The sequence below is a fragment of the Balaenoptera ricei genome, chromosome 11, assembly GCF_028023285.1.
Source record: "Balaenoptera ricei isolate mBalRic1 chromosome 11, mBalRic1.hap2, whole genome shotgun sequence".
Classification (NCBI taxonomy): Eukaryota; Metazoa; Chordata; class Mammalia; order Artiodactyla; family Balaenopteridae; genus Balaenoptera; species Balaenoptera ricei.
In genome coordinates, this window is record NC_082649.1 from 86,985,409 (window position 1) to 87,057,497 (window position 72,089).

Genomic DNA, 72,089 nt, shown 5'->3' on the forward strand with positions numbered 1-72,089 from the left:
GGGACAGAAAAACAAGCTGGGGAATTGACAGTAGAATTGGCTCCATGCCATCTCTCTTTTAGCTTTGCTTTAGTAAGTTTTTTGCCAATATGGAGTACAATAGACCTCGTTGCATACCTGATGCTGTGCTGGATAACAGCCCAAGGCTTAAGAAATCTAAGCGGAACACGTAAAAAAACTAGAAATATTTGCATTTATTAAAAAACATCCTTCTGAATAGAGGAGGTTTTTTTACACAACCAAGATCCTTATTTATAAGTTCACTCATTTATAGGAAAATGTACTCTTTTCTTGCCCATCCATTTGCCTTAAAAGAGCATAAGTAAAGCAAAATGAAAGAATCCAATGAACCTCATGTACCCATTACAGTACTTTAAAAAGTAGAAGAAACATTCCATCAACAAAGCTGAGATTACTTGGCCTTTATCATCCAATTTACTTTTACAGAGTTTTTGAGGTTTGGCTGGAATAGTTGTCATCATTCCTGAGGTGCCTTGATGCCATTGTTGCCTAGTCAGTTGTAAGCACTTTCAGGCCTAAAATGAATCCTGCAATTCTAGGTGCACTTTGGTCAAGCTCAGTGCTCGGTAGCTCCTAATGTTCCTTCAAATCAAGTATATCCTTCTTTTTTTCTTGTGCTTCTTTCCTGAGACTCATTTCAAACTTGTAGTCATCATTTATTTTAATAAAGGGCCTCAGATCTGGTAGGTTTGATGCTAAAGAAGAAATCTGGAAGCTATTTCCATGATTGGCTTGGGAGCAGTATTCAAAGTCACCCTTCATAAGAACTTGCTCTAGCTCTGTTCAGATTCGAGTCACAGTACTAAATGGGGAAAAGTGTCATCAAGCACAAAAAGAAAGTCAAATAGGTTGATATCCAAAAATGAACTCCACTAGAAAGTACAGCAAGTATGGGATGCCAGTCGCCAATTTTTATTCATATCTGAAAATAAGTAATTTTTATGTTACGCACTGTTGGAAAGGCATGGGAGAAAGATGTGGACGTGTCAATGTAAAATCATGGTTGAAAGACACCAACGAATGGGAGCATAAACTTCAGTTAGCTCCTGTCGGCAGAAGAGCCCGACAGAGCCTCCAAGGACCTTAAAGGTTAACAATAAAATCTCAAATTGAATCCTCATTTTCAGTGTGAGCCAATCTGTTATAAAACAATGAATTGGCATGAACGTACCAAGGCCAATGAGTACAGTTAAGGAAGAGCCTGTCAGCCTACCCATACTTTATCACCCATGCAGAGAGTAACTCTCCATGACATTAAGGATGCTCTATTTGATAGAATGTCACAGTTAGTTGACACTGGCCTTATCTCGGATCGTAGATTGTCTGTCACATCCTGCCAGTTTAGAGCAGGACCTAATGATTACAGTGTTTTACCTTATAAGCCCTGATGGGAAACCAAAGCTGAGTTTAGCTGTGTAAATTACTGCATAGTGTCAGAGTTGCCAATGGGAAGTGATTGATAGAGAAGATGACCAGCCATAAGGAGGAAAAGAAAGTGAAGAGGACTGTGCCCTGATCTTGAATAGAAAAGCTTAGAATCCAATCAAACCAAAGGAAAATGCTTAATATGAGTTTCAAAGAATTTTGAGGCCACAGACCATTCCGTTCTTTGGTGACTTGAATGAAACAGAAAATTCATCTCTTTTTTGGACACATAGCAGATAATGCCTGCAAATATACAGAAGTTTGGACAGATTCGTTTTAAAGCATATAATTACATGAATATGTATTGTCTGTTATGTGCCAGGCATGGGGAACGTAGTGGTGAATACGGTCAAACAAGCACAACTTAACGGGATTTATTCATAAACGAAATTTATTTTTGTGTCCTACTGTCTCCTTCAATTTAATCAGTGGGCAGAAGCTTTCCTAGATGAAAGCTCAGATACTCTCAGGCCTTTTCTGATGATTATTAGGCCATGCAAACAATCTAATAATTTAAATGTCCATTCTCATGTGTTAGTCACAGAACAGTTGCTTTACATCTGAAGCTGCTTCTTCTCCAGTTTGTTCTTGCTGCAGAAAGGAAGCCTGCAGGTGGGGAAGGCATTGTGGCCTGCTTTCCTTCCCTGTCTTGAACTTTATTCCTCCTAACTGTGTTTGCTAACCTCAGATTCAGCACAGCAGACCTGGAGCAGGGCATAGAAGGGGAGGAAAAGGATGCAGGAATGTTCTCAACTGTCATGGTGATCCAGCATGAGTGCTCTCTGGGCAGGGGTTTCAAGTTGACCCTTTCTCTTTCAGGTGTTTCTGTGAGTTCTTAAAAGATACCCAATCCATAGGCATCTCTCTCCTGAAGCTCATTGGACATGGTGAATCCACTTCAATTCCAGTTGATTGCTTTTGACACCTTCTGTAGCTCCTAGGCATTTAGAGGCCCCCCTTCTACTGAGTCGCCTTTGCCCTTTTGGGGGCCCAAGGAAGCTCCTTTATGCACACGGCCTCTGTCTGTCGGGTCCTCAGGAAACAATCACTCCTCCTTTGCTCTAATGACATTTAGGAGAATAGTTACTTCTCAAGCCATGGGCTCTATGGCTGTATTCTAATACCATGGGATCTTTCTCCCAGACTCCTGATTTTTGGATTTCTCAAGTTGTTTCATACATCAGTCTTCCGTGCCATCCAGGGAATCAGAAGATCTGCAGGGTGGAGGTTTCGCTTCATTGTTCTAATATCGTGGTTCACGACCAGAGTTAATTTTGCCCTGCGGGAGGCATTTTTGGTTGTCACAGCTGGAGAGGAGGTGCTCCGGGCATCTCGTGAGTAGAGGCCAGGTAGGCTGCTCAGCCTCTCATAATGCACACAATAGCCCCTCACAGCCCACAACCAAGCGTTGTCCAGCCCGAAGGGTCAGTACTGCTGAGGTTGAAAAATCCGTTTTCTAGAAAATTCTTACTTTAAGTTTCTTCTTTATTTTTGAGTAGACTTGAACTATAAAGATGAAAACAATATTTCTGACACTTCTTCAACTCCTTATATGAATTAACTCATTCACTGTATATATTAAGTGCTCACTAAGTGCCAGGCACCGTTATCAGGGCTGAGATACAGCACTTCTTCCGGAGCTTACACAGTAGAGGGGGAGGGATATAGATAATAAACAAGTAAACAAATCATCAGCAAGTATCTTCTGAAATAATAGTGCTCAAAAGGCAGTTAAAGCAAAGGAATGTGATGAAAAGAAAGGGTGTCGTTGCTTTGTGTTAGGATGGTCAAGGAAGGCCTCTCTGAAGAAGTGGTGAGTGTGCTGACACCCAGAGGATAATACGGAGCCATTCTGGGGAAAGGGCATTCTAGGAAGTAAGAACAGCTAATGCAGAGGCTGTGGGCAGGAACAAACATGTAACACTGCAGGAAAATTAAGAGGTATTGTGAGCGGTGGGGAGCATGGCACAAAATGAGGACAGAGAAGAATGCAACAGGAATGCAATAGGTCTTGTGGGTATTCCAGTAAACAGTTCTTTTTAACCAAGAAACATTTGGAGGGACTTTGATCCTGGAAATATCTGTGAATCCTTTTAAAAAATTCACAAACTTTTACGCATATGTCTATGTGTGTACTTTTCATCCGATCCTCAAAATTGACCCTGGTTTAGAAAAAGCACACTCCTCCCATGTATCCTTTTTACTTCCACACTCACAATACTTCTTTATTTATTTTATTTTTTAACATCTTTATTGGAGTATAATTGTATCCTTTTTACTTACACACTCACGATGCTTCTTTTTTTTACTTTATTTTATTTTATTTTTTAACATCTTTATTGGAGTATAATTGTTTTCAAATGGTGTGTTAGTTTCTGCTTTATGACAAAGTGAGTCAGCTATACATGTACATATATCCCCGTACCTCCTCCCTCTTGCATCTCCCTCCCACCCTCCCTATCCCACCCCTCTAGGTGGTCACAAAGCACCGAGCTGATCTCCCTGTGCTATGCTGCTGCTTCCCACTAGCTATTTTACATTTGTTAGTATATTTAAATCCATGTCACTCTCTCACTTCGTCCAGCTTACCCTTCCCTCTCCCCATGTCCTCAAGTCCATTCTCTACGTCTGCGTCTTTATTCCTGTCTTGCCCCTAGGTTCTTCAGAACCTTTTTTTTTTTTTTTTTTTTTTTAGATTCCATATATATGTGTTAGCATATGGTATTTACTTTTCTCTTTCTGACTTACTTCACTCTGTATGACAGACTCTAGGTCCATCCACCTCACTACAAATAACTCAATTTCGTTTCTTTTTATGGCTGAGTAATATTCCATTGTATATATGTGCCACATCTTCTTTATCCATTCCTCTGTTGATGGACACTTAGGTTGCTTCCATGTCCTGGCTATTGTAAATAGAGCTGCAGTGAACATTGTGGTACATGACTCTTTGAATTACGGTTTTCTCAGGGTATATGCCCAGTAGTGGGACTGCTGGATTGTTTGGTAGTTCTATTTTTAGGTTTTTAAGGAACCTCCATACTGTTCTCCATAGTGGCTGTATCAATTTACATTCCCACCAACAGTGCAAGAGGGTTCCATTTTCTCCACACCCTCTCCAGCATTTATTGTTTGTAGATTTTTTTGATGATGGCCATTCTGACTGGTGTGAGGTGATACCTCACTGCAATTTTGATTTGCATTTCTCTAATGATTAGTGATGTTGAGCATCTTTTCATGTGTTTGTTGGCAATCTGTATATCTTCTTTGGAGAAATGTCTATTTAGGTCTTCTGCCTGTTTTTGGATTGGGTTGTTTGTTTTTTTGATATTGAACTGCATGAGCTGCTTGTATATTTTGGAGATTAATCCTTTGTCAGTTGCTTCATTTGCAAATATTTTCTCCCATTCTGAGGGTTGTCTTTTCATCTTGTTTATGGTTTCCTTTGCTGTGCATATGCTTTGAAGTTTCATTAGGTCCCATTTGTTTATTTTTGTTTTTATTTCCATTTCTCTAGGAGGTGGGTCAAAAAGGATCTTGCTGTGATTTATGTCATGGAGTGTTCTGCCTATGTTTTCCTCTAAGTGTTTTATAGTGTCTGGCCTTACATTTAGGTCTTTAATCCATTTTGAGTTTATTTTTGTGTATGGTGTTAGGGAGTGTTCTAATTTCATTCTTTTACATGTAGCTATCCAGTTTTCCCAGCACCACTTATTGAAGAGGCTGTCTTTTCTCCATTGTATATTCTTGCCTCACTCACAATACTTCTGACATGAGATGTGTGGGTTTTCCATACATCAAGCAATTCTCTGTGACACCGTCTGGGTATCCTATAATTCAACTCAATTCTGACACTAACTGGAATTAAAGCAGACCCCACTGGTTAAGGGTTCAGTCCCACAAGACTGCCCCCCACATCAGACGCCCATCACAAACACTAGGTCCCCAGGTTACCTACAACTGCTGTCTGACTTGGCTACAAGTCGGAGTTTGCCATGACCACCTCCTTGGATTCAGTCATTTGCTAGAATAGCTCACAGAACTCAGGGAAGCAGTTACATTTACAATTTTTCATATAATAAAGGATTTGGTAAAGGATACAGATGAACAGCCAGATGAAGAGATACATAGGGCAAGGTCTAGAAGGGTTCTGAGCATAGGAGCGTCTGTGCCTGTGGGGTTGGGATGCACCACCCTCCTGGCAGGTGGATGTGCTCACCAATGCAGAAGCCATCTGAAGCCTGTAATTTTGAGATATTCATGGAAGCTTCATCACCTCGGCATGTACAGTCATTAACTTGATCTACAGTCCCTCCCCAAAGGATGGGAGATGGGGCTGAAAGTTCCAAGCTTTTAATCATGGCTTGGTTTTTCTAGTGACCATCCCTCTTCCTGAACCTGTCAAAGAGCCCAAGAGTCGCCTTATTTGAACAAAAGACATTCCTATCACCCAGAAAATTCCAAGGGATTTGGGAGCTCAGTGTCAGACACTCCTATCCCTGAGGAAGTTACAAAAGTCTTAGGAGCTCTGTGTCGGGAATGGGGTCGAAGTCTAACTGCGAGAACAAAAGATTCCTCTACACCCCTCTTTACAAGGGGCTTTAGGAGCTCTGTGTGAGGAACTGAGGGCAGAGACCAGTATATATTTCTTATTATTTCACAATAAAAAAGTAAAGAATGATAACTAATCATCAGAAGTCTATATTTGCAGAGTAGAAATCTGTGTACAGTTTAGGGCCAGTTCTTCTCAGAGTACACCCCATGTCCATGCGGAAGCAAAGCCTAGTTTAAGATTTTTCTGAGATTTGGGTAAATTCCAAGTTCTGGAAGCCGTAACTTATTGGGTATCAACCCCCCTGTCTTCTTGTGATTCTGAAAGAAATGTCAGAAAGCAATTTACTAGTAAATTAGGGACCACCATTCTGCCCCCAGGAGATGCCCCAGGAGGTTAATCAGATGCCCCTTTTTTTGTCTCTGAGAAGTAGGGACAGGTGTCAAATTGGAGGGCCTTAAAGGAACCCTCCAGAGCGAAGAGGAAACTGCTCCCTTCTCTGTAAACAGCAGAAGTCCCGCCACACCACCCCTCTCCTGCTGAACAATGAGACATTGTGGATCGCTTAAAGAACAGTACCTAACTGCAAAGGGAATAAATTAAATTAAAGAAAATAAATACCAGTAGGCCAAAGCCTGGGGAGCTCAGAGGCATTCCATAGAAAAGCTAGGGAGGAGAGTGGCCGGGTGATGGGGAAGGGACAATGCCTAAAGAAATGACAATATTCAGGGAGCAGGGCCAGTTTCATTATGGCAGCTAAGTAATTTCAAACTACAAAAGGAATTTCAGGCTTCAAAACTCCAGCTCCCAAATAGTGTTATAATTCGTATTATTTTCAGATTAAAGAAAATACCACTTTTGTGTAATAAATTGCCTCCATTTTAAAAGCAAAAATAATATATTTCACTTCATAAAAAAAAAATGCCCAAACGGAAACATTCTTACATTAATTATTTCACTCTATTCAGAAAGCATATCCCTGCTTGCTTTTTATTATGCCTTCCAGCTCCTACTTTGAAAAACATGTTAAGAAGCTGGAAGGTATTTTTTTTTTTTAAATGAAAGGAAAAAAGAAAAATAAATAATCTTTGAAGCAATTAGAGCCAAAATACAGAATGCATAAATACACATGTACATACTTCATTATTTGCCCCCTAGATTTAACTCCCATTTTCTCCCACTTCCCTTCTTGGCACCAAAACACGAAGCATCTTTCTTTTCTTGAGCTTCAACAGCAGGCAAATGTTTGCCCCAGAATTGAGTCAGATTCTGTTCTGTGGATTGATTGGCAAGAGTTTTCATAAAGGGGGTGGGGTCCCCAGAGGGCAAATACATAATTTTCATAATGCATTTCTTCTTTTTCCCCCGGCCTAGGAACCTCAGTCTATTTCTGAACCATTTTGTCTGAGAGTAATAATTAGCAGCACATTGCAAAAGACAAAACAGCGTCGTCATGGCTTCATGGGGTCTGTAGTCGCTCTTGTAAAATTACCAAGAATATAATTTTACTGTGGGAACAAAGAACATATGTAAAGTAAATATTGTTACAGCTTTTAGAGTTTTGGGAAGAAATTTTTTTTAATTTGAATATTATATAAAACCACGGGAAATAGAGTTCAAAATGGATTCTCTTGGTGATTCCCTTTACTCCGTTGACTGTGGGTGAGGTAAATGTCACTTTGTGGGAAGAAAGCTTGAGTGCAGGCCTTTCTAATGGTAGAAAATTGAAACACTGGAATTTAAAACACCTGAAAAATTAAGATACCCTCCCCTGCCCCGCCTCATCAGTGTAGCCGCAATATCTGGAAATCAGCCCCCAAATGAAAAACAAATATGCTTCCATCATTAGCAGCCTTTCATATGGAAATATTTCAAATTATATTAATATTAAAAATGATCTTTAAATTTCATGTGTCTTTAATGGAAATCATAATAAGAAGGTAAACATAAATGTGTGATAATATTACGTATTCGTACTGGGATTGAAATGTTGACAGTGCCCTGTATGTATATCTCAAGAAAGGCTCGGTTCTTTTTACCAGATTTGGAAGAGTGTGCTGATCTGATGGTGGTGCCTAGCCTGGCCCAAAGGCAAAATCAGTGTGTGTTTTGGAGACCAGTCTTCTGATAACATCACCTTTCCGAAAACCTAGCTCTGAACCAGAAAGCCTCGGCCCTGTGCTTTCACTAGGTGGTTCCAGAGACTCTCATCAGGCATGAGGCAAAGCTTCCTGATTCAGATTTTCCCCCCAATGCTGACAGCGCCGGCGATCTGATTAATCATCCCATAGCACATTAGTCAGAGCAAATTAGAAGTGGGGGGTTGGGGCGGGGGCCCCGAGGCAAGGACAAAGCTGCAGATGTGAGAGACAGCAACAAGACAAAGCAATAAAACGACTGTACAGTACTTGATGGTCATTAAGATGAGCCTGAGTCATTCAGGGAAAGCTAAATTACGCTCTTATGCTCTGCCTAAGAGAGAAGGATAGTGTACCAGGAGTCCGCAGACCTGGCTGAATATCACATTGGCCTACAATATTCTGGTTCAGTCGGTCTGGGGTGGGTGTGCCCAAGAACATGCTTTTTAACATGAGTGTCGGGGAATTCAGGTTCTGATCTCCAGAATGATATTTTGGTGCTTCTAATGTCATAGACAAGGAAACTTGGGCACATAAAGAACTTCCCAAAGTCCCCTAACTAGTAGTAAGTAAAAGAACCAGCATTCCAACCCAGGCCAACTCTAGCCAGATTGTTCCAGGCTTCTGCATCTTTTAGCTCATTGGAGCCTTAGGTTGGCTTGACTCTGGGCTTCTGAATCTACTAACCCAGTGGTTCTCCAAGTATATCACCTGGAACCTTGTTAGAAATGCACATTCTCAGGCACCACCCTAACCTTGTGAATCCAAAACTCTGAGGGGGGTGGGCGCAGCAAGCTTTTTAAACAGACTCTCAGAGAGATTCTGATACACCCTAAGAGATTCTGCAAACCACTGTACTGACTCATTTCAGATGTAATTTAAATAAACTTCAAATACCAGGAGGCATAAAGTATTTCATTTGGCAACTCTCAAGAATACCCAATCTTCTTGGTTTCTAGAAAGGGCATCTGTGTCCCCAGAACTGTCTTTTTGTGCATTTCAACCTTCAGGTAGGGGTCCTTTTCTCCAAGTCTGAGGTATACCCTTGTTCTTAGGTCCTCTTCTTCAATCGGCCTCTTAAAAACTCTTTCACAGGAAACAGTCTCTTGAGGACACCTTATCAGTCAGAGTTCTTGATTACAAAAAAAAAAAAAAAAACAGAAACCAACTCTGGAGTGACTTGATCAGAAAAAAAAGTCATTGGAAGGATAGCAAATAGCTCATAGAGTCAATCAGAGGGAGAAAAGAGGCCAATAAATTGTCAAGGGACTAAGAAGGTCTACTCAGGATACATCTGAAGTCACACCCCATGATGCTCCCACTGGTACTGGATATTTATCACTGCCCCTGGAGGACTCACAGCTCTGCCAGATCCCATGAATAATTTCTAAGCATCCATACCTTTTTGCATCACTCACTCAAGATTCAATGTTCCAAGAGAAAGCATCCGGTTGGCCAGATCTAGATGGAATCCCCAAGTTCCAGCAGCTGAAGAGCAGGGAGCCAGACTCTCTCTGTATACAGTAGAGTTGTCTACTATGGACTGCTAGTACCTGACCCAGCAGCCCAGAATACACAGTCCCAAAAGACCATGTACAACCGGAATTTTTACAATCACACATAGCTTGGGTTCATAGTATTTCATTCATATTTTTCCTAGTGGAAGTGAATTCATATATAAAGTTTTCCAAAATCTTTGGGATGCGGAACTGATATGCTGTGAGGTTTTTTCTGTTATTTACTAAGCTGCTAACTCCATAATCTTTCTAACCATGGAAAGGCAAACTACTTCTCAGCTCTGAGAATCTATGCATGCTTTTGAATAAATTAAAGCCTATCTCAGTCATCAGTGTTTCTGAAAACCAAGATCATTCCCGCCACAATGGATAATTCTGCTTAATCTTAAATCTTCTGTACGTGAATAATTTGAGTATACCATCTCTGCACCTTTCCTATTTATTTATTTATTTATTGAGCAAATGTTTTGGAGAGCCTGTTGGGGGTTAGAAATAGTACCAGGTAGTAAGAATATAACAATGCTGAAGTATACATACTCTACCCTGAAGATGTTTCTAGTCTATTTTAAGTGTTTATTTAGTAGTATATATTTTTCCCTATCTTTCTTTCAATCAGTATACATTGTAGCCTTAGGTTGGCTTGACTCTTGGTATGGGAGGAGTGGGTAGAGATCTCACACGTTTCTATTAGTTACTCGAATTGATCTTGGTTCCCCTCTCCTTTCCACCCCTTAAGATCTTACCTCTCCGACCTTGCACAGGGCAGGCAGGAAGTGAGAATTCATGCCCTTCCCCCAAGCAGCCATTAATCAATAACGGATGGGCGCAACTGTATAATCTACGTCGCTTTCCACCTGGTGAGACAGGCTCTGAGGCTTCATTTCTGTAGTGAGTCCGAGAGTTCCCTAGTGAGATTAAGCTCCAGTAACCCATAGTGGTTACTGCTAGATAAGGACCACTTTGCTGCCTGTCTCCTCTTCCCCATCTTTCTTCCCCTCTCCTTCCCATCATATTTCCTGGGACCCCCTCCCAAATAAACCACACCCACTGGAATCCTTGTCTCTGGGTCTGTTTCTGGGGGAACCCAAACTAAGACAGAACTCATGAGCCCAGGAGATTAGAAAATCACTAGTCTAGGGGCAGACAATCAAATGAGAAATTTCAGTTCTCTCCCAATATGGTCAGTGTTCTTAAAGAGATGGTCCTAGGAAGGCACCTGGGGAAGGGTTTTGTAAGGAAAGTGGAAATGACATCCAATCAGTACCATTAGAAAAAACTAAAAGACCTCACCAGGTTAAGAAAGAAAAAAGAAAAAGGAAAAACACTGAACCCAAATCTTTTAAACGTTTTCAATCTCTTCTCTTCCCCTAATGTCTTTCCTAAAGTCAAACCCTCAGCAGAGGACAGAGGAAATCTACAAGCATTATTTATGTTTGATGAGGGAGAAAGTGACATCGGTCCTACACAATATTGAAAGGCAGTGCCTCATCCAAGGCTGAGCTTCGTGAGACACTGGGAAGCCATCCCGTCATGTGGGTGACAAACCAGCCAGCAGAGCAGGGATCTAACATTTCGTGTTTGCTTGCCTGCCTGCTCGATGCTGAGTGGAGTCTAACGTGGCAGGAACTGTTTGTTATATTATTTACTATGTGTCTCTAATGTAACCTTTTTATGTGGATTGGCTTCCTACAGAGTGAGGAGACAAATCTACTCCCAGAAGAGACGTTACAAGCATGTTAGCTGAAATGTTGAATAATGGTAAATTCCTTTGAGTTCCTTGCGACGTTCTAATCCACCACGATGAAACTTTCATGTTTTGTCAGCTATTGTAATTTTGCTTTCACAAATGCAATACAAATTCTTCCCGTATAAGTGACTTTCAGGTGTAGCGGTAACTTTCAGGAAAATTCTACTATTGTGATTTTAGGTGGCATGTGTTTTAGGAGCTCTATAAAACACACACACCTAAAAGGTTTATATTTTAATTCCTTTCATTTTAGTCAGCCGTAGACAAGTTTTAGTCTAGATTTTTAAATAATTGACTCCATTATATTTGATAAAATATAGGTTAGTTCTGAAAGCAATAGGTAGCACTTACAGAAAGAGCTTTTTTTAAAAAAAAAAAAATCTTTTAAAAAGCTTGTAGACCTGAAATAATTTTCTTGTCCCTGTGAGGCAAGTAAGAAGCTCCAGAACCCGCAGCTTTCATGAAAGGAAACTGAGGCAGGGAACTGGGAACGAATTGTAAACACTGAACAGAGAGGAATTTAAGGGGCAAGGGATCTCTGTGCAGCTGAGCAAAAGCTGCTCTGTGGTACACACTTCTCATCAGCATCTGTTGACATTAGGGGAAACGTCCAGGCTTGTAATAATTGCAGAGGTTAGAAGTTGTAATTAAAACGACATAAAATTAATGGATGGACTTAGAAAAATTTATGTGCCCTGAAATAAAAGTATTTTCAACTAGTTGAGATTTATATCTGGGACTTGTCAATTTTGTGTGTGGGTGTGTCATTTTTAAAATGAGGTAAGTATGCAATTATTTAAGTGGGCAAATATTCCCAATTTCTCTGAGCTACTGGTTTGCATCAAAGCAGGACAAAAGAGGACCATCTGGGCCACTCTCTTGTAGGTCTCTACTCTGAGGCATGATTATCTTTTGAAAAACAGCTCTATCTTACCCATGACAAACCACTGGAATTTGGTTAAACCAGTACCTTGGAGGATTGCAGATTGCTCTGCCATTTCCCAATACTGGAATGAGTGTGCCTACTTTTCTTCAACTTAATTCTCTTCATTTTCGAGGCTTGCCCAGAAAAAGAAGACACATAAGTGACCAGCTGGGTAGTATGAGGAAAATAAAAGAAGGTTTTCTCCTCAAGATAAACATTTCATGAAGAGGGGAGGATGTGGTTACAGGATAGGAAGGTGGGAAGTGTGTGTGTTGGACGCAGAGAGCGAAGCGGAGGGGAATAATTCACATTGCTAGCAATAATAACTACTGCCCAGTGGTTTTCTAACCAGATTTCATTTCTCCAGTTATTCTCGAACTCTGATCTCATTATGTTTTGATGAACCACACAGCCATTTTCCCAGCCCAGGTAAATTCCTCTTTGGCATTTTAAACATTTTCTATATGGTGGTTCCTTAAAAGGGTTTTTAAAAGACTATCTTTAAGGATGAACCTGTCATATGATCCCAGCTTTCAAGTGTCTGAAATGATGAATAAGTGTTAAGATTGTTAAACTTTTTAAACATATTCATTATCTTCTATAGTTTTTAGTGCAAAATCAAAACACACGTATGTAAATGTCTTTCCTTGGACCACTTAATGGCAGACACTTTATGATGTTAAATGTATATGAATAGTAATGCTGTAGGAAAAAAAAAAAAATCCTTCCCCCCTCCCCCAGTTAAGAAAACAACATTTTCCAGATGGAAACAGGTTGTTCAGGTGGTTCAGAATCCGACTGGTATTTCCGGCGAGGCTGCATTGGAATTCCGAGTGCAGGGGTAATCACGCCTTGCTAAAAGAGGGAGCTATCTTCACATCTCAATTTGCATAATTGATCCAGTATGAAATAAGTCCTGTAGCAGATGAGTACTCTGGGGATTCCTTGTCTATCTCAGCATGCTCCAGGTCTGGGGGGCGTTAGCCATCAAATAGATGAGTGCGTGCGTCGCCCTTCCTCCTGGCTTTCCTGGGAGCTCAAGGAAACTGCTTAAACTAATGATAAAATAATCAGAGGCATAAAAATGTTTCTTTGGGACAGATTTGACATGTTACAATGATGGAGTGTTTACGACTCAGAGTCACCCCCACCACGGCCACTGTTTTATTTAGAGGAAGCAGGCAGCGTAGGGAGGCAGGCAGCTGCAAAAGTTTCCTACCAAGATGAAAGTCGTGAAATTCCTACTAAACGTGGCTTGGCTATCAATGATGAACTGGGTCCGGATACTTGGGGCTGTGGCTCACAGAAGCACCATTGTCCCCGTCTCTCATCAGAATATTTTAAGGTCAGGTTGCAATTCAGACACAAGCAGGTGGAAATCTCAATAATGAGATGTGGTGATGTTAGCCTGACTCTGCTGTTGGGAAAACTCCATGGTGGTGGTTGGTTTTCATTTTCTACAAGCTATTTATGGTACATGTTTAGAAACCAGAATCTTGTAGGGCAATGAGACCAATCCGATATACACAAATGTGAAAAGAAAAGAAAAAAATACTTTTGGGGAGCTTCCAGACCATGAATGTTTGTCCACAGACTTTGAAAAAGTGATACTGGGGTACAAATATAAAATCGCCTACCAGTAAACAAAGCAATTAAATTATTTAAAGTGTAATTGTCACACACTCATAAAGTGTAAAGAAAATGACCTTGATGTGCACTTAAATTAAGGCGCTTATCTGGGGCCTGAGAAAATGATGAGGTGAGACAAGGGTGGAAGATGAGTGCCCTTCAGGCACTGCTCTCCACCCCAAACAAGAGAACAACACTGATGAGATGGTCATTGAGGAGCAGAGAGACCAGAGGCTGGCGTGGTGTGTGCAAAAGGCAGACAATGGAGGACGTTACTAGCATATGAGAAAGCTTAGAATTTATCCTATATATACCCATACAGAAGTAAAATAAACAAGGAAGCAAAAGGTCTGATCAGATTAGCCTTTTAGAAAGAGTTCTGCATATGCAGGGTAACTTTCTCAGGGTGTGATTAGAGGAAAAGAGTGAAGGAGATGTTTCTTACTGGAGTGACTGGGTGAAGAGTGATGTTATCCAAGGTCTTGGGTAGGAAGAGGAGAAGATTTGAGAGGGGCGGTACTGGTTCACTTTGGATCTGATGAGTTTGAAATATCCTTGGAATATCCATGTAGCGATCGATATCTAGCAACGGTTGACTGTACATGTGAAAAAAAACCAAAGGAAAATATTGGAAATGTTGACTGAGAACTTCTCCAGAACTGAAATGATAGTGATTAACGTGAAGGGGAAAATTAAATGATTAATATCTGCTGAATACTTAAAACAGTTTCTGGCTCATATTATGCTCTCAATAAATGTTTTCTCATCATGATTACTCTAATGATACTCTCCCATGAAGTTGCTTTCCTTGAAAACACTTAAGTCGGTAAATACATATTATTCAGTTGTGTGTTTGATTGATTGAATATCTTCCCCATTAGAGGGCAAACTCGAGGGGCAGGGGCTACGTCTCTTTTAATTTTGGAATTAAAAAATTTTTTTCTTTATTTTGACATAATTTTAGACTACCAGAAAAGTTGCAAAAATTATACAGAGACTTCTTGTATGTTCTTCCCCCATTTTCCCCTGAAGTTAACATCTTATATAACTGTAGTACAATTATTAAAGTCCAGAAATTAAGCCTGATAAACAATACTCTTAACCATAAACCTTACTTGGATTTCCAGTTTTCCTACATGTGTCCTCTTTCTGGATCAGGATCCAATCCAGGCTCCCACGTTGCTTTTGGTTGACCTGTCTCCTTAGTTTTCTTCAGAGTGTGACAGTTCTTCAGTCATCCTGTATCTTCCATGAGCTTGACACTTTTGAAGGGTACTGGTCTTCAATGTACTCTCCACTTGGATGTGCCTGGAGTTCTCTCATGATTATAGGTACATTTTTGGCAAGAGTGCCACAGAAGTGATGTCATACCTTATCAGTGCATCCCATCAGGGGTACGTAATGTCCAGGTTTCTAATTACTGGTGGTGTTCACTGTGATCTCTTGGTTAAGGTGATCTGTTAGGTTTCTCTGCTGTAAAATTACTCTTCTATTTTTGATCATCCTGATGTTTTCAAGTCTTAGCACAATGCCTGGCCTATAATGGATGCCTAGTAAATATTTGTTCATGAATGAATGAATGAATGAGTGCTGATTGACTAAATTTCTTTCCTCAAAGTCAGGCAGCTGAGCAATGCACTGCCTCTCTGTTTGCCCAAGCCCACACAGCCCCTGCTGAAAGAGATGTCTTTGTTAATTTCCCAGATTTTTCCCTGAAAAGAGCAAGTTGGTGCCTCGATTCTCCCCCCTGTATACATCTAGCCTGAACTTGCTAAATGTACAGATTTATCATTATCCTTTTGTGGGAATGGGACCCCAATTCACTTTGGTCAAGGATACCAAACGGGGGTAGCTGGGATGCGATCTCATGGTTCGGGCAGTCAGAATCAGAAGAAGCCAAAGGCCATCTTTTCATTTCTTTCCTCTGAAACATTTTTCTTTCCATAACGGTAAGGGCAGAGTCTACATTGCAGGAATTCTCCAATGACAAAAAGTTCACAGGCAGGAACTCCGGTAAGCTCTGTCAGGCTTTTGCATAAATGCGCATGCCTTCAAAGATAGTTAGTGTAAATGTTACACATTTCTCCATTTCCATAGTTGAAGGGGAAAAAAATCTACAAAGTTCTTGCCCCAAATCCTAATTTACTCAGTAATTAATCTGAAATGAAAGCTGATTTCTTTGCTTACTCCGACAAATATTTTAGAACAAAGGGGTTACTTAATTTTTTTTTAACTGACTCGCTAATCTATTTTTGATGACACTAATCTTTTTTGGCTGGAGGCAGTGGCTGAGTGGCCTCCCCATCACCGTAGTTCAACCTAGACTCCCTGGAGCCAGAGGTTCAAATCCGAGCCGGGTCACCCCAGCGGAAGGCTGATAAATTGAGTGCCTGTGATGTAGTCCTGACAGGGCAGTGATCTTTCAGCAGAACCCTTGAAAGCTTAAGTTTTTTCTGGACATTAATGATCCCCAAATAAAATAGACCACAGTATCCAAAGCCTATTTCTCATTAGTCCTCTAACCCCAAATGCATGAGAGAATGTTTATGATAGAGGAGGAGGTTAAACGTGTTGAAAAAGACAAACTGTGCCAAACACTGGAAGATCCCAAACAGGTGTAATGGGAGGCAAGTCTGCTGGGAGCCATGACAGCATCCAGACCTCCAACCTTCTCACTAGCGTTAGGGAAATCCCGAGCCTTTGGACATTACATATTCTGAAGCAGTCAGTAAAATATGTTTGGAAAGCATGAGAAACACGTGTGTTATGGAAACGTAGCCCCCGTGGAAATGGTGAAAGTGAAAACCGTGGACCAACCTCTACACCCTGTCTTAATTCTGCGTCCCTTTATGATCTCCACTTTCACCACCACTCACAGGTGCGCCCGGGCAAGCACGGTGAGCTAATGCGTGAGCAAGAGGTGTACAAATGTCACCGTGGTACATTGTTTCTTCACGTGTTATTCAGTAAGCATGGGATCACAGTAAGAAAAAAAATCCAGCCTGCTTGCCGGAGACCGGGGGTGAGGAAATAAACACGTCGGTTTCACTGCGCCAGTTCCACCAGTGAAAGTGGTGCAATTTGCATTGCTCTTCCTTTAATTGTATTACGTACTTACAGACACACGCACATATGCACACACATTTCTAAATATTAAATAAGTGATCTATAAAGACATGTACAAACAAATCTAGTATATGCACATTCACACACATATTCTCTGATCTTTCTGGGTTTATGTTTTCTACATGAAACGATCCACAAAATAATTGCTCCTAATCAAAAGTCTAATACAGTCATGTTATTTACGGACTTTAAAAGTAGTTATTCAATTATTCACTGAATTTAACTATTCTCCCTAGGGTTTAACTCATTCATTTATTTTTTATTCAACAAATGCTGATCAACTTTTCTTATGTTCAGTGTAGTACTCTATTCATTTTGCCTTTGTTTATGCTTTGCCATTTGTACGTGTATGTGTGTGGGTGTGTGTGCACGGACAGATGACAATTCATCACACGTTAACCTTCTAAAGGGCGAGGGTGATGACCAGAGAAGAATAAAAAAAAAAATGTTGGCACATTAGTGAGTTCAGCTCCAAGAAAATCAGTAAAGGAATTAGATTTTAATATTCCAGTGATGACCAAACAGAGACATTAAAGAAGGTACCAATGATCTCTCTGGACTACCTTTGTCCTAGAGTCAGTCCAAAATGGAGTAAATTGTATTTACAATGGAAAGCGTTTATTAAAGGCCTTAGGGAGAATTTCCTGGCTGTGAGTGTAATAGAAGCTAGAACATTGTCTTCTCTTTTCACAGTGTAGGTTCTTCCATTTTATGAGCTGAGGAGAACTAAAGAGATTATCTCATTCATTGCCTCTTCATCTTTTGAGGGGTCATCTAACCCTTTTAGAATCTAATTAACACTGTAGACTTTCCTCCTTGGAAAAAGTTCACAAACAAAATGTGGTATGATATTTCCACAGGGTTTATGGATACCCTCCTTAACCCCACCTAAAACTCAAGGTGATGCATTCTTGATCTCATTCATTATTCCCATTGTATGGATAAATAAACTGAAACCCAGAGATTTAGTAATGTTAAGTGTTTCCCCTCACCAGCCCCAAATTCATATGTTGAAGTCCTAACCCCCAGTGCCTCAGAATGTGACTCTATTTGGGGGTAGGGTCTTTAAAGAGTTAATTAAGTTAAAATGAGATCAGTAGGTTGGCCATTAATCCAATGTGGCTGTCGTCCTTAGGAGAAGTGAAAATTTGGACACAGACCTGTACGGAGGAAGACAGTATGAAGCTACAGGGAGAAAGCAGCCATCTAGAAGTCAAGGAGCGAGGCCTCAGAAGAAACCAGCCTTGTAAACACCTTGATCTTTGACTTCTAGCCTCCAGAACTATGAGAAAATTAATTTCTGTTGTTTAAGCCACCTTGTCTCGGGTACACCATTATGGCAGCCCTAGAAAATAATCCAAGTTACTTAACTAATGGTAGAACCAGACGTGGGATCTCTTTCCTCAAACTTTCTTCTCATCCACTTCTCTTTCAAGTGTTGTATGTCTTTGAATGGAAGCAGACCTACTGATCTTCCAGGATTACTATTCTTCTGCCGACTCTATGGTACTATTCACTTAAGAAGTTTAAAATGCCTTTGGTCAAATTATCTAAACACTTGTAAAAATAGGGGAAAATGCTATGCCTCTGGTTTATTAGTAGTCTATAGTTGTTTTCTATGCTAAAGTTATTTTTACTATTCTTTATAACTGGTGAGTCCCCCATCTCAACTCCTGAATAAATACTTATAATACTGAGATGTTTTAGTATGAATCCTTCTCCATAATAGCTCAGAATAAGTCACTGTAATTACTAAAAGCACAACTGAGTATAGAAGCCCATCTAGAAGGGCCTCATCTTATCACGGATGTGGTTACACTGTGGGTAGAGTTTAGTGGGTGAAAGCCAAACTCCAAAATAAAAATATCTGGATTTGAATTCTTGGTCCTCAAATAGAGTAATGACCTTGGGTAAGTTTCCTAGCCTCTCAAAGCCTCAATGTCTGTATCAATAGGATGGAGATAATAGTAGTACCTATCATATAGGTTTTTATGAGGATTAAATAAAATAAGATATATTATCTGCCTAACACAGCATGCACCCAAGGTAAACATCTACTACAGAAAAATGTAGAAAATATATACATATATAAAAATAAACTTAAAATTAATCATAGACATAGAAAAACCCAAAACAAAATGTTTTTTAAAAAACCATGAATTTGTGTTTTAAAAAATCATAAATAGGGTTATACGAAGCTTTTTAGGCTGTGCAGAAAAAGTCCAAACCAAAATGAAAAAAAAAAGATAAAAGTGGACTTCCTCAAAATTAAAAACTTCTGCTCTTCAAAAGGCACTCTTAAGAAAATGAAAAGCAAATTACAGGCTGGAAAAGTATATTTTCAAAATGCGTATCTGATAAGAGACTTGTATCCAGAGTACATAAGGAATTCTTACAACTCAATAAACAGATGACAATTGAGTTTTTCAAAGGGCAAAAGATTTGAAAACCTATGAATGTCACATAAACAGATGAGAAAGTATTTAACATCATTAGTCATCAGGGAAATGAAAACTAAAACTGCAGTAAGGATCTACCAGATGGCGAAAGTGAAAGAGACTGACAGTAGTACACGTTGGAGAGACTTTGGAGCCACTAGAACTCTCGTTCACCACTGATGGGAAAGTAAAATAGTACAACTTTGAAAAACTATTTTTCAGTTTCTTAGAAAGTCAAGTATAACACCCACCATGTTATCCACCTATTCCGCTCCTAGGTATTTACCCAAGAGAAATAAAACCAAACATCCACACAAAAACTTGCAGCACAAATGCTTATATAATAATATCCTTGTCGTGATATTGAATGCTCAAGTTGGAAGGAATGAGGGACTCCAGAGAGGCCAAAAAAATCTTTTGTGGTGATAGAAATAGTCTGTATCTTGAGTATGACTGTGTTTCATGAATACACACGTCTTTCAAAAGTCAACAAATTGTGTATTTTAAGTAGCTGCAGTTTTTGCATGAAAGTTATACCTCGATCAAGTTTAAACAAACAAATAACACCAGCTCAGGAGTCAACGCACCCAAGCATGAGTCCCTGTTCTGTTCCTTTAAACTATTTGAAAGTTACTAAAGTTTTGGGGCTCTGAATAGCCATGGAACAGATGATCTCTAAACTACTGTGCTTATGTGAAATATCATCACGTTTTGAATCAATCTATTAATAGTGCATAGCACAGACACTGAATTCAGACTGCTAGGGTTTACAGCCTGGCTTCACTAGTGCCTAGCTGTGTGATCTTTGACACGTGACTTCACCTCTCTGCGTAGTGTTTCTTGATCTGTAAGATGAGACTATCAGAAAGAAGAGTATATCAGTAAGAAATTAATGTGTTGCTATGTGAATAGTATTTAGAAAATTGCCTTTGGTTTCACTCTCAGGAAAAAGAATCAAGCTGTATATAACTTATAAGGTGCTGCATCATTTTGGCCCTTACTTTCTTCTCTTGTCTCATCTTATTGCCTCCACGTGCACTCTGGTCACAGTGGTCTTCCTTTTCACTTCTCTAATGTATCATGATCCCTTCCATGACCATGATTTTAAATGTCATCTATACACTAATGACTCCCCAATTTTTCTCATCAACTATGAACTCTCTTCTGAGTTCTAAACTCATATGATCAACTATCTACTTGACATCTTCACTTTGATAGCATATAAGCGTCTTAGATCTAAACTGTCTCTCTTGAGTTCCATTCCCTGAAGTAGACTCTGAGACAAAAACATGAATGTGGTTTTTTAAAATGGTTTTCTCTTCCTCATACGACAAACTCAGAATTGTATATATATCCTGCATCCTCCCTCTCTGCGCACTAGCCTTACCGACACACACCCTCTCACTGCCAGTATTCTCCTATTTTATGCCTCCATGACTCTCTTCTCCCTGTTCTCCCAATTGGACTTTCTTCTCCTAGCTCCACCCCTCACTTTTCCCATTTGAAATCCAGCTTAAACATTACCTTATTTTGAATCTTTCTGAACTGCTTGCCCTATCCCCTCCCTCACAGGCCGAATTTCTCTGTTCAAACTAGTGATAGGTTGTAGCTCTCATTCCATTGTTCATTGCATATCTCCTAATATCAATTCATGGTTAAAGACTGCTTTTATACAACTCTCAGTATGATGCCTGGCACAAAGTATTATTAAAAATTCTATATGTGCAACTTTGCAAAATCCAACACTTTGTAACCTTTGACAAAATTAGTCAAAATGAATTTATTTTCTGCTTTTTTTTTTTTTACAAAAAAGAAGCTCCGGAGTTTCTTCAATATTAACCACATCATCAACATATGATTGGAACAATTTAAAATGCATGAAATTAAGTAGTTTCTGTCTCGTGTGAATATGCTTTGCCCTCATAGTTACAATATGGGTTCCACCAAACTGCGTACTCTATAACGAGGTATTCTTTAAATATTTGGCGCTTGAAAAATTTAACGTAAATAGCACGGGCTGTACACCAGTCAAGGTAGTTTAAATTGCTCAATATGCCACTGCTATTTGGGCCACTCTTTAAGATTATGGAATCCCCAATGAGGACACTCGGGAATCTTCATGTACCTTCTGGATTATTTATCTCCCATCCTCAAGGTTAATTCACATGAAACAATTTCTCTTGTTAAATGCCAATTTTGCCCTAAGGTATGAATGTTTAATCCTCATGAAGGTAGTGGGGGTTACATGTGTGCCGTGGCTACAGTCCCTTAACTAATTAGTGGTGAGAGGATGTTAATAAGAGAGTGATTTATATAATACTAAAGATCGGCCAAATACAGTAAAATCTAATTTAGACCGACTGGTGGAAAGCCAGACTTAACTGGTAGAAAAGTAAGAATTATAGAATATTTTTAAAGAAAGTATATATCCTAACTTTCCACCATATTTGGTAATTCAAAGTACTTCTCAAGCTTTAACGGACCAGAGGGCATCAAGTGTTGCCAAGTAGAGATGCTTTTGAAAACTCCTTTAAATGAATACATGAGAGTGATTGGGATTATCATTTTGTAACATTTTTGAACATTAATTAATATTTTCAAGTTTGAGACTTTATTTCCCTGAACCTCCTGGAGTCCTGCATAATTTTTTTTTAAACATCTTTATTGAAGTATAATTGCCTTACAATGGTGTGTTAGCTTCTGCTTTATAACAAAGTGAATCAGTTATACATATACAGTATGTTCCCATTTCTCTTCCCTCTTGCATCTCCCAGTCCTGCATAATTTTACTTACATTACTGCATTGCGGAAAAAGCCATTCACTGACTTGGCTTGAACATTCACTTGAGCAGTTCTACTTTCTGGGGACCTGAAAAGGCAAGCAAGTAGCTCTTAGCTTTTCCTGGGCTTACAAATTAGCTTGTGAAATCAGACAAATAAATACAGTAAAAACCCAATGATCATCGTGGTTCCGTCATTATTTGTATACAACAAATATTTATAGGGCGCTTACTGTAATTCCATTCGCCATTCCAGGCTTTGAGGTACGAAAAGTGAGCTCTGTAGTCCAGGTTAGTGTCTGGGTTTGGTTTGAAGAATCACAGGAAGTCATTAGACAGTTGTAATTAACAAAATATGATTTGTATTTCTGCGCAGGAGGTGAGGGGAATACGGGTAGGCTGGACCAAAGGTGCAGAGGGTTGTATTTATCATATTTCTGGGATCATCACACCCTGCCATCTCGGACTATGTGAGTCTCCTTTTTCTTCATTTATATTTGCATTCCCTTTTATTCAAAGGACTCACTCCCATCCTTCTCTCCACCACAGATAATCATTCTAATCCATTTGATACCTCTTTTTTATTAGTATGTGCTCTCTTAAAGCATGCATTGTTGTTCATTCCCTTTACATGTATTTTTATGCATATAGTACCACGTTACATAACTTCTTCAGGCTTTCTTTTAAAATGAATTTTTAAAAATATTTATTATTTTATTTATTTATTTTGACTGAACCAGGTCTTAGCTGTGGCATGCGGGATCTTCCTTGCAGCACGCGAGATCTTCCTTGCAGCACACGGTATCGTTTTAGTTGCTGCATGAGGACTCTTAGTTGCAGCATGCAGGCTTCTTAGTTGCAACATGCATGTGGGACCTAGTTCCCTGACCAGGGATCGAACCCAGGCCCCCTGCATTGGGAGCGCAGAGTCTTACCCGCTGGGCCACCAGGGAAGTCCCCTAGGCTTTCTTTTTACTCAGCACGGTTTTATTAATATTTGCCAGTTTGTTTGTGCCTCTGGCTGGTTGCTTTTGATGGTTGCACAGTATTCCAAAGCGTTAACCCATTGTAAATTTTATATCCTTTAATCGAGCAATGAACAAGTAGATTGCTTCCAACTCTTCACTACCATAAAACTAATAGGCACGTCCTCATACATGTTCCCTTAACAACCTGCGTTGAGACTCTCTCTGGTATATATATACCTAGAAGTGCAATTGTCTCCTTATAGAGTATAAATATACTTAACTAACAACTCCAGAATGCCCCCCAGGAAAGGTTCCTCCTGTTTACACTCTCAAGAGAAGTGTCTGGGAAGTGTCCTATATTCCCAGACTCCTGCCAATAATTTCATTATTTAGCTGTCTAATTCTTGTCAATATTTGAATATGGGTATCTTGATATATGTTTGTCAACATTTCGAGTTTTTAATTTTCTGTAGTGCCTGTTCATATCCTTTACCTATCTTTTCATTGGTATTTCTATTTCTTGATTTGCAGAAATTCTACTTGTATATCTCAGTATGAGTCTCCTATCAGTTTTGGACATTGAAGACGTATTTTTCCAATCTTCCACCTCTCTGTTAACTTTGCCCATTACATCTTGCATTTGAACAGATGTTTAGATTTTGTAATAATCAAATTTATGATCTTTTTACTTATGGCTTACACTTTGGGGGCACTTATTTTAGAAATCCTTCCCTAATTTAGGTCCTAAAATTGTTCTCCTACGTTGATTTCTACTTACTTTACATGTTTACCTTTCACACTTATGTCTTTCATCCATGTGGAGTCCACATTTTCATATAGTATTACAAAGGGATCTAGCTGTATTTTGCTCCGTGTACCTGAGCTAAATTTCCTAACATTATCCAATAAACAGTCTGTGTTGATTTATGGTGCTAACAATAAAATGGTAAGTTTACTGAGCTCCCAATATATACAATTATATGTATAATATATATAATTGGGGCGGGCAATCCTTAGAGGCAGGAAACTACAGAGACAGCAGTCCTCATCCCTAGCCAGCTCCTTGATTGTAGCCGCATTCTGCAGGCATAGGGGAACAGACTAAAAAAAAGGAACAAGGAAGTCATTATACTATATATAATATCCATATATAATATTAATTATATATATGTGGGACTACATAATGTGGAGATATATATACACACAGATACGTACACACATATACATATACATCACATGTAATATATGTAAGACCACATTATACAGTCCTATATATATATCTAAGGTTCTGTTAATTTTTTTTCTGTATCCTTTTTTCTTCCTTTCTTCAAACTTAGTAATTTCTATTGCTCTGTCTTAAGTTTATATAATGTTTCTTCTGCTGCTGTTGGGATCACATTGCAAATTTTTATTGCATTTATTGTGCTTTTCCACTTCAGAATTTCTATTTATTTTATTGATTCCATGTTTCTATTTAGATTCCCTCTCTGTTCATTCACTAACGTCATATTTTTCTTTAATCATTAAAAGTGTTTCCATTCTTGCAAGGTAATTATAATAGCTGATTTGAAGTATTCTCTAGTAAATTCAACATTTGGGCCTATTCAGAGTCAGTATTTTTTTCAACTGCTTTTCTTTTTTTCCTGAGTATGGACTACACTTTCTTGTTTGTTTTCTCGTCTGGTAAATTTTGGTTGAAAACTGAACATTGTTTGCAATGTTTACATTGTTTACAATAGCAACTGGCATCTTCTTTTGAAGATTATTGAAAATTTGTTTGTTTTTTAGTTGTTGAAGGAGACATTAAACTTGTCTGGATTAAAAGTGTCCACATTGACTCTTAGTAAATATGCGATTGCTGATATCCATTTTATGACTTCCTTGTTGCTTTTTAAAAATCTGTTCCCAGTACCTGCAAAATGTGACTAAAACCAAGGAGTTGAAATACTTAGAAATTAGGATTGCTCTCTTTGTAGTCTGCTTCGAGGAATCAGTCCCTAATTGCCAGCTACTCAGTCAACTTCAGACTCTGTATTCTAACATCTCAAGCCCATGCATTTCACCTTTCTGTCACTAGGGTTTCAAAGGGTTATAGTACACAGCCAGTTAAATATCAAACTACCAGATCAGGTTTCATGTATTTCTGTCTTTTAAGACTGTATTTCTCTGTGGTCTCTGCCTGCTTTCTTAAGCATCTCCCACCCTCACACTTCCCCTTAGTTTAGCTACAAGTGATTTGGTTTGTTTATGCTCTGTTTTGGGGAGTGGGTCTCATATTTTCTTAGGTTCTCACAATTCTCATATTTTCCCTTTAGATTTCCAGCTTCTTTCCTACACCTGTAGTCTGATCTCTGATACCTTTAGCCAGTATGCTAGTTTTTCCCCCTGCCTTGTTCTCAGCCATAGCCACGAGAGTTAAGCAATGTTATTAAACTGGAGACTCTCAAATTCAAATTCTTATCTCTTACAGCTGCAATACTTGAGATTAAACTCTCCTCTGGTTTCTGTCTGCTTGCTCTTAGATGTTTTTAGTGCCTTTAAGTAGTTTTTTAAATATAATATATTATAGTTCTTACCTGAAAGGGTGAACATAAACATTTCACTTTTCCACCATTAAGAGAAGTTGACTTGCAGTTATTTTTATGGAAATTTGTTTCCCAGCCATCTGGTTTGCATTGTTTCCAGTAAGAAGTCAACAGAAATTCTTATCATTGTTCTCCTATACATATTTTTTTTCCTGTGACGTCTCTTAAGATTTTTTTCTTTACTGTTCGATTTCAATAATTTGATTATAATGTGCTGAGGTGTGGTTTTCTTTTTTTCTCCTGCTTGGATTTACTGAATGTTTTGAAAATGTGAGCTGATATTCTTCATCAAATTTGGAAAGTTTGGGCCATTATTTCTTTAAAAAAAAATTTCTGCCCCAACCTCTTTCTGGGACTCCAGTTATGTGTATGTTAGTCAACTTGATATTGTTCCACAGTTCCCTTAGGCTCTGGTGTGGTGTTTAGTTTGTTTTGCTTCTTTTTGCCTGCCATGTGCTTCAGTTTATATTGCTTCTATTACTATATCTTCACATCCATTGATCTTTTCTTGTCTAGCATCCAATCTGCTGTTATGCTTGTCAGTTAATTTTTTATTTCAGATATTGTAATTTCATTTCCAAAAGTCCTGTTTGGTTCTTTTCGTAGTTTCTGTTTCTCCACTGAGAGTCTTTATTGTTCACTCATTATGTTCATAATTTCTTTTAAATCCTCGAAATATTCATAATTGCTCTTTTAAAATCCTTCTCTGGACAATTCCATCATTTCTGTAATTTCTCAGTTTTCAATTTAATTATTTTTCTCCTCATTATGAGTAACATTTTCCTATCCATTCCTGTGTCTATTAATTATTTACTTTACGGTGGACGTTGTGAATGCTGTTTTATTATGTAGATGTTTAGTATTTGACCAGTGGCTCAAGGGGATCCCTACACAGATATTTTAAGAGCTTGTGCTTTGCCCGACTCTTTTGTCAGGAACCCATATATTCCAGTCATCTCAGAGCCCCAAGCTCAGTTCTTTGTCTCCTCAGTTCAGCAGAATTGCCCTACTCTGTTTGGGTTTCCTCACCCTGCACCACAATCTGCAAGTGTCTTTATGCAGAAAGGATGACTATGGGTCTCACCTTGTTTGCTTACCTTCTCTCAGAGATCATAGTTTAGTTCTGTGCTACCTTTTTTCCAACATCTTAAAACAGTTATTACATACATTTTGTCCCATTTCACAGTTGTATACAGAGGAGGGGTGGTCCAGTACAGTTACTCTGTCATGACCAGAAACAGAAAAATGTTTTAAGTCTTATATCTCATTAATATGTAGATAAGCCTGGTCCCAGAGCCTGTTATGGGGCTAAAGCATATAGGAGAATTAAATTATTCCAGTTAAAGGGAGAAGAGTACTCTGTGGGTATAAAATCAGGTTGGCCCTGGAAAGAAGAAACTTGGATTAGATAAACTCTCAGGGCCTTCTCAAATTCTAGATTCCATATTTCTACACTTACTATATAAGTTAGGATACTTTAGGTTACAAATAATAGAAACCAAAGATCAAATTGAATTAAACTATGAGTAAATTAATTAGTGGCATCAAAGGCTTCAGGACTGAATTGATCCAGGGATGCTGTGAGATTCATCTTCCCATCTCTTTAGTCAGTTTTCATCTAAGTCTAATTCTCCTCCTAGTCACATGATGACTGTCAATGCCTTCTGGTCATATCTTTGTTCCTTTATGTCTAGAGGGAAGTCTTTTTGCTCTCAAGCAGAAGTCCATAGCTTCCCTCTGACTAGGCCAACTCGAATCATATGTTCATTCATGAGCCAACTTTGAATTAGTATACTTCTTTTTTTTTTAAATAAATTTATTTATTTTATTTTATTTATTTATTGTTTTTGGCTGTGTTGGGTCTTCATTGCTACGCACAGGCTTTTCTCTAATTGTGGCGAGCGGGGGCTACTCTTCATTGCAGTGTGCGGGCTTTTCACTGTGGTGACTTCCCTTGTTGCGGATCACAGGCTCTAGGCACGTGGGCTCAGTAGTTGTGGCTTGTGGGCTCTAGAGCGCAGGCTCAGTAGCTGTGGCTTGAAGGCTCTAGAGCGCAGGCTCAGTAGTTGTGGCACACAGGCTTAGGTGCTCCGTGGCATGTGGGATCCTCCCGGACCAGGGCTTAAACCCGTGTCCTCTGCATTGGCAGGCAGATTCACAACCACTGCGCCCCCAGGGAAGCTCCTGAATTAGTATACTTCTAATTCAAAGAAAATAGAAAAGCTTTGATTAGTGCACTTTTCTAAGCTAATCATGTGACTAGAGAAATGTGATAATTTTTATTGTTTTAAACAAATTAGGGTTCATTCCTAGTGTTGGGCCTGGTGTTGGCAGCATTCAAATCACTGGGCAGCAACATAATGGAGGAAGAGACAGTGGATATTGGGATGACAGCTCTAATGCCCATTCTAATTTCACTCAAAATTTTGAAAATATACTACTTTTTCTTGATGGCATATATGCTAATGTGTTTCGTATAGCAAAAATTGCTTTCAAAATCGTAGGTGCATTTATCAAGATGACAGAGGGGCTCTTAATTATTAATATTTTGAGTGGAATAAAACAGCCTTTAAGATATTTTATAACAAAAAATTAGTTTGTAATCCATATCCTGAAATTTGTAGTGGTTATCTCTGAGTCAAAATTATAATGACTTTTTCTGGGAGTCCATATTTTGTGTTTTTCTATCTTCTCCTACATTAGGCATTATTTCTTATGTAATTGGAGAGAATAAAAAAATCCATTAAGATGATGGTAATGGAGTTGGAGGAGGAAACAGTATTTTAGCACTAGGAGAAACAGTCATTTTTATAACTGAGAACCATGGTTCATGGGCTAAGCTGACCTAGGCTTATGGCCTAGATTTACCATATACAACTTCTGTAAAATGGAGCTAATCGCATGGTACCATTAATTGAATGGATCAGGCACTTTGACAAGCCCTATCATAAGCAATACAATTTAATTCTTACATTAGTGTGAGATAGGAGTCTTTTTTTCACATTTCACAGGTAAGGAAATGTAAGTTCTGAAAGATGATATAAACGTCCAAAATAAACCAACCAGTAAGAAGAAAAGCTGATTTGAACCCACATCTGCCCAACTACAAAGCCCTTCCTCTTCACCTCCGTTCACATGAGTCTGATATTTTGATGCACATCAGAATCACCCACAGGGCTTGTTAAAACATAATTCAGAATTATCAATTCAGTAAGCCTGGGTCTGGCCTGAGAATTTGCGTTTCTAACAAGTTCTCCGGTGATATGCCTGCTGCTGGTCTGAGGACCACATGCTGAGATCCGCTGTCCTACACTACGTTTTCAGTTACTGTGTGTGCTCAGTGATACAAGAATTTTAGCATAATCCTCATACATGCAAGTGTTAACTGTTCTTTATTGGGGTGTTTGTTTCCTAATCCCTTGTCTTGGTGATTTTTGCATTCTAGTAAGGTCCTCAGGTGTGTAAAGAGGCTTAGAAATCCTCCCTCAAGTCATTATTCCTAGTACTTTCCTCAGTCCAGTGCCCTAAATGGTTTTCTAGTGGTCTAAAAGAGTTAACGCCCTTCCCACTTCATAATTTAATTTTAGGGAGTAAATAAGCCACAAAACAAAATCTGTGATCATATCAATCCATTTACCAGGGTTTGGAAAGCATTAAAGTAATTTATCACAAAATCCTGTCACATGAATGAAAAGCTCTCTGTAAGCTCCTGGTTTCATTTTAAACTTGATTTTTCTCCTTGTTCTGCAGCTATATGGGTGGGTTGGTAATAAATTTGACCTGTGGGGCTTTATTACCTTAAGGACAGCTTTTCTCTCTCATTATTGTATTGGGCTTTTCTACCAGCCTCAAGGTTTGGTCAGGAAGATCACATACAGCCTGGGCCAGAGATGCTGTATGCAGTGTACTGAGTAGCAAAATGTGTTATTACCTTCTGAATGTTCCATTTCTCAGATAAATTGTGATGTCATCTTAGAAGGAAAATGTGATCACCTTAACAGTGGTCAAACCACCCTCTAGTTATTTATCATCAATCTAGTTAGATAGCATCATATCAGCCTCTAGTTAGTATATGTCTGACTAGAAGATAAAATTTTTTTTTCCCTAAAATAATTGCTCAAAATAAGAAGGAATCTGTCTTTGTGTAATGGTGAACTCCCAATTACTTTATACTGAATTAGACAGTAATTAAAGCAATGTCCTCATGTTATGCAAATGGATACTTGTGATTAGGAGTTGACTTATTTTGGGTTATATATAGTACTTCTATCATTTTTATTTCCATAATATTTCAGATCTAAGAAACTGAAATAAATCAGCTTAATTAAGATTATTTAATTACAAGGAAAAGGAACCCATACAAGCTACATTAGCTTAAGCGAGAAGTGGGATTGTTTTACAAATGCAGGGTGTCTTCTTGAATTCCAAGGGCAGGAAAGACTGAGGTTCTGCAAGGGACCACAGTAAGGAACTGAGTATTCAACAAGAACCCAGGCAGCATTCTTTTTCTTGTCTTTTCTATTCTCTACTGCTTGAATCTTTTCTCTCTGCACATCAGCTTTCTCAACTTCTGTGTGCATATGAAGGAAGAAAGACTCTCCCATGGCTCTTGAGAATACATTCTCATTCAAGAAGCTAGCTTAGATGTTCAGTTGCCTCTCACTCCCCTTCCTAAATCTAACAGAAAGAATGCAGTTGGTTCATCTTGGATCAGATATTTAAGAGTACTTAATACAAAATGGTTGCCAGGGGCCTAGCTTAGAAAAGTAAGAAAGTTTTCTAATACAGTTGATCATTATGAGTTGAGAGAAAGATACAAAGTACCTACTTGTTGAACGAATTATTTTTAAGAATAGAGTAGTTTGCTTTAGAAATCCCGTATTTGGTATCAAGTAAACCTTTAGTAACAGTATATGGTGAAATAGAGAAAGTAGTATTATTTGTTTGTTTATTTGTTTTGCCTGCCCAGAATCTCCTCTCCCTCTGCTTATAAAACCACCTCACTTTTAAAAATTAGGTTATAGATTTTCCCCATTCCCTGAAATCCTGACGATAGGGTAAAACACATGCCTCTTCCCTCTGCCACAGTAGCGAGGTGGCACCTGCAACCCATGCTGGCCAGAGAACCATGTCAGTCTAGATTGATTGGTTTAGGGATAAGCATGTAAGCAGACCCATCAGATACTCCCTGAAATTTGATATCTGACATTGGAGGGGAGGAATGTTCTCCTTTTGGACCATAAGCCATGAGGATGCAAACTTGGGGTTGCTACCATTGCCAGCATGTGGTGCAATAATATCCTCAAGAATAAAGTCAACAGGCTTAACGGGGGAACGCCAAAAAAAAATCCTTTGGGTCCCCAGGATCCAGCATACCAGAAGTGTACATTTGTTATGAGAGCAAATCAAGTTCCTTCTTTTTTGTTGCTGTTTCTGTTGTTGTTACACTTAATTTGGGTTGGGTGTCTAGTGCTTGCAGCTGAAAGAGTTTACCTGATGCAGTCACATTGTGTGTCTGAGTTGACTATGAAACGTTAGTGGGAAATACGAGTTCGCAGTCCTTTACCCAAAAGCCTTTGGGTTAAATATATTTCAGAATTCAGAATTGTTTGGATTTCTGAAAGGTACAAAGATGCATATACCACACCTTATGTAACAAACACCTCAGAATCTGGGGTTCTGAGCAGCACACCGTAAGCAAACATGTTAACACTTCCTCAGCAAAATGAAAGAATATTCATACCAAGTGGGATAAGTGAAATCTATGAGTCCCTTATGTTAGCTGAGGTTTGGTGACATTTTTGCTTCCAACAGAGGCAAGAAAATAATATTTTAGTTTTCAGAGCAGTGCATTTTGCAGTTGTGCGTAAGAGATTGTGGACGTAATGGTCAGTTGAAAGCCTCAACCTGGTAAAGACACTGCCGACCCCTGGCTGTGCCTGTGCTGAGCCACCCTGGGGAGCTCTACTGAATGGAACCTATAACCTCTTCCTGTTACCAGTTAAAGTCATATAAACCCAGTCATAATGGAGCTACAGAAAAGCTCGGCAGAGTCAGATATCGTGTATTTGAATCTCCAGCTTCACTCTGTACTTGCTATGCGATCTTGGGGCCATGTGGTGTGGATTAATGAGATAGCACATGTCAGGCACCTAGTAAGCAGTGAAGAAATATTTGATCTATTCTCTTTGTTTCCCATCCATTCAGTGGCCTAAGCAAATTACCCTTGAGTTGGCATTCCAGTTGTGACTGCTCAAGTGTGACTGTTCTCTGCTTCACATTCTGAAATCACTTAGGGGGCCATCCCTAGGGGAATCGGTACCCCAGGCTCATCCCAAGTAAGTAATGGGAAAGTATCACCGCCCCCTCTAGATCCCTCCTGCCATTTTGCTAGTGGTGAAAACCATTGTGGTAGGCTGAAAAATGACTGCATGAAGGTGTCGACGTTCTAATCCTCGGAACCTGTGGGTATGTTGCCTTACATGGTAAAAGGGATTTTGCAGATGGGATTAAATTAAGGTCATTGAGCTCGTGAGATTATTCTGGATTATCCTGTCTGCCCAATGTAATTATAAGGGGCCTTATAAGAGGGAGGCAGCAGGATCAGAGATTGGAGTGATGCGCTTAGAAGAATGGGGAAGGGGCAACTGGCCAAGGAATGCAGGCAGCCTCTAGAAGCTGAAAAAGGCAAGGAAATAGATTCTCTCCTAGAGCCTTCAGAAAGAACCAGCCCTACTAATACTTGACTTTAAGCCTAGTAAGATTGATTTTGGTCTCCAGAACTGTAAGATAATAAATTTGTGCTATGTTAAGCAACTACATTTGTGGTAATTTGTTAAAGCAGCAAGAGGAAACTAATACAGTCCTCAAGGGCAGTCTTTAAAAGAAAAAGGAAAGAACATTTTATCTGAGTATTAAATAGAAGGGGCAATGTTCATTAGCATTATTTACAGTAGGCAAAAGGTAGAAACAACCCAAGTGTCCATCAACACAGGAATGGATCAATAAAATGTGGAATATCTTTAGGTACAATGGAATAATATTTGGCCATAAAAAGAAATGAAATTCTAATATATGATACAACATGGATGAACCTTGGAAACACATGAAGTAGAATAAGCCAGACAGAGAAGAACACATAATATATACTTCCACGTTTAAGATGTACCTAAAATAGGCAAATTCATAGGGACAGAAAGTAGAAGTTATCAGGTGCTAGAGGGAGGGGCAATGGTAAGTTATTGTTTAATGGGTACAGAGTTTCTCTTTGCGATGATGAAAAAGTTCTGGAGGTGAACAGGGGTGGTAGTTGGACGACATTGTAAATTACTTAATGCCACTGAACTGTCCACTTAAAAATGGCTAAGATGGTAAATTCTATGTATATTTAACCACAATAAAAGCCAATAAATCGAGAGGGTGAGGTGTCTTACCACCTTTCCTTGGTGGTACTTGGAGTGGTACAGTGGAGTGACCTGATTGTGTTCATCTCTGTGTGTGCACGTGTACGTGTGTGTGTATTGCTTTGTTTTGCTTTTTTTAAGCACCTGTAAGTAGAGTTGCCTTGTCTCTTTAAGATCCCCAAGTTGCTCTCTATCTGTCTGATCCCTACAAAGAAACACCCCCAACCAAGCTCCGGACTGGTAAAGTAAAGCCATCAGAATCCACTTGACCCTAAAGCCAGTCTTGCTGAGGCAGTCACCAGAGGGAATTAGTTCTTTCCCATAGAAATATAGTATATTAGCTCAATCCAGCATTTTCCAAACTTTAGTCTCTAGCAAGCCAACGTTAAGATTTTTGCTATATTTGCACACTGCCTGTACTATCTTACTTTATTTTTCTTTAAATCAGTCATGATTTGGGGGCTGGAGGGAAGCAAATAAAATCTATCACCTACCACCAATATTAGAAGCCTGAGCACTTTTGCCCACTGCATCTGGGTATCAGAGTCAGTAAGGAAAACACCACACAGCTGAGCCCTGGATGAAACAGTGCTTGACTCATATAGAGAAGAGGCATAGGAAGATCTGTTTCAGTCATGGGCATTGATCCCTCATGGCCAAGAAGACCCTCCTAGCAGCTGACACAGGGCAGTTGGCCTGCACATACCCCTTTTGTGCCATTGGATGAAGGACCCTGTCCCCTCCCTGAAGGAGACAGATGGAGTAGTGAGGTTGGCCAGGCACCAAATGATGTACGCACTTAAGCAGAATAAAAGAGCACACACTGAGTCTGAAACAGGGACAGATATTCCCACACAAGGTAGCAAGCCCAGCACAGGCTGTGAAGACTCTCAGTAAGGAATTGTTCCACGCCCAAGGCCCATTCTTCTGTGTCTTAGTTGGGGTCGAAAGACTGTATTCACAAGGCTGCCTGTCTCAACAATTACCATTCAAATAAAGCTATCAAAAAGAAAATGTTATAGTATTATTGTCAATATAAAAGTGGTATCAACTGTCATAAATAGGTCATCAAAAATAAATATGATAAAAAAATAAAGCATGGTACCAAATTCTTATCACTGCCTGTCAAAGGATCGAGGCTTGTTTTTCCTCTCAAATTATGAGCTGTTAAGTCATCGTAACACTAAACAAAGATGCGCTCTTTGACTTAATGAGAAGATTTGGATGAGGTTTGCGATGAGTGTATCCTTTTCAGATTGAGATTCAAGTTCATTCAGTATTATGTCCTGTAACACGTTACGCTGTCTTGATTTTAATACCAGTGTTTTGCAGGCCTGTTCTTTGGGAATCATGAATTTCGTTCGGCCGTCTTATTTTGATGGTAGGGAGACAGATACCTGCCAAGGAAAGGGCTTTCTGAAGTTGTACCATTAACGATAGCTAACCTATATTAAGTATATACGGCCCTGGATGCTACCAAGTGCTTCACACTTATCACTTCTTGAAACCCTTACAGTGATCTCGCACTGTAACATCCTCATTCTGAAGACAAGGCTCAGAGACATTAAAATTCTGGCCCAAGCACACACACTTAATAAGAGACACCATTAGACCAATCAGAGCTTCCAAAGTCAGTAGCCAGTATGTTTATATTCGATGCCTACAGCCTCCATGGTTTCATGTTCCTGGGTTTGACTATATGTGAATGCAGAATCCTGCTTTTCTCTCCAATGATAAGGCTTTATATTGGGTTTCCTGTGTATTTTTTGTATGTATTTTTATCCTCTCTTAGAAAAAATCAAAATAACCACTGAGTTTCTATGCAGAAACATAGCTGATGAAATTTTAACCAATAGTACAGAAGATATTAATTTTTGATAAAGATAAACATGTATTAAACCTAACTGCATTGTGTTTTTATTCTTTAGTTTATTCATTTTTTATCCTTTTTTAAAAAGGGCATCTATTAATAAGTCTGGTCTAAGATTGTACCATGAGTAAACCTTTTACAAGTATAATCTTTCTAAAATAGCAGAGTGGAAAAGCATGGGAGGCCAGATAAATAAAAGCTATCTTTCTTCTGAGCAGAGAAACCTTGCTTTTCTTTCCACTCAGCTGCTTACTTCTGTATAGTAACAGACTGAAGAAGATCATGTTGCAAAATTTGGCATCTACAGAGTTTATATTTTTCAGAATATTTAATAAAAGGCCACCAAATGTTAAAATAATTATCCATTTCCTGTACGTATGCAAATTTTCCCTACTGCTAAAAATTCTTAATTAAAAAATTAATTTAATGGGTTCTTCTAATTAAAAAGCAATTGTAGACCTTGCGCCAAACCCTGAAAAACTTTTATTTCCTTCATGGTTGTCTTAATCGCCGTCCCAAGAAGGGGAATTCGGGTAGATACATGAAGACCCTTCTCTCTTGAAATTGCTTCCATGGACTCTTCTGTCCCGTGCTTTACTTTCCTCATTCACTTTTTTAAACTGATTTGATTTTCTTACAATGGAATCATCTTGGTATACTAATTTGGTATAATATCATGTAAACATTTAATCCACTTACATTTATTCAGTTTTGTTTCATAAAGAGAGGAAGGTCAGCAAGAGTGAAACAAAGTATGAAACAGAAAACTAACAACTTAAGAAATGTCACGATTTTGCTTCCCATCCGCTCAATATGCTTCTACCCTAGTGCGAATATGATATGAGAAACACGAATCTGTTGTTCCATTTGTGGGTTTCAGTTCTTGGGTGCTTTTTATAGGATCATCATCTCCCCACAATGAGTGTGCTTGAATGTTTTATTATATTTTAACAACATGTACCATATACACTGACTTATTCTATTTCTTATGTAAGATACAGCTCTGGATGCAAGTCAAAAGGCTTTTGAGTTTAAGTAGAGAGAGATATATATATATATAGATCAGTAGCGAAGTATATGCAGGTTATAAGCTTTCCTCTGTCTCCATAACATACTACTGGGTATTTTACTAAATTCTCCCATTCATCGTTTTCAGACAAATCCATTGTCCTGACACTCTCCCTTTTCTTTTTCCTCAAACTCTGCCTGCTTTACCAATGACAGGTGATCGTCACTCTCAATCTTGCAGAGGTTTTAATGAGTTGCCTCATGAAACAGGGGTACATAGGAAGCTTCAACTGAGAGGTTGTTATTTTGTTCCTTCCACCCCACAGTGTTAATATTCTTAAGAAATATTCAAAGTAATTCTCTTCCTATGCTATATGTTAGAAAAAAAAAAAGTAACTCTGTTGCTGCTTCTTTAACGTGGTTAACTTCCCTTAGTGAAAGATAAAAGTAAAACTAGAATCAGGTGAAGTCCTAGCCTCAGCCTGGTCCCTAAGGAGCTCTAGAGAATTAACTGTCCCTCAGAGTTTGCCCTACCTCGAGGCAAGGATGCTAAACGGTCATGCGCCCAAGACAGTTGGAGCCATGTTGGCTCCGTATCGTCCACAGAGAGATAGAAACTCCCGGCTCAGTTTTCTGAGGCAAGTTGCAAGGAGGAAGCTTTGGAAGCAAAGCAAGCAGAAGTGGGGAGGTGGGCATGTAGAACTGGTAAGAAGGACCAAGGAAACCAGGCAAAGCACCACAGTGCCACCACCACTACAACCAATAAGTAGGACTTTCTCTCCAAGGCATGAAAAGCACAAGTCATAGAGAAAAAAATTGTAAATCTGCCTCCATCAAAAAAAAAAAATTAAAAAAGTTCTCAAGAACAAAAATAAGAATATAATCGAAGGCTAAAGATATATTGGAATTTTAAATCAGTTTCATTTTTCTTTAACGATTGGGTATAAGGATGAGGGCAGAATCAACTTTGACACTGGTTCCTTGCTTGGGAGCCTGGGTAAATGGTGATGAAAACTGAAGACTGTAAAGGGGGGATGATGAATTTGTTTCTTTATTCATTTATTTTATTGGAGTAGAGTTGATTTACAATGTTGTGTTACTTTCCACTGTACAGCAACGTGAATCAGTTATACATATACATATATCCAGTCTTTTTTAGATTCTTTTCCCATGTAGGTCATTATAGAGTATTGAGTAGTGTTCCCTGTGCTATACGGTAGGTCCTTATTAGCTACCTATTTTATATGGGTGATGAGTTTAGATGCAAATATTTGAGTCCTAGGGTGCATGGGACTCCCAGATGGATGTTCCCAGGGGGGATTTTATTCACTTCTGTCCTCAAATGGCATTTTTCATGCAGTTTCTCTGTGCTAGGCACTGTGCTAAGATGCTAGGAATACATAAATGAATAAAATAAAACCTGTCTTTGAGGGGCTTACACTCTTCTAGGAGAATGTAAATATTCAGACACTCTGTCAGTCCTTCAATGAACCAATATGCTAATGTGCTCTACATGGCTCTAGGCTTTGAGTACAGAGTGGTGAAAAAAAAAATAGTTTCCTGCTCTTGTTGGATTAACAATCTAGTATGGAAAAATAGGCAGTGAACAATTAAAAATATATAATAGTTGTGATAGTGGCATTTAGAGAGGACTACAGAGTGACTTGGAGGGGAGTTATTTTTCGGTTAGAGTCAGGGAGGCCTCAGCCTAAAGAGGTGACATTGAAGCGGCCATGTCCATAGCAAAGATCAGTCCTTTGGAAGAATAGAAGGAAAAGCATTACAGGCCAAGGGAAGTGTAAGTGCAAAGACTCAAAGATAGGAAGGAACTTGGTGGGTTTGAGGGACAGAAAGAAGGGCCTGGTGGTGAAGTCGAGTAAATGAGGGGGAGAATGGGATGAGTGTGGTTCAGCAAGAACCGCAGTGGCTAGATCCCACTGACCTGTCTGGTTTTCCTCATTAAACTGAGGTTAAATCACGCACCTTCTCAAAACACAAAGACAAGGTGAATTCAAATAATAGCACTGAGATGCTTCAAAGCACAGTTCATGTCAGTGTTTCTCAGATTGTCTGTGGGGAAGGGAAATATTTGTTAGCATTTTGGACCAATGCATTCAAAAAGTATAATGAATATGAAATAGAAATCTGAGATGATAGGAAACACAAGCTCATTTTTAAATGATGCTATTTCACAGTCCTTGTCTGATTGCTAGAGCTGTTTCTAAATGATCAGCCTCAATCTCTGTATCTTGTTGTGGACTGACCCCAGATCCTGGAACACTATTGCAGTAGCACTGGACTATGCAACTGAAAGTTTATATTATATTTTAAAAACTGGTCATTATTTACAGACCCCATAGGCATATTTTCCTTTCATGTCATTTAATAATATTTGATTCGAAAAATTATATAATTTCATCTCATATCCTGACGTTAATGGGGTGAGTGTGTGTATACGTGTGTGTCTGTGATCCTGTCAAGAATTTATTAGGCCCTTGATTTCTTTAAAATACAGTAATATATGAGCCCAGTGTTCCCAATGTGCTTTTGGCATTATTTATGAAAAACAGTCTTTAATTACCAAGCTTAACACATTATCCTTGGTGGAAACTCAAATCTCTTTTCCAACTTTAAACTGAGCAAAAGCTTTCATCTGGCAAGGTACTGAAGCCCACTATGAAAATTTCGTGCATAGAATTATCACCAAGAGCTATTTGGCAGCTTCTCCATCTAAATGAAAAGGACTCTGTATTTTATCTTCACACAAATAACTCTCACCACCATATAAATTATTTTCTCAATTATCTTTCAACCTTTTTGCAATAAGGTTTCCTGAATAAGAACTGGAAATATCTACATCACATTCCATGTCACATTTCTTGATCCAAATTCTTTTAATTAGTTACTTAGCCCAAATCTATTTCAAGCACAACAATTTCCTGTATATCTGGAAGAGCGGTGGGAAATTTTTACCTCATCTAACCCAATCATGGACCATAACCCCGTATTAATCTGGGACACAGCCAATGCTTTTCTCTGGGGTGGTATTACTTCTCAGTTAGCCTGCAAGATGTTTGCGCATTGGAAGTGAAATTTCATAATTGTGAAAGAGATTCTTAACACACATTTTCCAGTTGATCCCAAGTGAAGTGTAAGCCATCGGAGTATCTAACGGCATCCCATCCAATCAGAGTAGTGCCTCTTCCATTCTTAAAGCACAGATTTGATGCTCTTGGTAGGGAGCCAAGGGAAGTGCTGGATCAGCCCACTCAATTCCAAAGGAGCATCTAATTTTATTGTCTCCCCCTCTGAATTTCAGAGAACAACGGGCTAGCCATAAGTCTACGGTGTGAGTCTACAGTGTGGTTCCGATTGTTAAGTCATTTTCAGATCAATTGCACTCTTGAACCAGTTGCTTTCCTCACTTTCTTGGTAGCATGCATTCTCTGTGATGTGCCTGAAAACAACTGACAGCTCTGCATGACTACCTGAACCAAGAGATATCACTTAAACTTGGGCAGTCTCATGAGACATTGATTGTTGTTGACTGTGGCCTGGAGTTCTAGTGCAAAAGCTCACATGAAAAAGGTGCTTTGTTGAGCTTTGCTGGAGAGAGAGAGAGATTCTTCCCTTGTAGCCTCAGCGATAGCTTTGAATGGGACCATTTCTAATACACTACATGTGAGTTCGACTAGAAGCCTTAAAATGCCGTTATCTAAAAATCTAATGAAACGTTTGGCTCTGTCTGAAAGAAGCACATGTGAATTGCTTATCAAACTATGAATTTTCATTTCACGAAATGACTGATATCTCTGTGACTCTGTGAGGAGAAAACACTACACTTTCTTTCAAGGGCAAATTTTATACCACCAGTAGATACAGAGAATGCACGTAGGCAGAATCCCCTGTCATTAATTCATCACTAATTTTCTCAGGTAAAGTGTCATATTGTTTATATACAAAACACTTTCATTTGGGGGATAAATGACACCCTTTGTTTGCAAAATCTGCTCTTTGTTTTCATGAAAAACACAGACTTATTCATGGTTTAAAAAAAAATTCTGCTAAATGTGATTCCAAAACAAACTGGTACTACTGATGTGTCTCAAGTGACCCTCTCAAAAAAATGTGCCTTGGATTAGCACAAGCCAGTTTCGAATTTCTAGGAGCCCATGATCTGTTCTTCCCAAAGTTAACTTTTTTGGGGGCACAGGGGGTATCTTGAAAAATACAACAAAAACACACTAAAAAATCTTGAGTGTGTTTAACAGAAACTCAAAGAGGAGAGAGAAATAGTAGCCTGAGGTAAAACAGAAGGGGGAAAAATGCTATAAATTGCTAAGGGGGAACTTTCTCACTCTTGGTCCCTTTTTCTTGTCCAGTGAAACACATCCGTATCCAGGCATGGTTTCCACACGTCTGATGAGAACGGATAAAGCTAACTCTCCAACTTTCTAAGGAACGGAGAGCTGACAGGCAGCCCAACAAACCTCCTGGCCACAGCCGGGCAGGTACCACATGTTTAGAGATGCTGACATCATTCCACCCACCTTTACAGCTCTCTCCCATTTTAAAAGCTGTCATAAAAGTGCCACAGAGACTTTCTTCCTCCAGGCAGTCCCTTTCTATGTTTCTTTTGTTGTTCTGGCTTTTCTGACTGATTGCTCTTCTCAATCAGCATCCCCTTCACTTTCAATGTACTTGAACAGCTGGGCTGTTTTTTCCCCTTTTTTCCTTTCCCGCCTTCCCTCTCCATCCCTTTTCATCCTTCTCTTGGCGCAAGGACTTCACTTGCCAGACTTCTTCTCCTGCTCATGCTCAGGTCTTCCTAGCTCACTCCTCCCTGGCCTCTCCCCGCGCCCCCCCCCACCCCCGCCCCATCGAGCCCTCTACCTGCTCAGGGCCACGACCACGTGCCCCCATCCCGTATCCCCCTGCTGCTAGATCCTTCTCCTCATCTGCTTCCTACGTGCCAGGCAGGCGCCACTCCACAATTTCATCAGGTGGCCTGGGGGGAAGGGTGAGCGAGCTGTCACTTAAATTCCCTCCCTCCCCGCCAGCCTGAAATGGAAAGTGTGATAAATGGAACCGTACCAGGCTCCATTTCGTCTGGAAATTTCCAACTTATGATGTTCAAATAGGTTCATAAATTCCCCCAGAACGCCTCTCTGCTCTCCCTAATACCCGGTCGCAGGTTTCAACTGAGCGGGCCTCTCTACCTGTTTTTACAGCCCAAGGTATTCAGGTCTTGGCGTGCGTCTCATGCCTGGGCTCTGGCATGTTTTTCATCTAGTGCCCAGTTTGGGGATGCGGCCACCGCATACATATTGGCTGATTCTTTTCCAGGGGAAGAATGTCGACAATGGACGACAACAGGTAGTCTTCAGAGGCATTTCACTCAGGGCCGCGTTTTATTTTTCTCTGTTTCTAAAAGCCAGCCGTGGCTTTGTTGTTGCCAAATATGTTTCTACACGTCCTGTCCTGGGGAAAAATTGTCAAGTGGAGAAACTTCAAAATGTGCTCTTGTTTTCTCCTGGAGAGAAAGGCTTTTCTTCTCCATTGTCTCCCTCTTATCTTCCGGAAATAGTCCTTAGAGTAATAGGAGTATGCATATCCAGATGACAAGCAGAGAAGGGTCAGCTGTGCCTTTTTTGTACAGAGCAAAAGCCAGCACCATGAGTTGGTTTAATAAAATTTGAGCTGCAATCCAGTTAAATGGGTAAAAGGCTAAAGAGAAATTTAAATAAGTAACATTTTCTTTCTTTTTTCATTAACGTATAATTATAAAAGCAATCCAAGAATTATTTCTGCATCTCCCTTGTCCGTCTTCTCCAACTTAGGTAACCCTCACCAGATATAACTACTGCTTTTCATACTATATTGACTTATTCCATTTACATCATGTATGTCTGTAGAAGTACGTGAGTTTTGTGTCTTTTCAAACAAAAGGGATCATCTTGCACGCCTTGTTCTACAACTCAAAATGTATCTCACAGATCTTTCCTTATTATTAGATACAGTTGTAATTCTTCATTCCATATTAGTTCATAATATGTCTGTATCAAGTTTTTAAAAATACTCCCTAGTGACATGTAAATAGTCTATATTTTTTTCTATTTTTCACTATTGCAAATAATATTTCAATGAATACTTCTGAATATATACCCTAATGAACATCATTGATTTATTTTTTTTTCTACAGTAGATACCAAGAAATGGAATTACTGGATCAAAGGGAATGTCCATTTTTAGTTTCATAAATATTGCCAACTTGCCCTCCAAACTGGCTTTAGCAATTTGATATCTCTTCTTGTGGCTATTTTTTGATCATGCCATCTCTAACCCCTTCCAAACAGAAAGTTAGCAGCCTGAAACCAGAAACAAATGAACAAGAATTTTATAAACTTAACACTTTGTTCCTGCTGTGTCCAAGTTCATAACTTAGGCTTTTCTGCCTATCTTAATTTCTGTAATGTTAAAAGAGAACATGTTTTCTCAATGCAAATACTCAACTTAGAATAAAAGAGAACAAAATACATTAAAAGAACTAAGAATATTTTCCTATCCTAAGTTGTTGATGTAAGAGAAATCACAAAAGGTACAGAAATATTTTTCGTATTAGAAAGCATTTATTTCAAAAATGTTCTTTCTAATTTGAAAATAAAGCTAACTTTTTAGTATGTTCTAGTAAATACATTAATTTAAAGTACAGCCCCTAATGTGGATGACATGCTCACCCAGACATTGTGAAGGGGTAGTGATTTAAAATTAGTAAGAAAAAATAAAATAAAATAAAACTAGTAAGGAAACAACTTACACTGAAAAATTCAGGTATTTGAGTTAAATGTGTGTGAATTTCAAAACTTGATATTTCCAATTATTGACCACATTCAATATTTAGCTTTGTGTGTAGTTGCAGTCTTAGGGTTTTTTCGGTTTTTTGTTTTTTTTAACATCTTTATTGGAGTATAATTGCCTTGCAGTGTTGTGTTAGTTTCTGCTGTATAACAAAGTGAATAAGCTATATGCATACGTATATCCCCATATCCCCTCCCTCTTGTGTCTCCCTCCCACCCTCCCTATCCCACCCCTCTAGGTGGTCACAAAGCACTGAGCTGATCTCCCTGTACCATGCGGCTGCTTCCCACTAGCTATCTATTTTACATTTGGTAGTGTATATACCTCAATGCTACTCTCTCACTTTGTCCCAGCTTACCCTTCCCCCTCCCCGTGTCCTCAAGTCCATTCTCTACGTCTGCGTCTTTATTCCTGTCCTGCCCCTAGGTTCTTCAGAACCTTTTTTTTTTTTTTTTTTTAGATTCTATATATATGTGTTAGCATATTTGTTTTTCTCTTTCTGACTTACTTCACTCTGTATGACAGACTCTAGGTCCATCCACCTCACTACAAATACCTCAATTTCATTTCTTTTTATGGCTGAGTAATATTCCATTGTATATATGTGCCACATCTTCTTTATCCATTCACCTGTTGATGGACACTTAGGTTGCTTCCATGTCCTGGCTATTGTAAATAGTGCTGCAAAGAACATTGTGGTACATGACTCAAGAAAAACAGAGCTGGAGGAATCAAGCTCCTGGACTTCAGACTATACTACAAAGCTACAGTAATCAAGACAGTATGGTACTGGCACAAAAACAGAAATATAGATCAATGGAACAGGATAGAAAGCCCAGAGATAAACCCATGCACATATGGTCCCCTTATCTTTGATAACAGAGGCAAGAGTATACAATGGAGAAAAGACAGCCTCTTCAATAAGTGGTGCTGGGAAAACTGGACAGCTACATGTAAAAGAATGAAATTAGAATACTTCCTAACACCATACACAAAAATAAACTCAAAATGGATTAAAGACCTAAAATGTAAGGCCAGACAGTATAAAACTCTTAGAGGAAAACATAGGCAGAGCACTCTATGACATAAATCACAGCAAGATCCTTTTTGACCCAGCTCCTAGAGAAATGGAAATAAAAATAAACAAATGGGACCTAATGAAACTTAAAAGCGTTTGCACACCAAAGGAAACCATAAACAAGACAAAAAGACAACCCTCAGAATGGGAGAAAATATTTGCAAACGAAGCAACTGACAAAGGATTAATCTCCAAAATATACAAGCAGCTCATGCAGCTCAATACCAAAGAAAACAAACAACCCAATCCAAAAATGGGCAGAAGACCTAAATAGGCATTTCTCCAAAGAAGATACACAAATTGCCAACAAACACATGAAAAGATGCTCAACATCATTAATCATTAGAGAAATGCAAATCAAAACTACAACGAGGTATCACCTCACACCAGTCAGAATGGCCATCGTCAAAAAATCTAGAAACAATAAATGCTGGAGAGGGTATGGAGAAAAGGGAACCCTCTTGCACTGTTGGTGGGAATGTAAATTGATGCAGCCACTATGGAGAACAGTATGGAGGTTCCTTAAAAAACTAAAATTAGAAGTACCATAGCCCACTACTGGGCATATACCCAGCAATCCCACTACTGGGCATATACCCTGAGTCTTAGGGTTTTTAATTCAGTCCTCCAATAGGTCCAGCCATAGCTTTTAAACAATCATATTCTTTGGAGCAGGAGTTGCACAATACCATTTTTTAGACACACATGCCCTTGGTAAAATAGGTTTGGGAAATGCAACCCACATCTGTCCCACTCTTAGATGTTCACAATCACATTAGTATATCAAAGGCTCCAGAAGGCTTGTAATGCCAAAAACTGTCCACCTTCATTCCCAAACCCGATTTGTCTATGATAATCTATTTTTCACATGACATTTTTAACATCCTCTGGAACTGCTATTGCAGGCAATACACTTTGAGAAACACTGTGTAAGTACAACTTGTCAGTAGAGTGAAAAATACGAAACCAGTGAGCTTCAAAGGGAATGAAAGCAAGCTACATTCAGCTAAACAGGAAGGTGATTCTAGATCATGAGGAAGGAAGCTGATGACAAAGGCATAGTATGGACTGGAGAATCCACAGAAAGGTGACATAACTTCATTCAACAAATATTTATGGACTGCCTATTCATACCAGGCCCTGTTCTAGGTGCTGGGGATAAAGCACTTATGAAAACAAAACAAAAAACTCTACCCCTGTTAAAACACTTCAAAATATTATTTACTGAGAAGCTCAAGTTCCAAGAGTCAATAAGTGGATACATTAAACATTTCTATATATCAAAAGAGACTATGAAAAAAAAAAAGTTTTTAAGACCTACACTGGGAGAATATAAAGAACTCCTACAAATCAATAAGAAAATAAAAAATAACCCAATTGAAAAATGGTCAAGAAACATCAATGGAGGAAGAAACCAAAATAGACAATAAATATGTATGATTCTCAACCTCATAAATAATGAGTTAAATGCAAAATCATACCACGAATAGAAATTATTTCACAGCTAAAATAGCAAAAATGAGGGGGTAACAATACCGCGTATAAGCAAGAATATGGGGGAATTCTTAACATCTCTCCTGGGGGACTAAATTGGTATAACTACTTTGAAAATTATTTGGACCAGCTCTGCCTAAAGAAAATAAAATGTGAGCCACAGATGTAAATGGCACTTTCTAGTAGCCACGTTTTAAAAAGGTAAAAGAAAACAGGTAAAGTTAATTTTAATAATGTACTTTACTTAGACCAGTGTATCCAAAATACGATCATTTCAGCATATAATCAATCTAAAAATCTATTAATGGTATTTTATGTTCTTTTTTTCATACTCTTTCTGAAACCCAGTGTGTATTTTACACTTAGAGGACATTGCAACTCAGACTAGGCACATCTCAAGGGCTCAATAGCCACAAGGGTTCAGTAAGCAGCTACCATATTGGCCAGTGAGCACAAGTCCACATCTAGTAAAAATCCGTATTGTATCCAAGAAAACCACTGCAAATTTGTACCAGGAGTTTGAGGAATATTCATTGAAACCTTGTTACAGATTTTTTTTAATGGAAACAATGCAAATGTCCATCAACAAAAGAATGCATTTATGAAGTGCAGTATATTCGTATCATACAAAACGACAGAATGTGAAAATAAATGAGGTAGAGCCATACTTAATGTAAAAGTATATTGTATGATAAAGACAAACTGCAGAAGAATACGTTCAGTATGATACCACCATGTAAAGTTCAAATACCTCCAAAACAATATTATTTATTCCTTCAGTCTCCATACATATATAATAATAGTTTAAAGGCATATAAGAAAATAATAAATATCAGTTCTGCTTGATATTGTTTACCAAGGAGTGCTGGAGGGAAATGATCTAGGAGTGGGACACGAAGGATTGAAATTATATTGTGATGTCTTATTTCCTAACTTAGGTGGTATATATACTTGTATTTGTCAAATTACTCTATATACTTATTATATATCTGAAATATTTTAGAATGTTTGCCAAATGTCCAATTTTGTAATCAATGAGAATAAGGCTTATACTCATGGCTATGTGGTTTATTTCCTGGTGTGTGTTTTTTTTTTTTTTTTTAATAGTGAGTAGACATTTAAATTGTTTTCAGAAGGAACATGCGCTCTGTCTCCACTTTTCCTGCAGTGCCCCTTTTGCAGTAAAGTTTGGTTCATTCCTGTTTAAATGAGAGATGAAGTAACTTAGTAGCAGCAAAGCCCAGCCCAAAGCTAGATGCCAGGAAGAGGACAGGGAACATACAAACTGAAAGATCTCGCAAGGGGAGAGGGCAGCGCTGGTTTGCCTTGGGTGCGTGTGCAGACAGAGCTTGTTGGTCTGCAACAGAGCTTGATGTCTCCGAAAATGATTTTCTGACTTGGGTTCCGTTTTGATTGTTGCTCTGTCCAAGCTAGAACAAACACATGCACAGATCTCAAACATCCCACCAATGTAATTGCAATGTCATAGCTATCAGATTGAAATGTACCCAAAAGCAGGTTAAGTGGATGTTTGTTCAATAGTCAGCATTTTGAGAAATGTATACCACATTGACACACTGACACCAAAAACTTTTTAAAAACCCACCAGATGTGAAACTGCCACATCCGGCGCTGCTCTGAGAATCTTACATAGCTTCAAAGACACTCCCACCAAAAGCCAGTTAAAAGGAAATCATCATTGTTTTTAAAGGTGGGCGGGGGGCAGTTCTCTATGGTACATATATTCTTTGAATAATATAAAGTATTATTGTATTTGGTGAGTAATAAAGTATGATCTATTATACCATAGCCTTACTATACAGCACTACACTCCCATGTAACGTACTACTTGTATAGTCTACATTAGAACTATATTTTGCCAATTATAAAAATTGCCTGGGGCGATGGAGAAAACTCTTCGTCCCAGCCCCTCCCAGTGCCTACAGAGTTAGAATCTCACTGGCCGGGTTTCATCCTTATGACAGCAAGTCTCTAAGTGTGGTACGGTAGCATCAGCACCACCTAAGGACTATTTGAAATGCAAATTGGCATATTCCACTCTAGATTTATTGAATCAGAAACTCTGGGACGTGGAGCTTCACAATTTGTGTTTTAACAAGCCCTTCAGCTGATTCGAGGTCGCTGCAGTTTGAGAACTGCTGGCCTTGAGCCTGGTCATTCATAGATAGGATGCTGGCAGAATCCCCGGCATCAGCATCACTTGGGAGCGCATTAGGAATGCAAAATCACAGGTCCTACCCTCCTGAGACAGAGTCTGCACTTTAACCACATCCCCAGGGGATTTGTTTGCTCACTAAAGTTGGAGAACCACGGTTCTCTGAACAAGGACTTGGTATCACTTCCCCTGGGTTTGAAGCCCAGCTCTGTTTCTCATCAGGCTTGTGACTTTAGGCAAGGTATTTGATCTCTCTCGTCCTCAGTGTCCTCTCCTGCCAGTGAGTCTGATGATAATGGTTCTGGTAATCCATAAAAGATTGTCCTGAAGATGACATGAGATAATGCATATGCAGGGCTTAGCACGATGCCTGGCACGTAGCAAATGCTCATTTAGTAGTGGCTCTGATTATTTTCTAATCATCTTTTAAAAAGAATCCCCTTCTCTAACACTGAGAAGATCTCTAGAAAGGCCAGTATGGTTTCATGATATATAACTAGATAATTTAAACCACAAATACAGGAGCCTGAAATATCGATGTGCTTGAGATTTTAAATTCTCAGAGTACATATTCTAGCTTTTAAACCCTAAGACACAATTAGACAATAGCTACGAAAAAAACAAAACAAAAAAACTTGGAGAATAGCACACCCATCATGAATAGGTTTTTCTCCGTACATTAAGAGCCTTAGGAGGCCTTGCTGGGCTAAATGAAGGTGAATGGTAATGAAGTACATAGAATAATTTTGGTCTGAAACTTCCTTTTTTTAAACAGGAAGATAAGTTAAATTAAGTGAAGTTCTAGGTTTTTTTCTCCCTCTGAGTTACCCTGACTGGGGTGTGAAAATGATTCGTTTCTTCTTTTAGTACTCTTCTGTCCTTTTATGTTAAGCTTGCAGCTCTCACAGGGACAAAAACAAGAGAATGAATGGAAAATCATTTATTCCATTAATATGTTTTCTCACCAACTCCAATGGTTAGAAGAACTATTTTTTATACATTAAAAAAAAAATCTGACCTGATATTTTAGGGGCATCCAGATTCTTCTTTAGTTGTGAAATGGCTCTGCTCTATTACCAAGCATCTTCTGTTTTCTGAATTATTTGCAAGAAATGAAATTAGAATGACTTTCTGTTTAAAGGGAACATAAAGTCCAATTATTGACACATCCTGTCCCTTGCAGCTGCAGGAGTGCCCAGCTATGACAGGGGACCTCCAGGAATGGAATTTATAAATTAACTGCTACTGAAAAGCCAACAGAGGGAGCACAAACCATTGTTTTCTGTGACACACAAAACACGGGTATTAAAAATAAACTTTCCTGGGGGCATGGCATAGATTAAAAAAAAATGTCCATGGAGCTGGATTTTGGAAGTCATTTATCAGGTCATAACTATTAAAATGAGTCCTATTTTCTTTTTTACAATTCTGTCAGAAACAGAGTCATGATTTAGGAAAAATATTTTGATGACGGGGAGAAGTGAGCTGACCTGATGATTGTTCTCAGCTTATCTCCTCGTATTTATGAAGTTCTAGCAAAAGCCCTTAAAATGCCCCTTGCTCCTTCTCTTGCCTTTTCTTGGTCATTTCCTCCTTTCAGTCAATAATGAAGGGCAGCGTACTCCACATACGTGGGGGAAGAGCAGTTGTATAGCCTCATTCCTTAAAAATTTAGATCTTCAATCGGAAATTTCTTTTTCTTCATTGAAAGAACCTTCCATTTCTCATACATATAGATTTCTGCCCTAGGAAAAACCCGGAGACCACTCAATGATTTTGCCTATAAACATTTTCTATAATTTGGCTTCTTCTCAAATTAGAACTTCAAAATGAGCGTTCTTGTATTTAAAGTAGATTGTCACGAGGCTCCTGGCTTACCAGTTCTCCTTGATTTTACAAGGAAAACTTTGGTATTTGAGTGCATACAAATATTGACACGCTACCAACGTATTAACAATTTTTAAATATTTGGTTACTTAAAATATAGACAGTTCTCTCCATACCTCCCTACCCATAGTTATTCTAAAAAGATATCTATCAGTAATGATTTTCCCCTGGTAAAACACCTTAACTTGATGTAAATCTTCGGGGTTTGTTTACTTTTAAGACCGAATACTAGAAATGATATTTGTGTTGATGAAACAATCATTTATGAATAATTGTCTACGTCTCTGATAGTTTGTGAGGAGTACAGAATTGCGCTACCACCAAAAAAGAAAAAAAAGGTTTAACACCCTGGCTTTATTGCTTTGTTGCAATTTTGATAGTATCAAGATCACTAGCTATTCAGATATAATTTAAACCAAACTGCCAGCTGCTGTACTCACACAAAAAGCTCTGTACCTAACCATCTGTGCCTTATAAAGCAAGTTGTTGCCTTTCCCTCACCACTACTTTTTAAAATTTTATCAGCAAGCTGTGGTTGGTTGTTTTTCCACCATCCAAACATACCTGGCTATGTTGGAGTTTTATTTGTCGGGGTAACTTCTAGATGAGCTTTTATGTATGTCCTAATCTAAAACATAAACTCCAGCAGCTTCCCCTTCTGCTTGGTTTGGGGGCATGGAGGGGCAATGCATATTTTATAATATATAAAATTCGGTGAATGTTGCTATTAGAAGTTCCTTATGAGGAATGCCACCATTTGGAACTAGGTTGCTGGACTGACTAACAAAGACAACCTTTTAAACTGACTGGTAGGATACTGCATCTTATTTTTTTTTTTTTTTTTTACCATCTTCAATATAATCTTGTGTTTGACCCCCGCCCGCCCCCACTATCAGCATTAAAGCTACCCCCGTACATATGGCCACCAGAATGCAACAAAGGGAAATGGTTAAGTGATTTAAATTCTTTACCCCTGAAAGCTTTCAGCTCATTGATGTTCAAAAATAAGTTGAAGAATCTAGAACAGACTGCTCAGAAAATAACAAATCAATGTGCCATTCACCAAACACACAAGGCCAATTTTCAGCTACACCACCTTCAGACTATTCATGGAGAGGTCCGTTTAAGAGAAAACTGGCCCAGTGTCTCCTCTTCGCGGTCTTCAGGTGGCCATTCAATTAATGAAAAGAAGTGACAACAGAAGTTAATAACTATTCCTGATCATTGAAGCAATGTAAAGAGGGGACTGGGAGGCAAAAGACCTGGGAGACCTTGAACCTGATGGGTGGAGCCATATAAATATCCTCTGCTTCCCTACTATCCCCTTTCCACAACGCAGTACCATGGCATCTGCTCCCAAACTGTTCCCATCCTGTTCAGAAACTGACCTGCATATATATTGGGCTTAATGACCAAATGTTTAAAAATTCATTGCACAAGAACAGCTGAAAGCGGTTGATTGGTTTGAACTTTATTGTATGCACCTTGCTTCCCAGACCGCAGTAAAGAGGAAGGTCAGCTGGTAAACATTTGGGCGTTTAAAAAATAAGAGGCCCTAGATTGCCTTGTATCCCTGTCTGTTTTCCTTACTCACAGTGTTAGGCCCTACTAAGTTGTGTGCTGACCTGGTGCTTTGTTTGGTTTTGTCTGACCGAAGGGTCAGAGCAGATCTGCAGAAATGGTTACCTGCTAACTCCTATCGGACCTCTGCCCTGAGAAATTCTTTCCGGAAGCGTTGTCCTCATTGACTGGGGAGCCGTTTCAGGTGCAAGAAAGCAGGTGATTTTGTTTTCTCCTCAAGTACTGTTTGTGATTGTCACTTAGAGAGAGCGCCTCTCCAGGAAAGGCCACATTGTAGTACCATATTCTAGGCAGACTTATCCCTGGCTTGTACCGCAGAAGTTTGCCCTGTGTGCAAGCATTCAAGCAAGCACGAAGGTACTGGAAATTTCATTGTCATCCAGAAAGTTATACTCTCAAACTGTGGTGTTCACTTGCAATATATTATTGGGAAAAGAGGTTATTTGTTGAAACAGTGAGTGCTTAGCATGAGAAAACGGTCTTATTAATTCAAACTCCAGCTTACAGTGGACCTCCTAAGTAGATAAAGTCCTAATTCTGGACAAGCCAGTACAATCTTTAAGTTCCATTCTTTTTTTTTTTTTTTTTTTTTTTGAGTTCCATTCTTTATGAAAAACACTGCTCCGTGCTTTCTCTTCTTTGTTGTCTGCCGATGCAAACCTTTGTGCGGCTCTACTTAGCTCAGGTTTGAACAATCTGATTCTAGTCGTTATTGACATGAACAAACCACAAAGAAAATAAGGCAGTAGGGCATCTATTAAACAGAAGACGTTGGACGAAGACATTTCAGGTGGGAGAAGGACTGAGGCCTCGTGGAGAAGATGGTATACGTTTCCTTCCCGCAGTTTCAAGCTATTTCTCCCTGTGATCTCACGGTGTCGACCTCTATTTCCACCCCTGCCATCATTTCTATTATAAAAAATCACATCCTTTTGCTTTATTTGGGGGCCCTTGGGCATAGGAGTTTATGTGTGTTTTAAACTCACTCTCCTCTTTAACAGATTTATTCCTTTCTTCTTTATAATTTTCCCTTTCTCAGTATGTAGCCCTTTGTCATTAGAATGATAATCATAATAGTAGCAGGAATATAATTTCCCATAATGCTAATAGTAGCTGTGTGCACCTACACGCCCAGTTTATTCTTAGGTTCATTTACGCTCTGACTTCTTCATCTCGTATTTAAATACAGCAGGTGTTTATCTTCATCAAGAAATATTTGTTGAGCTCCTCCAGGGAGCATGGGGCTGTCCCTAGGTGCCGTGGGCTTACACAGGGCAGATTCAAAGATGTGGGAAAATGTTTTTTTCCCCTGAGATCCAGGAGTGTACATTTTATTTCATTTCTTCAGATGCTGTAAGTGGCAGAACCTTTGCTTCTGCTTACTTGAAATTCCCTCTTCTGTGTCTGCAAGGACAGACAGACCAAAGCATATTATCTTGAGTCGTTGAATGTGTCCTACTTTTAATGTGTGCTTCAAAAGTATGCTTGAGAGGGATTCTCTTTTTACAGCCATTAGATGGAAAGAATAGATGGTGATTATATGAGTACTGTGGGTGTTTTTTTTTTTCTTCTGAAGCTCTTCGGCAGCCTTAGAACATGGCATCCTTCTTCACAGAGCCTTTATGGTACAGGTGGAATTCAGTGGTACAAGGAAGTTAAGTAGATTCCTCAAAATGGATTATGTAGAGTAATCATAATAATACCTACTATTTCTTAAATCATGGTTTTGAGTTTGAAAAGTGGCTCTTACTGTCCTTTTTTTTTAGAGCTATGTTCTGATGTATTTAAGAAGAATGGAATAATGGAATGTTGGTAATTTATTTAAAAGAATTCATCGAAAATAGCAATGCAAATATGCGAAATATAAACAATTATTAAATCTCAAAAAAAAACAGAAGAAAACAACAACAAAAAGTGCTTCATCTTGTTTCAGCTTCCCAAAAACCTTGTGAAGCTGCAACAACAAAAAGTGAAGTCCCTATTATACAGATGAGGATAATGTGACTCAGATGTTAGTCATTCAGGATCACCTGGCTAATAGCTGATTTGGTCAGGACCCAAGTTTGGATTTTCCAATTCCAAATCTAGTGCTTTTTTTTTTTTTTTCAATTGTAGATGGTTGCTCCTTGACAATTACTGGTAGATTCACAATTTAACGTTGGGGTTATGGACCTAATCCTCTAAGATCTGGAATGACAAAAATCTCACTTTCATGTACAATCTCTGGACTAATCAGACAAATTATCCAAGGTAAAACTTAAGATATGTCCCCATTTTCAACAAAAACTTAAAATATGTTCATGTTTTCTATCTGTTGAATGTCTTCAATTTGTTAGGATAACAGAGTGTTAAGGGCTGAACTTTTGGAGTGCATCAGATGATCAGGGTGAACCTGGGTAGGTTATTTACACTCTCAACACCCCAAAAGCCCATTGCCATAATGTAGGTAATAGAAACTTTTACCTCATAAGATTGTTGTATTCAATACAAAACTGTATATAAAGTGCTCAGCACAGTGTGTGTTATGGAGTAAAAGCTCAATAAATACTATTGATTAGGGCTTCCCTGGTGGTGCAGTGGTTGAGAATCTGCCTGCCAGTGCAGGGGATGTGGGTTCGAGCCCTGGTCTGGGAAGACCCCACATGCCGCGGAGCGGCTGGGCCCGTGAGCCACAATTACTGAGCCTACGCGCCTGGAGCCTGTGCTCCGCAACAAGAGAGGCCTCGATGGTGAGAGGCCCGTGCACCGCGATGAAGAGTGGCCCCCGCTTGCCACAACTAGAGAAAGCCCTCTCACAGAAACGAAGACCCAACAAAGCCATAAATAAAATAAATAAATAAAATTAAAAAGAAAAAAGAAAATGCTCCCTATTTCACTTACAAAATTAATTTTAAAAAAATACTATTGATTATTTAGTTATACAGTTATACAGTTTTTAATGGTGAGCCTACCACGTTTCTAATAGATTAGTGTACCTTTAAAACTCTCAGTGGCTGTGAACATTTAAAATTGTTACTTAAAAAAGAATAAATTACAGAGAATTTAGGCCGTGTGAAAAATAGTTAAAATAGGTGTATCTTGGTCACTTGGTGGGTACAATCTGGGTACATCCACCAGGACACCAGATAGCAGGACCAAAAAGAAAAAAGAAAATAGAGTCAGGATGTTCACTTTATCTGGAGTTAACAGCAATGGAGATAAAACATGAAGATAACTGAAGATAGTGTGATTCAAGCTTATTGGTAATAAAAAGCTATAGTTTCAAAAAATGAGTGGACAATTCAACAAGAGCGTATCTATGTCATCAGTGACCATGACAAGATCCTCCAGATCATGAGTATTCAGAAGTGTAAGTTAAAGTAATAGTGAGATACTATTACTACCTAACAGATTGTCAAAATATTCCAGAGAATTTAGACCATATGAGAAATTGTTAAAAATAGGTGTACCTATTTTATTTAAAGTGATAGTACAATTGCTTGCAGGGATGCACAGAAAATAGCAACCTCAGACACTTTAAGTAGAAATACAGTTCTAGTGACATTCATGAAAAATAAATTGTGTACGTGGTTGAAACCAACACACCCATTTCTGGGGATCTATCTTACCTGTAAGTACAAAGATATCCACTGTGGTGGTGTTTCTAGCAGCCAAAAGCTGGAACCAATGAATGGGTAATAATGTTATGGTACATCCACACCATTTAATGTGTGTATTAAAAAGAATGAATTAGTCCTCTTCCAGTTGACTTGGGAGAGTTTCCAAGAGTGCTTTGAGCTGAAAATGTAAGATGCAGAGATAGGTGTGCCATATGGTCCCATTTTAGTAACGCTAACAGTATACATAGAGGTCTGTGTGTATGTTTCATAATCAGATATATGAGTATTAAGGAAATTAAAGAAGAACGTACATGAGTGTTAAAGGAACTTATGATGTGCAAGGGGCAAGCAAAAAAAAACCCCAAAAAACTGTTTAAGTACACCAAAAAGAATATATACCCACGTTCACACACCACAGTACATATGACATATCCCACTTATTTGAAACTGTGGCATATGTAATCTGTGTATACGTTTTATATATGTATGAAGAAATTAGAGGAAAAAGAAATTCTATTTGACTCTTACTGGAAGTTGATAGAGTAATAAAGCAAGTTGCAGTGTAATTTGTATGGTTTGGTGCTTTGTGATTTAAAGGCAAATGAACAGATAAAACGTGTGTGTGTGTGTGTGTATAAATATTCAATCATAGGGCAGCAAAGTAGGCCTTTTAGGCCACATCCAGCTGGTTGTCTATTTTTGTACAGTTTGGGGGGATGCAGCCATGCCTATTTATGAGTTGTCTATAGTTGCTTTGTCGCCGCAAGGGCAGATCTGAGAAGTTGTTATAAAGACCATATTACCAGCAAAGACTAAAATATTTGCTATCTAGATTTTTACAGAAAAAGTCGGGCCTCTGGTGCATATGATTGTTCATATTCACGTAAGCAAAAAGAGAGGTGATGACGTACACCACACTGTTACCGTTGGTTATGTCAGGGAGCAGGATCGCATGGGGATGGGAAAACAGTAATTAGCTTTTGTTACACTTCCTACCATAGGCATGTATTAGTTCTATACGTTGAAAACCAGTCAAGAGTACTTGAAATTTAACAATTTAAGTAAAAACAAAGAAAAAATCGCCTTAGGAAATTTATTATTTTGGGGATTTGGCTGATTCATTCGTCAAAAAATATTTGAGTAATTCCTATGTGTTAAGTACAAGGGACATATATAAGCAGGACAGCAGGAACTCATAGGCTAGTGCAAGAGGCCAACGTAAGGCAGTGTAAAAACGCTGTAATGAAGATAAATAAAATGTGCAGAGAAGCAACCAGTTCACTGAGGAATTTGGGGAATGCTTCACATAGGAGGTAATGTTTGAATGGTGTCTCAGAATTGCCTGTGCAGAACTGAACAGAAAGTACAGTGGCTCAACAGAAGAAATGAATGAGGGGCTTCCCTGGTGGCGCAGTGGTTAAGAATCCGCCTGCCAATGCAGGGGACGCGGGTTCGATCCCTGGTCCGAGAAGATCCCACATGCCGCGGAGCAACTAAGCCCATACACCCCAACTACTGAGCCTGCTCTCTAGAGCCCACGAGCCACAACTACTGAGCCCACATGCCACACTACTGAAGCCCGCATGCCTAGAGCCCGTGCTCCGCAACAAGAGAAGCCACTGTGATGAGAAGCCCGCGCACCACAACGAAGAGTAGCCCCCGATTGCCGCAACTAGAGAAAGTCTGCACGCAACAACGAAGACCCAACACAGACAAAAATAAATAAATTTTAAAAAGAAATGAATGAGAGCTCCTAGCTCATTCAGAGGGCAAGAAGAATTTAGGCACGACCCAAGAATAAGGGGCAGGGAGCTGGGAAGGAGTGAGGTCCAGGAGCCCAAGATAGGTCTGAAATTATAGGTTGGCCTCACCTTTTAGAAAGTGACATATGTTGCTTTGAGCTATATTGTATCAACAACAGGGAGTCACTTCAGGGCTTTGAAGAAATGGATATCCTGAGATCTATGTTGCAGAAAAGTGTCTCTAGCACTTGTGTGGTGATTTATCAAGTGCTAGGGGGATACATGAGCAGAACAAGCTACGTGGAACTTCTTCATGTAGATAGGCCCTTTCAATAAACAATAATGAGGAAAGTAATGATTGTAGCCAGCAGTGATTATTATGTATCAGATACTCTTCTAAGCGCTCCACCTATATTAACCCGTTAATTCGTCACATTTTATAGATGAGAAAACTGAGAAACAAAAAGGTTGAGTAACTTGCCCAAAGTCACAGAATAAATAGGTGGCAGAGCTGGGATTTGAACGCAGACAGTTTGGCACCAGCCAGTACTCCCAACTAATACAGTCTTCCATTTGAGGCAAGTTAAGTAGTCATTTCCTGAACAGACATTTCTTCACCTCCCACCAGGTTCCAGGTAGTGGGCAAGGTGCTAAGGGTAGAGACCTTGCTTTGTAAGAGCTCGCTCCTAGTCTGATGCCATGCTGCCAGACGGATTGATTGGAAGTGGCTCACTAGTGTGTTGCATTGAGAAAGACTGTGACTCTCCATTCAGACTCCAGGGAGTGCTTGGTGATTGATTAGACATGTCTGCCATGGCTGAGGGAAGTGGTACAGGCAGCGTAGGATAAGCTGACCTAGTCGTCACTTATGTGGATCCCATGAGTGGCACAAAAGTCAGAGTAGGCATGGATTGTCCTGTTTAGAGTGGTTGCCCACGGGAGTTTGGGTGACATGTGCATATTTCCATGTGAAATTTTATCAGATTCCGCCCCTCCCCACAATGCCCGTCCCACCCACTGCACTCACCCAGTTGTACAGTTCATTAAGTCAGTTCCCTAAGACGCTAGGTCACTGCTTAGAAATGCAGACTCCAGGATTTATTATTGCTGTCTCCCAGCAAATACGTGAAATTCACTTTAGTTCAAACCGCCCAAGCATGACAACTCTAATAATGATGTTTTAATAGTGTCTACTGTGTTAAAGTTTTTTGAAATCTGATATCTTACATGAGCTAATATAAGCAATATCACAAGTTCCCATTTTTTTTTTTAATAAAACAGTTCCTTAAATGAGGGACTCAGTCGTACTGTACTGATAAAACCTAATGATTTCTAAAATGACGTTTTACTCCAATATTTATAATTTCATTGTTAACCAAGATTGTATTGTGGTATTTCAGAATATAAGCAATAACGTTCCCCAGTCTAAGTACATTGAATTCACCTCAGAAAATTTAGGTAACTAATTATCCAAAACTACTGAGGCGGCGACTGTTTGCTTCCTGTATGATTATACTCTAATGTAGGGTTTTTCTGTAATGGAACAAAAATAATCCACATTCTATACTCAGTATGCTAACTGGCTACTCTAGAAATTGCTGTTAGGTTACTTGCAAATTTTTGTATAATGAGTATTCAGGTTCGGCTTAAAAAGGCTGAGATTGTTTGGGGGGTAACAGATGTGTGCTTACATAGTTTTAAATGAAACCAAGCTCCAAAGAGGCTCAATAAACAAAGGACAATGTTTGGAAAAGAAAGAAGCTTGTTTCCTTTGATAGGGTGCATGGAATTTAACCAACCTGTGTTTATAATTACTGTCTGGTTTAGTTAGTGTGAAAGAATCTACTTGTTACTCACTTATAAATAAACAAAATAGATCTACTTGCCTATTCTGCAGCCGGCTTGTTGGAGTTTATTTTTCTTTTTCTTTTTCTTTCTCTTTTTTATTGACTACAGACCACTTACTTTATGTCCAAATTATGTTATTGCATTTTAAACATTCTTCTGGTTTGGGTTTTTTTTCCCCCTTAATTCTTGGCCTGACTTACGAAGATGACACCTTCTCCCAAATTTCAAGTCTCTCCCCCCGCCCACGTGAAAACTGTAAATTACTACATTTAAGTCAGTTGTCCACATGGGGATATTTGGTTGTATACCAAAGGTGGTATTTTTTTTGGCAAGCTTGTACAGAGAGCAAGTTGCTACTACCCAGTTAATTGTAAAACAACATCAAATGAAGGCTGTCAACTTGGGGCCACAAGAGAATGTTGTATAGCAGATGAAGTCAATTGTTTGGATCTCCTGAGCAGGCATATATTTTTGGATGAGAGATTAAATCTCACCTTTTAAATACACGAAAGCGAGGCTGTATAATTTTGTGAAGAACTGTAGAAATCCATTAACTGTTTTGAAATCTTCCCTTGGAGATCTTGCTATCAGTAAATTTACTGTGTTCTGTAAGTCTGTTGTTGGTTCATTGGAGTAGGTATATTCAGTTAAACTTTTGAGTCGGCTTTGCACACTGCTTCTTTTATTTTTCCCTCAACTTAAGCATTAACTGTGCCAACATAAAGATAGATCATAAGGAGTAAGATATTGCATTTTCATTTCCATGCAGTAATAGAAAAAAATATAAAATCTAGTTAACCAAATGCTTTCTCAAAATTATTTTGCTCCTTGAAATTAACAGTGGACTATTATTTATTACTGAAATCATTGTTCAGTGTTAAGACAGATTTTTTACTAGGGCGTGGGCTTACCTTTTATGAAGATTGCATTAATCCATCAAGAAAATTTTAAAACTCAATAAATTCATTTTACCATAAAAGATGTATAAAGCCATAAGCATTTTCCAGATGTGGATGTGGATATAAGTAAAGAAAACTCGTCTGTTCTGAGAGAGGAAAAACTGTTGACATTTCTTTGAAGTGTAATCTCTTTTGTTTATTTGGTTTTTAATAGCTTCCAGCAGTTAGCCACATATTTTTTAAGTGATGAGGCTCACATACTTTTTTTTTTTTTTAAGTTGTGAGTGGCATTAACTTACTGCCATAAATTTCAAAGCTTAACCTGTAAAGGGAGGAGACCTTCATTGAGATGGATAATTGAGTAATTGCCACAAAGTGTGAGGCACCATTTTCCTTAGCAACTGTTCTAAACTGGGAATGATGGGCAGCAGGGGGCAAGGAGTCAGTGTACTATTGTTTTAATCTTTAATATTTGTTTATAAAGGGCAATCTGTAGCTGTTGCCTATTTAAATAACAAAACATTTTATCCTTTGTCTGTGTTCATCATTTGACCATTCAATATGAACCCAAGAAAAGAATGAAGAATTTTTCAGATAACCATGATGTATGTCACCCACATCCCAGGATATATAACGTGTGCATGTATGTGCGTAGGCTTACACAAATGTGCTGTAAATGAGGGGACATTTTTAGAGTGATAAAAAAATCGTTAAAATTGACTGAGTGGCTGAAAAGTCTATGACACTGAAAAATGGAAACTATTTGGAAAGTAAGTGAAAACTTAAAAAATAGATGTGTACAAGCTTTTGACATTTCATAATGATTTATATAACAGGCTGCATGAGAATTAATTTGAAATCAGAGGTAATGCTAGCTGTAACCTACTGCACAGAGCAGAGAGCATTCAAGGTTGAGGAAATTTTTTTATATATAAATTAAGTTGGAGGACCATTTCTCATTCTGTCCAATCAATGTTTTTTAACTATTACTTATAATAATGTGATTCTACAAAGCTTAGTACGGTGGCCTTTGAATATGTGAGTGTATTCATATACACTGTTTCTATTCGTAAAAATTCTAATGGATAGCTGTATACATGCTGTATTTAAATGTTGAGTTTCTCTTTGATTGGAACTTACTTTTACCTATCCAAAAAAATAGTCCTGAGGTTTCAAGAAAATGCTATTAAAGAGATATAATTTTTATTGGTATAAATAAATAGAAATGTGTCCTATAATTTTGAAGAAAATCATAGGCAAGATCAACTTGCTTCATGTTTTTAATGCAGTTCTAAACAATGTGCTGAAAACACTCGTAATAAAATTATTTTAAGGGATGCTCCTTGACCAGCAACTCAAGCTACACATTAAGATTTGCTCTGTTTTTCATGTGTTTTCCATCAAGGAAGTCTGTGGTTACCTTCCTGATTCTGCTGGACTGGAAAAACATAGCTAATATGGTGTGATCTTGAGAAAGCTTTGATGCAGGGACTTTGCAAATAAACCTCCAGATGCCATATGGTTTACATTCATCTCTCAATTTATTTCCTATAAATGTCTATTGAATATTCCATTGAACCAACACATGTGAAACTAGAGCTGAAAAAGAGAACAGTATACAGAATACTTTGTGGCAGCAAGTGATTATCATATTTCTTTCCCGATATTGCTACCAGCCTTAAATGCATGGTAAATTAGTCAAATGCCAAAGTTCTCAGACTCAGAGCAAAAATAAAGAAAAAATATTTCGAGAGTTATCAAAACAAACACTCCGTTTTTATGTTTGGGGTAAAGAATTGCACACGCTGGAGTGGGAGTTCTTCCTAGCAGTTCTGAGTCCTGTGACTGTGTTGAAGTTGATGCCACTTAAAGAATAAAGTTCTCTAAGCCTCAGATGCAGAAATACATGCTATTAAGATGCTGCAAAGAAAAAAATAAATGTTAGAAGAAGAATTTTACATGAAACTGTTGGGGAATTGACACATTTTATATCATTCTCTTTGGTTCCATTCTGTTCTGGAATCCAGGCACCAACCCCCCTGTTTCTGTACCAAGGAGATAGCCAGTAATTCTAAGAATTACTAAGTTTGCTTAATGTCTCACTTTCTAAAATAAGTCCATTCTTTTCCCTCTTAAGGCCAGCATTTGCAAAGACGGATGTCTTGGATGGCTGGAGAATATCCTGGAATTTTAGAGAATCTTTTTTTTTTCCTTAATCTGCCTGCTGATTTACTGATTTTTGACTTCCAGTGAAGAATCCTTTTTTTTTTTTTTTTTTTTGGTCCCAAGCAACAGCCCTGTGAAAATGGAAGCATGTTGCCTGGTAATGACCTTCACACACTCATGTTACTTCCAGTGAATGTCTACCATTACCTGGCTTTTAAATGTTGATGCTAATACAGACAATGTAAGCACTAAATACAGGTAGGGAAAAGGGAAGGAGGCAGTATTTTGTTGCTTTTCAGATTTCAGTCTTCCAAAACTTTCATTTAATGCTTTGGTTTTAAGGGTTTGGTAACTTAATAAAGCAAATCAGAAAAGCACAACAAATCAAAGTGTGACTAAGTTAAGTCTACAAACAAAGAACTGCCTAAGTCTTGAAGAAAGGAAAAGAGAACAGTATTTCCTCAGACTCTAACCATCCCACAGTACGTCCCCTGGGATTACGAAACTTTGGGTGTTCTACACCAGCGACTCAACACATGATTACGTTTATTTCCTAAACGAAAACCCATGGTATCAAATGGAAAATCATCCTTCTTTGGCCAACGTTTTATGCATGTTAGACCAAATTTTACATTACAAATTTATACTGCCAGTTGCACCAAATAGCAAAAAAAAAAAAAAAAAAAAAAAAAAAAGGAAAGAGAACAAATAAGAAGAGGGAGAAATCACTTAAAATAACTGAATTTTTCTTTTGTGCATCATTTTTTTATGATACCAAAGCTGGGGTTGAGAAATCCTAAATTAAAATGTAGGCCTTTGAATTTAAAAACAAGCATCTCGTTCAAATGTTTTTTAGATGAGTGAATGGAAGGGGAGAAATCCCATGTTGTTTATGCTTAAATGTAAAAGATGGTTGAGATATTTTTATGTGCTTTTCCATCATCATCATCATTAGTATTATTATTATATAATGGACACGGCCAGAGTTTCCTTCAAATGTAAGGGCCTTTAAATCTTTAAATGACTGAATAGAGCAGGATGGGGGTGAGGAGAGAGATTCAGATCACATGGGAATAGTTTATTTGTAAATAAAGTATATTTCCAATCAAAAAATAAAATACTTTGATGGCCAAAGAATTTTATTATTTATCAAGAAGAAAATTCTAATACTATGTTTGTTCCCCATCTATGTAACATACAATTAAGAAGTTTACTGTTTTCTAATTTTGCAAGTTTTTTCTTCCTTTTCAAAATGCTCTCAGGTTAACATTTTTTGGTGACTCACTCCATTGAGAGTCATTTTCTTTTTTCCTAGTTTAGCATTTTGTTTACAGAAGTAAAAATGCTTCCAAAAGAAAGTGAGCTGCTTTCAGATAGGTGCGTTTGTTTATCTTGGGGCTACCGTGTGTGAAGGAAAAACAATTTCAGACATACAAATTTCCCAAGAGTAGCTTTCTCTTATCTCATTTTTGAATCAAAATTCCAAAGACAAATTATGTGTGCCTCTTAAAAATAAATTTGCCGCATCTAATTCCATCTCAAAAGCTCAGTCACAAGTAGTAAATCACATCATCAAAACTGCTGCTTGTGATTGTGTGTCTCCGATTCCATGCGAGACCTGCATTCCACAAGTATGGTGAATGATTAAAGTTAAGAATTTCTAGATGTCCCTTCCTCTGGTTTCATTGTGATCACAACTTTTGATTTACTAACTAAGGACAAAATTAATGTTTGACTCTTCTGTTCCCTAGGCTTCTGAGGGTACTAGGGACTCTTACATAGTGTAACTAATTTCAAAACCAAAAAATTGCCTTTTGCTCACTTCTCTGGTCCGCAGAACAACAGAGGATTCCAATTTCAGTTCTGTCTGGGGTATGTGCCTTCCATTAATAATCGCAGAGCTAACCCCGTGTCCCCAGGGCTTTCATCCTTGCCAACTGGTGGTCCTCTCCTCCAGCCCTTGCCAACTGCTCCTGTGTATGCCCTGTGTATGCCCCTTAGACAGGCCTTCCATGTGAACCCCACCAACTTGGCACTTCTGTTCACTGCCCTGAGAATCCTACTGCCAATCTAGATGCAGAATTCTGGAAATAAAAATCTCCCAAAGATATTAACTTTCAGTGTTGGCCTTTCAACAACAAATACACAAATTTCAGGTTGCTATGTTCTAGAACTGATATATCTACCTAAGTAGGATGGGAAAAGACTCAAAAACTGTGTGGGCATTCCTATTCACCAATCATAGTGACTTATATTTGATCATCAAGGTAGTCTGCCAAATTAAATGGTGTTGGCTTCTGACTATTAAAGGGAAGGCATTAAAAGTCACCCTAAGACTGAAACTTCTCTTAAAAAATTTATTTTTTTATAATGGATTTAGATAGGCCCAGATGTTTCCTGGGGAAATTATGATCAGAGAAAGTACTGGATTTTGAAAAAGCAAGAGATGGATCTCCAAGTAGTTTCTTCTTGGAGTGTGTGTGTGTGTGTGTTTGTGTGTGTGTGTGTGTGTTTTCTAGGTAGGGATGTTACCTACCAGGGTTCGTAGCCTCCCCCAGTCAATAGAAATTGATCAGAGGCCAGACAAGAATCCAGGCAAGGCTTTATTGGGGCCCCTGCTGCAGCAGGGGGGGAGTGGGAACAAACAGCAGGTTCCCTTGCTTGTTCGCTCCCCGGGGGGGCGGGGGGTGGTGAGCTTGTTCCTTATATGGGGTGAGGGTAGGGGTGTGGCCAGGGGTCCGGCCAGAGGGGTGGCTTAGGTGTTTTGCCCACCCCTTAGGTGGTGGTGTGTGCAGGGGGCATGCGCAGTACCCTGCTTTTGCTCCCAACACCCTGTTTTTGGCTCTTCAGAAGTAGCAGTTAGGGTTTTTTTTGGTCATTTTGTATCTTGTTGTCCATAATTTGCCCCAGTTGCACATGCACACAGTTATTTTTAGTCCCTTGTAGTTTCTTAGTATTTTGTTGCTTGAGGAGACGTTTGTCCAGGTGCAAGCACTGCAACAAAGGGTCCCAGGTCCCAGCCTGTCCTCAGGAAGAGTGAAGAAAAGTCAAACGTTTTTGAATAGAGATAGTTTCTTCTACTCCCTTCTTGGTCATAAGATTAGAAACTCTAAATGGAGAAATCCTCTAACAGGACTTGGATATTTCAATTTTTCTTAAATGACTTCATGACCCATTTCAATTACAAAAAAAAAAAAAAAGGTACTCGCAGGTATTTTTCCCTTGGAAATCATTCATCTTGGTCTTTTCTGGAAGAGATGCATCATTCCCACGTTTCTAACCCTAGAAATTGAACCCAAAGCATAAAATCACACAATGATTAGAGAGGTGACACACCATAAATTTGTGGCACACCTAGGTCTCAAATAAGGTGTAAGACAAGTGATTTTTGGCTAATGGTGATCAAAATATAAAAGGTTGAGAGTAACTTAATTACCTTGTTGAGTAGAGCAGAGAAGTCTTCCTTCTCAATCCCTTTCCCTCCAGTAGGGACATGTAGGGAACAAGCTCCTGCCCTGGGAACTTCTCCTAAACCTCAGCCAATCTTCTCTCTGCTGAAACAACACACGCATGAGGGTCATTTCTTTCATTAAGATTCTTGTGTTGCAATCAGCAGAAACACACTCTCTAACTTCAGCAGAGAAGCAGTGGATGAAAAGTTATGATGTGGAATTGAAAGAAAGGAAGGAAATGCAGGATCAGGCGAGGCAGCCCCCAGTGCAGCTGTGGGGCTGGAGTACAGTTTGGTCCACATTCATCCATTGCTGGATTAATGATTCTAGTTCTCTTTTTGTTGTTTTATAACATCCACTATAGTCTTCTATCCCGTGGGTCAGGTTGAAGAGCAACCTGCACAAGTGGGCTTGTCCTGCTGCTTCAATAAGCAAACAAATGCAAGCCTCCTTTCAGATGACACACAAGAATTAAATGGTAAAAATACACAGAACTGTTTGGGTCCAGCCTTACATATCTCAGATTTTGGTGATACCCTTTAGCAACTTTGGGCCTCCAGTCTTATCTGTGAAATTAACTTAGCCTCAGTGACTCCTAAATTCTGTGTGTGTGTGTGTGTGTATGTGTATTCAGAGTCTGATGTCTCATGTTTTATCCAGTAGCATTGGAATAAGGAAGGGTTTCACACCCACACAGTTCCCATCCGTACCTTTCCACAGGATTGACATAGCAGACACTTACACATTGACTGAAGTAAGTGTCATTACATGAAGTTTTCCTTGTATGCTTTAGAATTCAGAACCACAACACAGTTTGCAAAATCAAAGGAGACTTAACATTTCTGATCTGATTCCCTGTTGGTAGCAATGATTGTTGCCAACAGGACAAGGAGAAAACAGGCCTGCGCATTAGGAATGTGGAACCTTTCCAGACGGTCTTATTGATTGAGGGTTCCTAGCTGCTTTGTAATACTCTTAATGTTAAAATATTGTTTAAAAATACCTTCTTTCCATTAACTCAAAATACAGAAACCAAATGTCTGTGGTCCGCATCTTACGTCAGACGAAGATAGGCTTAGCTGGAAAAAAGACCTCCCAACTATTGCACTATTCAAAATATTCATCTTTATTTTTTTCTATACCCTTCCCCTATATCACTCAGTGAGTTCTCTGGAAATAAAGGTAGATTTTTCCATGTCAAAAAACAAAAACAAAAAACCACTTTCCGTGTGTAAATTTTTGTTTTGTTTTATCCAGTTTTCTTCCCCATTCCCTCTTAGTGGATGCCATTTTCCTATGTCATCTCCAATAATATATGGGCCGCTACCTGACTATAATTTACTAGGCAAGTGAATGGAAAATGCTTTCATTTACATGATTAACATTTAATTAACATTGTTAATTAACGTTGATTTTTTAAACTTTTTCAGCTGCGGTGTAGCACTTAACATTGACCTTAACTTTTAAAATAAAAGCTAGGTGTTAAGAAAGCCCAGGAAGTTGATGATTTATAACATGTATTATGATCTAGCTCCATGTGATCTGGGTGGAAGTTATGAAGTAATGTGCATCGTACCATATAAAATCCTAATCATGGTTAATGTTAGCTAATTAAGATGAACACTGAATGGAGCCAGCCTGGCTCATGAGGGTATTAATGTCCTATTAGAGCCTAACAAAATATTATTTTAATCAAAACCATAGATAGTGAATCATTTTAGATTCTCACTAAGAAATACATTTGGAATCAAATTAGACATTAAAGCCATATTCTAATCATCGTTGCCAACAGAGATAATATTAAACCCCTTCTTGAATTTAATGCTATACCATGTGGGGTTTTTGTTTCATTTTGTTTTGATCTCAAACATAGAGGTATGCTGTACTTGTATATTATCACCTAGGAAATCATGAATATTTACCACTCCCAAGTTTTTTGAAATATCAGATATGTTTCATGTTAAGCCATCTGAGTTCATATAAGTACATGTAGATAGTTCAAAACAGCTACCTATATGTACTTTTATGAACATTTCTACTAGCTACTGTATCCATCTTCTATATCCAGAATAACATTCATTAATTTTCTTTTTCCCCAGTGAAATATCTTTGAGATGCATTTAAATTGACATACTGTGTGATTTGCCTCTCTGGGCTACAATGTCCTTGTGCTTAAGATGAAGGGATCATACCATAAGGTCACGATGCCTACAGGTCCTAAACTATTTTATTTCCCATAAATTTAGGACATTTTTCAACATTTGAATGCCTAAGCATGGCATTAGGCAGTGGAGATAAAGACATGAAGGAAAGTCTGATGAGAGAGGCAGGAATATTTCAATATGCACAATTTTGTTGGTTGACAGGACTTAGAAAGATTCCTCAAATTGGGCAACGCTTACTGTGCTTGCCATGAATTAGTCCACAAATGAAACCATAAGGCCAGTTTGTCAATGGAAAGACCAGTCCATTTGTAGTGGGAAATACTTACATCATGTCTTTGTACTACTTACTGGCCTATTGTATTATTTCTGTGACCTCTAAGGGAAGAGGTTGATAACTGGGGTGTCTGAAAAGCAGGGCTGGCATGTAGACCTACAAGAAGCAACAGCTACTGTGGGCGAGTCCCAGAACATAGGAATAATTAGTCTGTTCTCAGGCAAAATGTCCCGTGCAGTTAAATCATTTGACTGAGTTAAATCGTTGAGTCTTTTAACACACTATCATTATAGTAAAAGCAAACAAAGACATAGAGTCCAGCTTATGAATGGAATGTGAAGATCAGAAATGCTGGTTTGCTGAAATCCTCTGTAGTTTCAACATGAGACCCTCAGATACTCTCCTCTGTGCTATGAGGGCTCTTGGGGGTTGAGGATGAGGAAGGCTGATTTGCAGTCTATTCCCAATGCCCACCCCACCCCACCCTCTGTGGCAGAGTGCACATGTGCACACACACACACTTACACAGCTCTGTCCATTCACTGCTCTATATCCAGTGCTTAGAGCAGTGTTTCCACAGTGAACTCAGTGATACATTTAACGAATAAACACATGCACTTTTGCATGTGAAACAATTGGTGGTTCCATTTATTTCTAAATATAATAGATGCATAAGAAATTTTTATTGGGTTGAAATAAAATGCCTGTAATGATGTCATTAATATAGACGTAAATATATTGGTATGGAGTCCATTCCCACGGCAAAGCCTCTCACACCTCTTGAAAGAGACCCTCTGAAGGAAGATGCCATATCTGTTTTTGTTTTACATTACTCTGGAGAAGTTGTGAAGGTAGAAAAAAATTTAAATGGAATATTGAATTATGTTCTGTTTAAATTTTAGTATATACTGTGTGAGACCAACTAGCTTCTATGGAACGATAAATACTATATGGTTAGACTGGTTGTCATGGGGGAGTGCAGTGGGGGGTTGGGCTGAGGATGGAGCTCTTCATTTTATACTTTAGATTGGAGTTGAAGACTGTCAGTCCCTAGACAAATCCATTTCTTTTTTTTTTTTTTGGCTTTTCTGTTAGCTTCTAGATAGAAAGAAAATTTTCCAGTTGGGTTTCAAAATACTTGTGGTTCTGATTTATTTCCACCATGTTCCTGAGTCCTTTGTAAGGAGTCTCTAGTCTGCATCTCTTTGTAAGATCTGCCATCTCTGTGTTTACCTGAGGGCAGCACCCAGCTCTGCATGTTTATTTTTCTCCTCTCTGTACATACTGGCCTTTCCACTGCTCACATCCTGGGGTGGCTCACGTTGGAGTGACTGACAGTGAATCAAAATTAAAAACACCAGTTGGTATTAAAGGTCACTGCTTTATTAGAATTATTCATTCAAATACAATTAACTTACCCCTGCTCTGGGGGGAAAAGAAAGAGTTTACGCCAGGGAGAAGGAAGGATCTAAGGGGTTCTCCATTTACAGCCTTTCTCCCATTTGAATTTTTTTTTCCAACAACTTTATTGACATGACAGGCAGCTTGAAACAAAGGAAGAGCAAAGACTGGGAAGGTGTTTCCTTTGATATACACGAGGTAGGGGTAACTTCCTTATTTTGAACATAGAATGAGGTTTGGGACAAGTGGGTTCTTAGAAAAACTTGCTCAAATAGTGATCCAAAGAACACAGAGGGTAAAGATTGCAGCTACCTTCTTATATTAATAGGATAGAAGTACATTGAGGGACCCTGACTCATCACTATTTTACCTCCTCTCAGTACTTACACAAGGGGGCGCTTTCATTTTTGGATCTTGGCTGCCTTTGAAATTCTAATGAAATCTATGGATGGGGACATTGCAGCAGGAATGTATACTACACGCGCCTAAAAGATTGTAAACAAATTCATGAGACCTCATTAGAATCTCCTCTACCATTAAGAAACTCTGTTCCAGATTAAGAATTCCTTTCTTTGTTATTCATTCATTCATTTGGAGTCAGACAACCTGGGCTTCAAATCTTGACATGACCCTGGGTGTGTTATTTAACCACTCTAAGGCTGTATCCTTATCTCTGAAGGTGATAAAAATAGTGCCTACCCAGTGACTGTTTTAGGGATTAAATTGGAATTTGTAATGCTCTTAATGCATATTTAAAGTAAATGGAAGTTTTGATAAATATTACATGCCATTATTTATCACCTATGTTCTGGCAGTTGTGCTAAGAGTTGGGAAGAAAGGGTTAAAAAATAAAATCACTATCCATGCCTTCAAGGAGGTTAGAATCTTCTCAAGGAAAAGCACAGAAGAAGTATCAATAGCAAGGGATATGATGAAATCTATAGAAACAGAAAGTAGGTTAGTGATAGTCAGAGGGTGGGTGAGGATGGGGAATGACAGTAAATGGGCACAAAGGAACAAAAGAACCAAGGTTCTTTTTGGTGAAATGTTCTAAACTTGGATTGCGGTGATAAATGCGCAGCTCCATAAATTTACTAACAATCACTGAATTGTATATTGCAGTGGTGAATTTATGATATGACATAAAAATACCTCAGTAAAGCTCTTAAAAATATAGAATAGCATGACAGTGTGGGTGTCGGTATATGCTAAGGGCTGTGGTCCAAGAGAGGAAGGAGTGACCCCATGGTACAGGAGGAAGCTTCACAGAGGAAGGGATGCTGAGCTGAGTCCCAAAAACTAAGTGATGTTTGACAGGGTGGATGGTAACGTATTCTAAGCAGAGAAAGCCAAGTATCAAGTTCCTCAGGCAAGTAAGGGTCAAATTAATTTGCTGCATCAAAATGAATATGTTGATTATCCTTATACCCAAAGTATTGTCTTCTTTTCAGATAATATAGAATGCCCATTTGGCTAGTATTATGTCCCTCCTTCCCAACCCGGTGATAAGGTATGCTTGACCCAAGAGGAAGTAAGGTAGACCTGAATTGGTAAATGTGCTCCCCCTGAAATCATTGGCATGTAGCTTTGAAGTCTGCTAGTCTGATTGTCCTAAATTGAAGATGAGGAAACAGAGACTAGAGCAATGGACTCTGTATGTTTTCTGAGCACATCCCACTTAAAACAATTAAAACAAGCAAACAAAAACCATGGCCCTGGCCTCCACTCATCAGGGCCCACTGGGATTTCTTCTGTGTGCACATGTCGGGTAGGGAGAGGCTTTGTAGCACAATATCTGAAAATCCTAAGTCTTTGAGCTCCATTGATAGCTTCATTAGATAGTCATTTTAGCTCATGAAGATGAGGTTTGGGTTTTGTTCATTAACTTAATAGTATGTTATAAGTAGTTGTAACGACCTGCATAAGAAAGAGATGACAGTTGAATTTGCATGTCATTTGTCCAAAAGAATCAAAGAAAATATCAGCCCAAGAGGGTTTTGGACGATATGCCACGAATCGTCGAATGGAAAAGCCAAGTGGCTGAAGTTAATTGCTCAGTAGGTACATGGGAGAACCAAGGTTAGGACACAGTCTTGTTTCCACCAGAGCAGTCTGCTCGGCACCATACTGGAAGGTCAGTTAATGCCCCAGGATACAAACATGTCTTTCCTAGGCAGCCAAAGTTAGCGAAAGACGATCTTCAAACAGAATGGAAGGAGTTGACATTGGACGTGAGTCTGATCAAAGAAAGCAGGAAGGTTTGGAAAATAGGTCAAGTATTATGTGTCTGAAGCGGTGCTGGTCATCCACCTTCATGAAGCTCAAAGTGTGTATGTCTGTTGTGTTTATGGTTGCGTCTCAGAAGCTGGGTGTTCCTGCGTATGTAATTTCATTCTTTGGAACAAAGGGCTCTGAAGGGGTGCAGTTCCTAGAGCTATGCACTCTAATACTCTTATACGAATACTCGAGTAACTTCTGAAAACTCATCCTCCTGAAAACATAAAATAGGAGTCCTCATTTGTTCTACACATGGCTGGGAAATAACACTTAATCGCACTCACCCCATCTTCCTTGGGGATTTTTTGTTTTCTTTTTTTAAAGCTTTTCCTGTTTCTTTCTAGTCCTAAGACCACAGCAAGTTCACTGGAGAAATAGGCTTCCTATATAATTACAAATAATCAGAGACCAGTGTGTGTTTTACTTTCTCTTAGAATGTAGCACTGCAGTCAGGTCAGGAGTGGTGTCAAACAAACAACTTCACTGTTTTGGATTTTTTCAAGGCTGAGGCTCCAGATAAAACAACTGCCTCTTACACACAATATGCCCTGTGATCACATGTCATGATTGATGACAAGTCAAAACAAACTTTGTTTACTCAGCTCTAATGAGAATGTGACCATCAGGGTTCTGGGTGGTTCTGAATGTTATTAGATAAATAAGGTCCATAAACCCAGTAGAGGTAGAGGTCTGTTTTCCAAACAATGGAATGTTTCCTTTCCATACCTTTAGGGGTCAACTTCAAAGAGGAAATTCACAACCAGTTGGCTCACTCAAAAGGCTTGAGTTTCTTCATTTAAAGCGTTTTCCAAGTAGTTACTAATCTATACTCGCTTTATTTTATGTGGTCAAAGGCAGAGTTCCTCAACCTCAGCACTATTGACATTTGGGGCTGGGTATTCTTTGTTGTGGGGTCTGTTCTGGGCATTGTGGGATGTTTAGCAGCACCCTTGGCCTCTACCCACTAGATACTAGTTGAACCCCCTCAGTTGTGACAACCCAAAGTGTCTCCAGACATTGTCAAATATCCTCTGAGGGACGAAATCACCCCCAGTTGTGA